The sequence below is a fragment of the Orussus abietinus genome, unplaced genomic scaffold (assembly GCF_000612105.2).
Source record: "Orussus abietinus isolate OABI.00-Male unplaced genomic scaffold, Oabi_2.0 scaffold95, whole genome shotgun sequence".
Classification (NCBI taxonomy): domain Eukaryota; kingdom Metazoa; phylum Arthropoda; class Insecta; order Hymenoptera; family Orussidae; genus Orussus; species Orussus abietinus.
Genome location: NW_019394266.1, coordinates 1 through 69,139, shown reverse-complemented (window position 1 = coordinate 69,139; position 69,139 = coordinate 1). Strand labels below are relative to the sequence as shown.

General features: G+C 40.9%; 9 protein-coding genes across 13 annotated transcripts; 5 read left to right on the top strand and 4 right to left on the bottom strand.

The window, feature by feature from the left end:
• Nucleotides 1-4,209: 4,209 nt before the first annotated feature.
• On the bottom strand, nt 4,210-4,989 carry LOC105698348 (annexin B11-like). The gene has a single exon (XM_012422531.1). The coding sequence runs from the start codon at nt 4,987-4,989 to the stop codon at nt 4,210-4,212; it is 780 nt and encodes a 259-aa protein (XP_012277954.1).
• A 13,580-nt stretch (nt 4,990-18,569) lies between these two features.
• Nucleotides 18,570-20,465, top strand: LOC105698375 (probable H/ACA ribonucleoprotein complex subunit 1). Its single transcript, XM_012422584.1, has 2 exons — nt 18,570-18,670; nt 19,743-20,465. Exons 1-2 carry the CDS (start codon nt 18,647-18,649, stop codon nt 20,463-20,465), a joined length of 747 nt encoding a protein of 248 aa, XP_012278007.1. The 5' UTR covers nt 18,570-18,646.
• A 12,156-nt stretch (nt 20,466-32,621) lies between these two features.
• On the top strand, nt 32,622-43,817 carry LOC105698373. The gene is made up of 9 exons (XM_012422572.2): nt 32,622-32,827; nt 38,524-38,642; nt 40,002-40,172; nt 40,252-40,355; nt 40,754-40,830; nt 40,903-41,134; nt 41,468-41,634; nt 42,196-42,313; nt 42,702-43,817. Exons 2-9 carry the CDS (start codon nt 38,567-38,569, stop codon nt 43,014-43,016), a joined length of 1,260 nt encoding a protein of 419 aa, XP_012277995.1. The 5' UTR covers nt 32,622-32,827; nt 38,524-38,566; the 3' UTR covers nt 43,017-43,817.
• Nucleotides 43,498-47,081, bottom strand: LOC105698370 (E3 ubiquitin-protein ligase RBBP6). Of its 2 annotated transcripts, XM_012422565.2 has the most exons (4): nt 46,773-47,081; nt 46,446-46,616; nt 46,239-46,371; nt 43,498-46,158 (listed from the first exon to the last, which is right to left on the bottom strand). In XM_012422565.2, exons 1-4 carry the CDS (start codon nt 46,809-46,811, stop codon nt 43,940-43,942), a joined length of 2,562 nt encoding a protein of 853 aa, XP_012277988.1. In that variant the 5' UTR covers nt 46,812-47,081; the 3' UTR covers nt 43,498-43,939. The 2 variants fall into 2 exon arrangements, with proteins under 2 accessions (XP_012277988.1, XP_012277989.1); XM_012422566.1 differs by lacking the exon at nt 46,773-47,081 and having other exon boundaries at nt 46,239-46,349; nt 46,446-46,576.
• Nucleotides 47,082-47,523: 442 nt separating this feature from the next.
• On the bottom strand, nt 47,524-49,973 carry LOC105698374 (aurora kinase B). The gene is made up of 6 exons (XM_012422583.2): nt 49,411-49,973; nt 49,131-49,322; nt 48,847-48,981; nt 48,586-48,744; nt 48,232-48,463; nt 47,524-48,057 (listed from the first exon to the last, which is right to left on the bottom strand). Exons 1-6 carry the CDS (start codon nt 49,524-49,526, stop codon nt 47,938-47,940), a joined length of 954 nt encoding a protein of 317 aa, XP_012278006.1. The 5' UTR covers nt 49,527-49,973; the 3' UTR covers nt 47,524-47,937.
• Nucleotides 49,974-50,784: 811 nt separating this feature from the next.
• Nucleotides 50,785-54,182, top strand: LOC105698371 (major facilitator superfamily domain-containing protein 12). Of its 4 annotated transcripts, none has more exons than XM_012422571.2 (8): nt 50,785-50,952; nt 51,235-51,615; nt 51,716-51,923; nt 52,079-52,287; nt 52,355-52,714; nt 52,849-52,999; nt 53,074-53,192; nt 53,308-54,182. In XM_012422571.2, the coding sequence occupies exons 2-8, from the start codon at nt 51,309-51,311 to the stop codon at nt 53,421-53,423; spliced, it is 1,470 nt and encodes a 489-aa protein (XP_012277994.1). In that variant the 5' UTR covers nt 50,785-50,952; nt 51,235-51,308; the 3' UTR covers nt 53,424-54,182. The 4 variants fall into 4 exon arrangements, with proteins under 4 accessions (XP_012277994.1, XP_012277990.1, XP_012277991.1 ...); XM_012422567.2 differs by having other exon boundaries at nt 50,785-51,111; XM_012422568.2 differs by having other exon boundaries at nt 50,785-51,143.
• A 773-nt stretch (nt 54,183-54,955) lies between these two features.
• On the top strand, nt 54,956-64,068 carry LOC105698360 (serologically defined colon cancer antigen 8 homolog). The gene is made up of 9 exons (XM_023434813.1): nt 54,956-55,257; nt 56,443-56,567; nt 57,089-57,435; nt 58,760-59,540; nt 59,984-60,222; nt 60,315-60,429; nt 60,659-60,776; nt 62,832-62,908; nt 63,315-64,068. The coding sequence occupies exons 1-9, from the start codon at nt 55,055-55,057 to the stop codon at nt 63,839-63,841; spliced, it is 2,532 nt and encodes an 843-aa protein (XP_023290581.1). The 5' UTR covers nt 54,956-55,054; the 3' UTR covers nt 63,842-64,068.
• A 486-nt stretch (nt 64,069-64,554) lies between these two features.
• Nucleotides 64,555-66,853, top strand: LOC105698408. The gene is made up of 6 exons (XM_012422645.2): nt 64,555-64,890; nt 64,981-65,074; nt 65,250-65,349; nt 65,480-65,667; nt 65,743-65,793; nt 65,888-66,853. Exons 2-6 carry the CDS (start codon nt 64,988-64,990, stop codon nt 65,969-65,971), a joined length of 510 nt encoding a protein of 169 aa, XP_012278068.1. The 5' UTR covers nt 64,555-64,890; nt 64,981-64,987; the 3' UTR covers nt 65,972-66,853.
• Nucleotides 66,854-67,176: 323 nt separating this feature from the next.
• Nucleotides 67,177-68,367, bottom strand: LOC105698407. Its single transcript, XM_012422644.1, has 3 exons — nt 67,960-68,367; nt 67,659-67,892; nt 67,177-67,586 (listed from the first exon to the last, which is right to left on the bottom strand). Exons 1-3 carry the CDS (start codon nt 68,209-68,211, stop codon nt 67,455-67,457), a joined length of 618 nt encoding a protein of 205 aa, XP_012278067.1. The 5' UTR covers nt 68,212-68,367; the 3' UTR covers nt 67,177-67,454.
• Between the last annotated feature and the right edge of the window lie 772 nt (nt 68,368-69,139).

The following is a 69,139-nucleotide window of genomic DNA, read 5'->3' as shown; positions in this document are numbered from 1 at the left end:
GACTGTCACGTCTAGTCCCCTGCAGGACGACAGTAGCTTTGAACGGCCTTATCTTCATCGGATGAACTCGTTCGCGTGATCAACCGCAAGGACGCGCATTGTCAGGGTGACAGATCCGCGAAAATTGCGACATTTCAAGCAGAAGATGTTCCTAGCGACGGTGACGTCACGAGACTGACGGCATGTCGCGGAACCTCGCCATGTCGGCATCGCGCTTGCGTTCTCCGGCCGGAGATATTCGGTCTTCTGGATACTGCGGAACTCGTAAACCGAGTTGTAACTATTTCCACAGGTAACTATTTCACTTCGGTTCTATAAATTCGTTCTACGGTATCACTTACATCGAGAAGAATGTTTTTAAAATAAATGTTCCTTATAAACAATCATACCCGGAATAAACCTGTAACGAAAATTCGCCTTAACCCTTTTAGTGCCGGGCGAAAAAGAGGTGCTTATGCGAAGATAACCGGCCGAATTTTACGATTTTACTAGGATTTGGAAAAAAGCTCATAAAAACCAAACGAAAAGCAATATTTACATAATTCAAAACGCAGGGTATTAAGGACAAAATAGAGAATAAAACGGTGACGCTAATTTTTCTATATTCATTGAAAATTACATAAATAATAAAGGTATAAGTGATAAAAAATAAAGAAAAATTGAGTTCTCTGTTTCAAAAGGTAATTGCACATAGGAAAAGTCATCTTTTTTTTTTTCGTAAATTTATATAGGCCGTTTATTGCAAAGTATATATTTTAAATTTCCAATATATTTTTTAACAAAATAAGTAATATTGCACAAGAAACATAAAAAATAACTCCAAGGCACGTGGTAGGCGCCGGACGGATTATCTCATCCGAAACAAGTAATTGTTATAGGTTATAGGTTGTTATAGGTGTTGTTGTATTGTTATTTTAATTCTCTCGTAATGAAATTAGACTATTTATAACGTATTATAAATTTATTTTGAGATAGAGATCTCTCGCAAAGCGAATAGTAAATCGCTACAAGGTGCGGGCCGATATATCAGCTCTGGCACTAAAAAGGTTAAATGGGCAGTTTGTACCTCGTCGATATCACCTTCCGATTAATGATAATATATCCGGAATATGTCATAGTATATTATATAACGAGGGAGGAAAGTAGGCGATTGCGCGGGAAGGTGAGTTTCAACACACGAATCGTAATCTCATACTGAACTCCCGAGATACATATACTATTTTTTATCCTCCCTGCAATCCGAAAGTTCGGATTTAAATGGCTGTCGAGTGATGGCACGGCCTCGCGATATCGTGGTGAAACCGAAAAATGGAAATGTTTCTGAAATATAACGTGTGACGTCCCCAGTAGCACAAAATGTTTGTCCTATATTTTCTATATATTTAACGAATATCGTACATTTTGTAAATATTTAGCAGACATTTGAAATATTTGCAAAACGTTTACTTTAGAATATTATCTCTATAATATTTATATAATATTAGCTCCATGTGTTTTCATAATATTTTTCTACCAGATATACAAAACATTTCGTTTCATTTTAATACAAGTATTTTTTAAATATTATCTGCCGAATACATTATAAACGTTTTAAAAATATTTAAAATCAAAATCACACGTTTTGCTCCCATAATGAAATAGCGGAACGAAAATATTAGAAAAATTTCTCGTGTTTTTTGATACCAAATGAAGTGTCCGATAATAGTCGTGAAGTAAAAAATGTATTTTTATTATGTTAATAAGTTAAAAAATATAATTTCTCTATATGTTTATAAATTATTGAAACTAAATATGTCATTGAGATTTTCAAGAAATATTTCAAATATCTTCGAATGAAATCTACAAGAAATCTTAAAAAATCTGTCGCTTGAGATATTTAGCAAAGATTACAAAGAAATATTTAGAAATTATTATATGCTACTAGGGGTAGTTCATTTTATGCGGACAGAAAGTAACTACTTTCCTCTCTAGGGAGGTTAAGTGTGACGTAGCACGTCCATTTCGCCACGCTCGGCAGGCATTGAAAGTCAGACTTTCGGTGATAGAAGAATAAAAAAGGATTTTCGGTAGAGAGAGAATGAAAAAAGATTGTCTCTACTTTGAGCGGTGTTGTGCATTCAATATTTCACGTACCCCCGTCGATTTTAAAATACTCCAAAAGCATACTAAATGGAAGTACTTGACATCATTTGGCTCTTAAGGGAACTTCCGGTTCTCCTCCCAGAAATGTACTAATCAATGTTCATCTCAACTCCGGTCGAAGGAGCATTCCCAGAAAACGTCTCGGCAAGTGGAATGTTTTCGCAGAAGGATGAATATCGCACCGCCGGAACGGAGGATTCGCTTCCTAGCTGGTTCGTCGATTTATTGAAATTCCTGGTACAAGATCCGGAAGTGGGGCAGCTCCTCGAACGACTTCCTTGTCACGTAAGGACACTCCTTCCCACCTTTCCACAGGAACGGGATACGTCCTAGAGCTCTCCAGTTAGAAATTAAACATTCCTTGCTCGGGTCCCTGCTCCTGGAACTTTGCTCCAGAGGCTAAGACATCCTCGCACAGAAGATATCCGCTCTTCGCGATTTTCCACCCCCTCTCGGCATCGCTTGGATTTATTCCATGCAGGGAAATTCCGCATATTCGTTTGCACTCGACGAAGCCCCCAACTATGTCTAATATTACCCTTCCAAGGACCTGCTTTTAATCAGTTTAAGGTGATATGAAAGGGCGTCCGAAAGGTCTGGTTTATGAAGCCTTTCTTTGAATTGAGTGTACCTGTTTAAATTCGTATGTGAACATTTTTAAAATTTGTATAAGTAATGAAATTTCACGGGTGCCAGAAGCTTCATCCGTACCTCCATATTCAACGTGGTAAAATTTCAGACGATTCGAACTGCAAAGACGATGATCCCCTCGCATGATTTCGCCACAGGTATTGAGCTTCAATTGCCTTCTCTAAATATGTGCCTGACAATACATTTATTTTCTCATTCATAGCTCAAATTTGTCTATCTTCGACTCTTCCAAGTGTCAATTTAATCGCATTTAACAGGCACGATCATCCGTGAAAGACCCCAGCTACGTAAATGGCGATCAGTCTTACTACCTGGAAGTAATTACCGGAGGTCGACGATCTCCAACACCGAGGACGTAATTACCGAGATCGGCACAGTAGAAATGTCAGATGGGAGTTGGAAACAATCTTCGTGTCGCGTTGGATCGTGAACTGGGTCGTCGAGAAGTCGAATGCACGAAGGTCTTTGGCGTGCGAACAAATCACGGAAAAGGTCAGTGCATGTCGATCAAAGATTCGGTGCAATGACCTTCCGATGATCGAATTAAAAGGAAACTGAGCTTAAAAAGAAACGTGGAAAGAATCGTCAGCTCGGACCTGACAAATCCGACTCGCTGTTTAATCTAGACAAGGGTATTTAAAATGCAGCCTGTTAAATCCCGAAATGCTTAATCCATGAAAACACGAACTTATAATTTGCAGTTTCATTTACCGACGCATTTACTCGTTGATGAGGTCTTTTAAGTGACATTGAATTTTTAAACGGTACCAGAATAGGAGAAGCCCAGATCGTGGCCATCAATGTACCTGCTATCTTTGCAATTGTCGTCGATCCCGAGAAAAATGAGATGAAATCATTTAAGGATATGGAACATTTTTTTCAGTGTCAGCGTAAAATATCGTTAACTTCAATAGAGATATTTAGTCTTTGTGGAATTAAGTTAAACGCGATCTACATTCTACGGCTGCTCCAAAACTTAACCAGCTCTAACATCAACCCTAATCTGATTCCAAAGGGGTGCAAGCAGAAAATAGAGGCAACTCGAGGATAGAATCAGCAAATCCTCCACGACATCAAACCCCATGAGTCCACGTACAGCTCGCGAAGCAGGGATAGCAGGTAACTCCGAAGAAGGAGAAGAAGGTTTCACAATTCAACAATTTACTAAAGACAACCGGGCTTAATCTACCGAGCGATTGCCGTATAAGGTGCCGCAAACGAAAATAGAAGATCCATCAATTCCGCGTGTCAATAATTTATTTTATTCGCAGCGCACCGGAGCACCGAAGGAGAGCGCAGAAGTCGGTCTCTGCTTGCCCCAGATCCTGGTGCAAGGTGCCTCGTTGCGGGTTACGCATTGTTCGCAAGTGCTTGCGAATGTATATACAGATATACAGATAGATTTCAGACGCAATCTCAATGGTGGTAGCCACCCAGCTCGATCTCGTGGCCGCCGCCGTATCCGCCGCCGTATCCGCCGCCGTATCCGCCGCCATAGCCGCCGCCATAGCCACCGCCATAGCCGCCCTCATCGTGGCCCTGAACGAAAACGGGGTAGGATTCCTTGACGATGTAGGGCACCTTAACTGGATAGGGCACCTCCTTGTGGACCGCGACGGGGACCTTGACGGGCACGGTGACCGGGTAGGGAACCTTGACGGGGACCTTGTAGGGCACGTTGTAGGGCACGGGCACCTGCTTCTCCACGGGGTAGGGGATGTGCTTCTCCACCGGAACGGGGTAGGGTTTCGGTACGTGAACCGGGACGGGGTGGTCGACCGGGACCTTCACTGGAACGGCGACAGGGTAGGGCACGTGCTTCTCTACCGGGTAGGGAGCCGGGACTCCGACCTTGACTTCCTTGTGAATGGTGATGGACTTGATCTTGCCACCGTCATCGCCTCCACCGAAGCCGCCTCCTAAACCGCCTCCTAAACCGCCTCCATAGCCGCCTCCATAGCCGCCTCCGTAGCCGCCTCCATGGCCGCCTCCGAAACCTCCGAAATCACCGCCGTAGCCGCCACCGTAACTCAGTTCCAGACCTCGTTTGCTCTTCGCGTCCTTCACCTCGCTCTTGGGTTCCACGGCTTCCTTCTCGCCCGCGGACACCAGCGTGACCAATAGGCCAAGGAGAATGATGCTCTGCAAATGGAACGGAAACTGGGTCTTGATCATCCGTAACTCCGAGTCTAACATCCTTACGCTCAACGCGTGCTCCTTGTTTGGGAACCCGCCAAATAAGACTGGGAACTGGTTCGAGCCTTTCAACTTCGAGACTGAGATTACTGCCGGCAGTGATTGATCCCGTATCATCGACAAATAAGTTAACTTTCATCCGAAATTAAAAATTATACATTGCGCGAGATTGGGGGCCTTGCCATTTGGACATTGGCTGTTTGATGTTACAAGACGCGTTTGTATGGACTCGATAGAAACATCGGGCTGCATTGAACGGATGAGAATTGTTCCTCTTCGAAGAACCGATGAAAGTATCGGTGTTCGATGTCGATACGTTTGACAATGACTCGTTTAATCGAATGGCAATACCCCGATATTCGGGACTGATCGAACGCGCGGGTATCCGTATCCGGGTCTCGTTAGGAGCCGCCAAACAAATGAAATGGACAGCAATGAAGCGAAACGGTGTGTAAAGTGCCGTTCACCGTCCCCGTCTCCAGTCTAGCGACTCGCACGAGTTCCGTGGGACATTCGTCAGAGGCCGCGCGAATTGTTCCAGTTTCTCCTGGACCGGGTCAGCGATTATTCGCGACAAAAAGGCCACACGGGGTGCCGGCTTTCGGATTCGCGGCCGAAATTAACACTTTGTCGAGCAGAGACGCGTTTCGCAATTGCCGACCTCGTCCCGGCTCCGCGCTCTTGACACCCCGCGCGTGCTCGGAGGCGCATCCGCGAATCACCGTCCACCACCTATCGGGGGACTCACCCCCTATGACGCTCCGTTAGCCGCATGCCTCGTTATCAAACGGTTTATGAAATATCAATTTACGAGCTCCGCCGCTCTGTATCCGCTTTCTCTGTTCTACCGGAAAGCTGGTGCCCACAGGTGCGCAATTTGAGCCCCCGACCCTACCGCTGGTGTTTGACCACCCGGAGTGAAATTCCATTTCCATGGCCTCACGCCCTCCCACCATCTCTTCTTACATACTTTAGCGACTTTATCCCACATGAAAAGACGAAACAGAGGAGACAATGAAACTGAAAGCAAATACTTTGTAAATATACACCTACATAAATCCCTAACGCTACCTTGACCAGGGAGTTCGTAAAATCTGACTCGTTCACTTCTGAGTATCAGTGACGTCTTATACAAGCATGATGCCTCAATAGCGACCCATCGCAAAAGTATCGTAAAAATAGATGAGAAATAATTAACGGTAAATGTATATGCCTTGGTACTTGAAAACTATTTCATAGACCTTGGTACCGTTCCGATGTCGTATCTACCACCACCTTGCAACCCCGTTGAAGTCGATCGGCTCCACGCCCGATCGACTCAAGAGGGTTGTCCAAGATGGCGGCAGCCACCCCAATGCGACCCAACGCGTATCGAGTTTGTCGACCACCCTGACCCCAGGGATACTTTGCTACTCTTTCCCCGATCCCATGGGACCCCTTCTTGTAGGGAGGGATCGCTTTTTCGGCAGCGATCGAGCCTCGTTACCGACTAGGAACTGCCGAGCTCACCTGCGGGGTCCTCATGCTGGCCTGCGGAGGTGCACACTGAAGCGGCATCGAGCAATCACCTGCATATATACCTGCACTTTCGCCGGAACGGGCCCGCTCCCCGGAAAATCATACGTCGCCGCGGCGGATCAGCAACGAAACGTACCCTGAGTAGCGCTATGGTGATCGTCCTTTCCCACGGACCACCCCATGATCGAAGCTGCCCTTCTCGGGCCCACTCGGAAGTAAGGTGAAGTTTAACGACTAATTGCAGCTGGTCTCGATGCAACGCCGGTCATGGACCAGCCTGGAGATAGACGCAACGCTGCCTCGTGCTTCCGGTTATCACGGCCGCCTATCGGCAACGGGTACTTGGGTGTTACCGGGTACTCGGACATGTTACCTCCACCTGGGAGATAAATCATTACCGCGTTGTTGGCGTTACGGTGCAGGCCTCGCCCTGCACTTCCGGCTGGCCAACGTCACCTCAAAGTGTCCAGGTAAAGGTCCAGGACGCGATACTACCTATGTAGGTTACCTGACACGCGTTACCGGATGCTTAAGGGCCAGAAGTGGAGTAACAGTCAAGTTGCATTACCCTGGACGCGTTATCATGCCGCGAGCCTTGTCAAACGCTTCCGTTAATTCCCCGACGCACGCGGGAAAATTACGCGACGTCGAACTCGCGTGTTTTCAAGGGGTGCTATCGGGGATGTTTAAGGCTGGTTCTTTTAAGAATTATCGGAATTATCTTAGATGGTATTACGTTGTTTTCAATGATACCACGTGCGCGTATGGTCGAAATAGCAACGTTTAAAAATTCTTATCGCTGGTTCTGGTGACTTAAGAGGCTCCATAGGCTTTGGGACGGTTTAGTACAAATTTTAATAGTTTTCATTTGAGCGCTTTGTGAGTATTAACGTTGGGATGGAGATATGCTTTTCTAGGCATCTAGTTCAGTGCCGGGTATTGCCGCTGTTTCCGTACTCGGAACAAGTATACTTGCTGGGGAAAATTCTCCGGTGACAGTGATATACTGATAAAGGGAAAGTATTGGTGCTCGGGTCGGAAATTTGATTGCTATACATTGCAATTGCAGCCGGCGTGCTGCAGACGTAGGCAGACTTCCAATACGGCCGGATGTATTCTCTTTCCTCTGGTTACTAAGGATCATTTTTTTTTTTTTTACAGTTTTCTGTGTTGTACCTAATGATGGCATGTGCTCTACTTAGGAGGTATATGGTGGGATAGGAATCTTGGTTGCAGGGAATCGTTTTATCGGGCCTTGTATTTTATCCACCTGACCGTGATTACGCGCACGCAGTCAGTGATTAGTGATAACATGCCTCATGTTATAACGCGCCGCAGGGCTTTACCGCACACTTCCGGTAGGCGAGCTCAAGCTCTTGCGGCAAAACTGTAACCATGATGCTGCATTCCGTTTCCTTCGCGGAAGGAGCGGTCTTCTTTGAACTGGCCAACTGCCGATCGGCTTTACGTCACTCGATTTATTCCACTCGCGGTTAAATGTACCGCACCTGGTACAATGCGGCCACCACCTAAAGCGACAGCGGTCTCACGATACAATTGTAGTCCTGGTTCCACGGGTGTTAATTTAATTAATGTCTATGTTGCCAAGATTTTTAACACGTCCTTTCCAAATTCCAAGACCTGTTAAACAGCAGCAACACGACTGGTTTAATCGGCGAATCGAAAGCAAAGAATATTTATTATATGCAATAATGCAACGCAATTTAAAATACGTGAAATAAATATCTTTAAGAACATTTTACGAGGTTAGTTATTTTCTTTGGGGTGAATTCTGGTTTTATGATCTTTTTTTATTGAAATTCTATTGGTAATATAGGGGAGGAATCTTCTGGTGTTGCGGTATGGAGATTTTGTTTATGTTAAATATCCTAATGAAAGAATGTTTGTAGAAACTCTGCATTAGGTGGAGATATATTTTAGGCGCGTCTTTGTGCGCTGGACCACTCGGTGTACTTCTTTTGCCACATCTTCCTAAAATGTCCAAAGTATTGGCAATTACGAGAAACGCTAATTACATCCCAGGAAATCTGGCTTAGAATGTGTGGATTTCCTCATAATGCCAGTGTACAGAACAATGTGAAGATACTGGAGCATGAAGCGAGTGGTACCTGTGACGCAAGGAACATGCCTCCCAATTGAGGATTATAAATTTTCACCTACTTTATGTAACAAGATGTCCCTATACCGCACTCTTAAGAAACATCAACGGATATAGCCCGAAGGCCTCGAGATAATTGTTTCTAATTATACGGGGAAAGAAGACTTTCAAGATTTATTCCTATTTTCTCTCGGGGATTTTCCTATTTTCATAATGAAATTTCGTGGTAAAATATAATATGGGATTCTGACTTCCATATAGGAACCCCTTCCAGTCGATTTATCACAACCCCTGGACGCGGGGAAACATTTTCAATGAACCTCCGATAAAGGAATCTTCGATTTCCCCCGCCTCTCTCCTTAATTCGAACTTTCCGCGTTAGATCCCCGGTTTCGATTTCCTAATCCTTTTTTTCGCTTTCTCGGGACAGAACTCCTCCTTCGTAATCGCTTTTTTCCTTTCTCCGAGCGCAAGAATGATATCAGCCGGCTCGCATCTCTAAGCACACTTAATCCGCGTGAACCGGTAATTTTAGCCTCCACCCAATTAATGGGTTCAGGCCCGAAATTTCTCTCGTCAGGTCCGAAGCGGTTCCACGCGAACGGTCGTCGACTCGGTTCCTTTTACTTTTTTCCTCTTATTACACAAATCGTCCCTGCCGGTCAATTTGACGAGATTCCCTCCCGGCCACTTACACCCCCACCCGCTCGGCTCCGTAATACAACAATCTCAGGAGCTATATCGAAGCCTCAAATTTCTCCCCGCAATTTGCTCCAGAATTCTACTTTCCACGTCCGATCATCGACTTTCCATCGATTCCTCCGGCTTTTAGCGAATAATTCCACTGGCCGGCCGACTTTACGTAAGACGCGCTCCCTTGGCCGCGTCGTGTCGTTCCTGGAACGACGATCGTCGATTTCCCCGTTCGTCCTGTTCCCTCGTTCCCTTCGGGCCAGACCAGATTGCTTCGACGCGTTCGGGATAATTTCATCTCGCTCCGTCGGGGCCGTCGACTAATTTTCCCGGTCGCTCCTCCGCTTTTTCGAGCGGCCCTCCGACGAGCTTTTTTGGATTCCCCGCGAAAACTAATTAAGCCGCGAGAGCGAGCGCGTCGCGTGTCGAACTTTCTCCGTCCCGGCAACGCACCGTCGGCGTAATTGCCCGATTCTCGGCCAGTTGGCCTCCACGGCTTCGTTACGAAAGAAAGAACTCGGACCGAAATGGGTGTAAACGCGGAATCCGAGAAGAACTCGTCGAGCGCCCCTACGGGCAGCCGCGATCCGGGTGATTCATGGCAGCCGCGCGATCGGAACGCGACCCATCGATCACCCTTCGATTGCCGGCAACCCGTAATCCTTCGGAAGGAAATGCCGGAGATACGCGTTTCCTCAGGCCTCGCCGAAAGACGTCTGGATTTCTCCTAATAAGCCCGGAAGAAGGTGGCGGCTCTCCTGCGCTTCGACTTTTCCGGAAGTTCAATGGCGCGCGAGGATAGGTCGGTCTTACGTGCGGAACGAAGTATTGAAATTAATATATTGCGGATAAGCGAGTCGATGTTAATCCCCGGAGATAAATCGGGCTCATTTTGCCCAGAGGGGAGACCGAATGAAATTAAATGCAACGTGTAATTAATTATCCGTTGGATCTGTAGATCTGTAGAATTAAGCCTCTCGGGTGATTTGAAGACAAATTTGGAAGTTGAAGTGGTACCTCTTTGGCAGGGGAGTTATAGTTTTATTATAGTTTTGGAAGCGGTATTTAGTGGCTAGGATTTAACGTCGAACCTTTGATCCCGCCAACGGGATAGACGTCGATCCGCGCCGCGATCGGTATGGACGTTTTACGATATAACGCGGTTTATCGTCACATATTTTAATGTATCACCGACGAAAGGTCAGCCCCTTTCGATTTCTCCTCCGGGAAAGATACTCTTCCACGTGTTCCGCATCATGCGGAAATCCTGCCTTTTTCCCACCGCGTTAAAGTGATGTGAAACACCCTTCAAATCAGTCGATTTTAACACGACACTTTTTTTTAAGGGTATTATACCAAACTGTCCGAAACTTTGATACATCACTCCTGATCATCTAAGAATTGTCCTGACACATTCAAAATTTGGATTTTTCAAACAAATTTTATAACTCAGCCCAGACCAAAACCAAAATGGCGTCGAGCTCTCATATTTCGATCGATATACTACTATCGAAGGCTCCGATATGAGAATCGAAAGGGTCAGGACAATTTTACGACAATTTAGAACACTCTGGTAATCGATAAACTCGCATTTGAACGGGATAAAGGCAAAAAAAGTGTTATATGCGCTTCTATGCCAAAACGATGGGAAAACGAGGTCTCGGAGTGAAAATTTAATTGACCTGGAAATCACAGATGGCGCAGGGGGTCCCTCTGCAGTCAATTAGGGCCCCAGAAAGCATGAATGAAGAGGATTTCTGGAGCTTTACTTCGATTTCTTTATAATTATTGTACGAAAACGACAGGTGGAGTATGCCATTTGGTACAATACCCAATATAATTCGATACAGCTGTCAATATAAAAACGAACGTCGGAAACAAAGGTATTTGAAAAAATCTTCTTTATCGACGTCGATCAAGTTCCTCAACGTGTTTCACTTCACCTTAACGACTTTGTTCCTGCCGCGCACTCGAAATGTGGATTGATCGTTAAGTGGAAAACGAACGATCCACAACGGAGGAGCGATAAAATGCAAGGCAAGGAGATGCCGTGAGGCGCGAGATGTTTGTTAAGAAAATTAATATAAAATAAATACGAGATATCGCTCGCGCCCTATCTGGGCATCGGAGCGTGGAGAGGCACGCTTTTAAAGAAAAGGTGGAGTTTTTTTACTATTATACATTCTAAAAGTAAGGTCACAATACATGTGAATCGCACGTCACGGGCGAAGCTTGTATCGACAGGTGCACTTTGATCGCTCGATTGCGATCTACTCCTTTTCTCGACAGTCGTGCGTCATACGGTTAAAGCTCGATGTAAGAAATTTGCGAAATAATTTCCTCGTGACGTAAATACTCCATGTAAAAATAATTGTTTCGAGTGTCTTTAAATATAATTCCGAACAGTGGTACGATGAATGAGCGGTTATGAATGAACGTTGAAAGACTTATATCTATCGCTCCAGAACTTCTTTAGGTCCCATTAAAGAAGATGCGGATCCAGTGATTTTGTTGCGTCTCTCACTTATCATACATGATGTATCCACGTCGGGAAGTTAGCGTGATTACCTTAAACCTCCCTAAAACTAATCCTGGACAATGATATCACGCATAAATATTATCCCAAATTTAAGAATTTAATTTTCCTTAGATGATATAGGTCAGCCTGCCTCGATCCCTATTTCAGAAATCCGAAAATCAGGAATGAAACCTCGTGTCCCCTAGGTCTATCAATTGTACGCGGGGTATCCATGCATCGGACATCGAAATTATCTGAAATTTAATTTTGCGCAATGATATCACGTGCAAATAATATTTCTATATATATGAATTTAGTCTCCCTTATAGGTCAGCACGCCCCGATTGCCATTTTTGAAGACTGTCGAACAGGAACCATGACCAGGGTTTATTAGATCTGTCAACTCGTCCTAAGCTTAGCCGTCTTATCACGTTGTCCGACCGGTTTATCGCATTCCCGTGTCCCGGGACACCAGTTGAACTCTAAGTTACGCGTTATCACGCGCCATCGCGATTGTCCTTCCGTAAGGAAACCGCGTACACCGACGGGGTGGCAAAATGATATTCCACGAGGTGAGGAGGAAAGGCGTAACCGTAGAAAACGAGTCGACACAACACCTATGCGAGAATCATCCATCCATATATGCATGAGAGTACAGGAACGGAACTCCTCGGGCCTTTCTCGTTATTGCATAAGCCTCTGCTGCGGTTAGTGGAGCGGAAACGCACTTAGCGAAAAAATATGCGGCTCCACATATAACGTTACTTACGACTCCTCGTGAGTGAGATCGCTCTGACTTTCATAGACGTGGACGGTAAATGGCCAAAAAAGAATCCCGCTCGTTAAAATTTCATTTCCCCGTCACCCCTTTCATAACGCGACGTCGTTTTAGGAGTCATTCTAAATGTTTATATAAACTCCGCCTCGATCATGCAAATTTATTATTAATGGGATTTATGCAAAACCTGACGTTACATCGATGACTAACGCAATCGGGTGGAGACTCGAGGAGATCCTGTCAATTGTTTTTTTATGCACCATGATTGCGACGATAAGCTCCGGATATGAAAATTAGTTGATTCTCGCGTTCCCTTTCCCTATATTAAATCCTATCACTTGTTAAGTAGCCTTTGATTTGTACGATCTCTTTTTCATTTAATTCATCGGATTATGATCATTACGGTTACTAGGTGCAGCGTGGGGTGTTTAATTAATATACAGTATCGCACGGTATATTGAAACGATCCACGTCATTGTACATTGTACATGTAAATTACTAAAAAAATGCAGTACATCGCTCGCAACGATTTAGCTCAGTGCTTAATATACGCATACATCAGTGCCGAGATTGAGCAAGTTCTGCATCGTGTTCAGTTAATGACTTCGAGATGTGGCAGTCGCTATAAGTACTTGTGAAGTTATCAATTACTGTAGTGGCACTGAGAAATCGTTACCAAATACTATTTCGATACCACCACTCCCTTTTTTTACTCAATCGGTGGTGTAACACTTTCCCAAAATCCGTAGCAACGTCTCGTATTAAAAGCCTACGTAACGTCCATTAGCATAATGAACTATGATAGCTTAATGAAGAAAATATCCGGTGGCAATCAGTTTCTGATAACTTCGAGCAATTTTGACATCGTTTCTTAACCCTGCGACGGTGTCTAAAACATCACGCGAAGCCGTGCCGAGCCCCTGGAAACACTCCAAGTTACATGCTACTTATTGCTCTCGATAATTCATGTTAATTATAATCGTAATCATCCTCTCGAGGAACGTAACTCGCGGGGATCGCGAAAAGCTTTCCCGCTTCGGCGCGCGTTATTAACGCCGAATTCGGTGAATGAGGTTGCGTTTCCACCAATTAAAGAGCAGCGATCGTCTTGCGCAATCGAGGAGGGTGTGTCGGTAGCGATGTTACCGACTAATTAGCGTCAGTCATTAAACAGCGCCGTGATTTTCCCGCGGGAGTTCCGCAGCGGATAACACTTTTACCGCGCCCGGCTAAAGCCCGGATCGGACGCAGCGCGGATAGGACTAACCAGAGTCCGCTCGCATGGAAATCAGACTTAACCTGGACACATGGCGACATGGCGCAATCACGAGGCACGTTAGAAAAATTCTATTGCTTTGATATTTCATTTTAGAATCAGAGCAGAAAGGCACCGGCTTCTCAAATCGCCCAATCGAAATCATTGGGTCACTAATGAGGCATGTCTGTCACGCAAGATCTGGTCGGCTTTTTCACGACTCCTTCGGTGACTCATGAACACTTTCTTTTGTAACGAGATGAATTAATATTTGTTAAAATACCGTTGAAAGGGGGTATGTTACCTTTTCTCTCGCGTAAAATGGTGGAGGAAATTAATGTTCCTTTTTCTCAGGTTTTTTTTATCATTTTCGTGGAGATATCGTAACCCCTGGTTGACGCTTTGGGATATCGAAAAAGGGAAGAGGTACTTTCGAGCAAATGTTCTTTCTATTCGTCGTTTCTGATACATTTTGAAGTAGCGAAGATTTGATCTATTTTTCTTTTTTAGCTCTTTCATTGAAGGGGTTTAGATAATTATGTTTGGTGCTTTATGCCTGGTTGACGCTTTGGGATATCGAAAAAGGGAAAAAGTACTTTCGAGCAAATGTTCTTTTTATTCGTCGTTTCTGATACATTTTGAAGTAGCGAAGATTTGATCTATTTTTCTTTTTTAGCTCTTTCATTGAAGGGGTTTAGATAATTATGTTTGGGCTGTTTGAGGACTGGGGGTCGGTGCTGCTTTGTCTTTTCGAATCTCGAATGGCGATTCGCCCACGAATGGACGGAAAATAGCTCGCCGTGATAAAACTCCACCCGACGTTGCTGACCATAATAGAAACTGATACTCGCCCACGATGAGAAGAAAATTTATTCCCTCGGGTTAACCCACTAAACTCTCGGCCGGCTTAGAGACTATTTTCCGTGTCCGCGGTATCGGCATTTATATAATAAAATAAATAAAACGACCGCGAGGCCTATGAGCCGGTGATTTTATCTGCGCCTGTTCCCCAAAGGTGATAGGCTGATGTATATGTTTACATGAACCGCATTACATACTTACGTGCATTTACGAGAGAAAGGGGTGAACGCTCGGTTAAAGTTCTTGGTCGGTAAAGTCAACATCCGGGACTTTTGGCCATAAACTATATTAAGTAATTTATTTAAATAGCTCCACGATTTTCGTGCGGAACTGCAGAATTGCACGACTTTCTCTCCCTCTCTCGGCCAAAAATATGGAAAGGTGACTGAAATTATAAATTCTACGTTCCAGAGGAGAAACTCAAAAGATCTGAATATAATAATAATTTGAAGTACATCGCCGTGACGGTCCTTGAATTTGATATTATTATATATAACAAAGAAAATATTATATAACAAATCCCTTAACCATCGACGTAGATCCCGAGATTATTCTTTAAAAAATTTCACTTTTTTGCTGGACTTTCTGATATTCTTACCGAGATTTGTATATGTTCATTCAAAGAAAATGCCAAAACTATATACACGGAATATTTCTCTCCTTTAATCGTTTAGACTGCATGAAACCTAATGAAATGATTCAATGTTTGCAATGTCATAGCGAAGTAGCCAAACGGGTCAGTGAATTTTATTTCATTTACACGTACACACAAGGCTGACCCGTTGTGTAAAATACACATTAGGAATTTGAATAGTAAGAAGTCCATACTAGATAGCTGCGACGTAAAAAATGACCGTTTCATACCAATTGAAGCTTTGTAATTCTGCCGTAACGCAAATGACGTCATGGTACATTCTTCGCAATTAAACGCAATCCAGTTATAATTCAAGCTGTAACTAGGAATCACTTTACATCTAGTTTAGAACTTGTTCGATGAATGAACGGAATGTGTAAAGTGTACGTAATTATTTCAGGACTTTCCTCCTTAAAGCTTTCTAAGAAACTGGATCATTTCCACTCACTATTTAATTACTCAATTTTACAATCAACTGCAAACTTCGTGCTGCAAGTTAAGGAAATATTTGCGACGTCTCCCCCGAGGTTTAGTTCTTATTAAAATGTTCTATGGCATGGTGTGGAGGTTGTTTCTTAAACAAGATGCGAAATGCTCGTAAAATGTCAACCTGCAAATCTTTACAATGACAATTTCGACGCTAGTTAACGACGTGCAAATAATAGCACGACGTGCAAACTCGACGATTTCTCGCCGTCCGAGAATTAACTTTCCATTTTGACCCCTGAATCCTTTTTCCTTCGTACACGCCATAGCACAGAGACGGCAAGTCTTTCCTTTTCCTCTTTGCTCTCACATGGGAATTAATTAATGGGCTGGAAGGGCTATGCATGCCGGATACGCAAATCATGATTGGCCGACTCCAAACCCGTGCTCGGATCTTTGGTTCCGTAACTTTCTAGAAACATTTTCCTCGCCACAAACGGTCTAAGATCTGCACAGAGTATATTCAAATCCACGTCTCTGAAAACTCGAAAATAATCAGAAAATCTGAACAGCCCTCAAAAAGTAATTCTCCAAAGTTTCGAATTATTTCCGGTCATTTCAACATCGACCCCATTTTTACGTAATTTTCCGAGGGATAAATAGCCAACCGAATTGGTTAATTAAATTTCAAATGAAAACGTAATTCAATACGCGTGCAACGTGGAACTATACGTAAATAACGTGTGTAGATATGTGTGTGGAAAAAAATAGAACAAAGTCTGCCTTCGACAGACAATTTCCACTTGGGGATCTTGAAGTAAAACATTCCGTTCCCGCGAATGTGTCAATGTTCCCCTAGACCGGACGAAACACATTAAGCTCCATCCACAACACGCTCCAATGATTCCAATTTTTTCAACATCAATCCAGCAAGGTTGTCGTGCACTTTCATTTCTTCATGACGCGTCATCGAGCGTAAACATGTAAGCGTAAGCAACGGTAAAGCCAATCCGCGCGTGATTAATTTCGAAGGTTTGGGAAATCATTGCGAATACCTCGGAGACATTCTCTCGAGTTTAATAACACAAGGAGACGTCGAGATTAACAGTAATCTTTTCAAATTGCATAAGATCTTGCGAAATAGTACAAATGATTAGATAAACAAGAATCATTTTAGCGATAAGATTAATTGTCGAGCATGAACTATACATGAAACTTGTTTCAACGTAAACAATGTGAAGTTTTTCAATTATACAGTTCTAATAGAAAATAAAGAAATTTGTAATTATCAACTCTACAGCTCTTAGAAAGTATTATCTCCCTTGTGAGAGAGCTTCAAGATGACGAGGCTCCGAAAGCTCTCTTTCTCTTCGGGGTAAACCTTAACCTAAACCTTTTTATCGTTCAGCCAAAGTAGTTTTGAGAGATACCAAAGACAACGGATTCGCGGATTATGCACACCGGAGGAGCAAGAAAGTGCTCGGTAATTGGAAAAAATCCTCTATTTCGAGGCGTCGTCCGTTCCGTAATTCAAATCGTGCCACCCGGACTTAATTGCGAAAGGGGCGAACGAATAATTAGAAAGCCAGCCAAAATGCTCCTCCGATAATGAATGAAAATCCCCGCGAATCGACGCTAATTTCGTATCGATTCCCTGCAGGCGAATTCCACCAACGCTAAATGCAGTTTCTAATCTAACCACTGAAAGATTAAACGTGGATTAAACTTTATTGATCCACGGACGTCTCTTGAATTTGTCAGTGGCCTATTTTCGCGACCCGAAGCGCCGCTTGAACTTTCGGAGCTTCGTAAAATAGAACCGGTAATAAATGACGGACGGACTCAATTGACGGCCACTAATTTAATAAAAGTGGAAAATGTCAGTTATTCAGGGAATTCCTGATGTAGATATTGCATTTATTCGAGCTGCAACTCGGCATTTGCTATGATTCCACATCTACCTTAAAATACCGTCAAAAAAGCCACTGCACTCATTCCATAATCATTGCAAATTCTAAAAGGAGGATATCCACGATAAATTAAATTATTCCCATGCCGAACTATCTCATTCCCGATAAACGAAGCAAGGAACGTAAAAATCCCCCGTTTCCCTGAACGATAATAAAATAAATGCTGCATATAAAAAAAATACAATCGCGCTATCGACCACGTATACCCAAACCCATCACCAAGAATTAGCATTAGACCAGCTCCGAGTTTCGTGATTTCTCCGTTGCAAAATTTAGTCACGTTCCGAGCGGAATTTAAAGCGAATCCTGCTTCCGAAGTCCGATCGATGAATGCTCGAAAGCGATTAGCCCCGTCGTACTTTCAGGAAAAATGTGAAAATCCGAAAATCCAGCTGCAGCCCAGGTGCAAGCCCGAACAAAGAAAGGGACTCGACAAATGTCAGAGCACACCGGGACTAATCAGGAAACAAAGAAGGGATCCTTTCGAATCGGCAGGCACACGGCAATCGATCTAGTTACAGGAAGAAGTACAGAGGCATATAATGCAGCCGGAGAATGGGGTTGCGCAACCGATCGTGCGATCGCGCGCCGTGGGATTGGCCGCCATCTTGGCAGCGGACACGATAGATCCGCTCGGAAGGATCTTTGCGATCGTTTAGGGATCCTTAGGATAGGCAGACAGACATATGCGGGAAGAGGAGGAGAGACAAAGGCCACGAGAGAAAATGACTCGTCGCTTCCTTCCCTCCTGTGCCGACTTCCTACTCGGCGCCACAATTTCTTCGGTACGCTCGAGTTCGCCCGGGCGACGGCGAAGGTGCACCGAGTCTCTCTATAAAAGCGAGGGTACACCTCGGAGATTCAGTGTGCTCACTGTCGACCAACATGTACAGCACCGACAAGCTGAAAGTGAGTAAGAGAGTGGCCGTTCGGTTGGTATTCCTCGCCTCACCCATACCTACTTACCTACCATGGCACGCCAAAGTGCATCCGGTGCCTTGGATCGCGAACCTTACAAAAACGAGCCCGTTTTCGATCCCGAGACCCACTAGATTCTCGGAAATAGAGATTTCGAGTCCTCTGATAGGTCTCCATCGATATTCGGAGGCTGCGAGTTCCTCCTATCTCGGAGGGCACCTTAAAACGAAGGTTCTTCTCTCCGTGAACCGATAACACGCCGTATTGCACTTTTTCCAAAGAGGGATAGAATCCGTTTTATCTCATTCCGGGGAAATTATTGACGAGAAACTGGAATTGCATTTCCGCGGTCTCTTTATCGACATACTTTAAATAACGTTCAGAGAATAACTCGACCAATTGAAGGAAAGTCAAGATATGGCTACGTAATTACGTTTTACTTTATATTAAAATGTAATTAGACTTTATGTTGAAATTTATTGAAACTAAACTTTATTGACTTCAACATTCACAAAGCCAAAGACCATGAAACAACTATACGTATGATGGTGAAATAACAGTACATATTTTCTTACGGCATCTCGGATCGCTGGAAAAACATGCACGGTCATGTGGGACATCGGTTATCTTTTCATTATCGATGAAATGAAAACGAACCGCGTTATCCGGCGTTTCAGTTTTATCACCATAAAATTCCACTAAGAAATACGTCGCGAGTTCTCCATATCATGAATACTAAAGTACACGGTGTATCCACTTTCTATTTCAAAAGCGACCGATAACTGACTCTAACGTGCCGCCTCTTTGCACGAAACGAAACCAATGCCTTCGTCTCACGCATAACGCTTATTAACCTCTCACCGTCGGATAAATTATTCAAAAGTAACAAATTCTGTCAAACTTTGACCTTCCCCTCCAACCCATGGCCGCGATCCCAAAATTCCGCCTATTCATCGACATCGACAAAATTTCGGAGACATCCAAGTTTTCCGAATCCTTTCTTAAAAAAAAAAAGAAAAAGTATTTCCGATATCTAACGAACAAACATTGCCTTGACTCGAAGGTGATCCTACTCTGCGGTCTGGTGACGTTGGTCATCGCCGAGGAGCCAAAAAAAGAGGCAGCAGCAGCAGCCCCGGAGGACAAGGAGAAGTCCAAGCGAGGTCTGGAGCTTAGCCTGGGCGACCATGGTGGTTTCGGAGGCGGCTACGGGGGCGGCTACGGCGGCGGCTACGGCGGCGGCTACGGCGGCGGCTTAGGAGGCGGCTTCGGGGGTGGCGGCGGCGGCGATCTCATCAGCACCGAGCACATCCCCGCGGTGACCATCACCAAGACCGTGCACGTCCCCCAACCATACCCGGTGACCGTCGAGAAGCACGTGCCCTACCCCGTGAAGGTACCCGTGAAGGTGCCAGTGGAGCGACCCTACCCCGTCCACGTCCCTCAGCCCTACCCGGTGACGGTGGAGAAGCACATTCCCTACACCGTGGAGAAACATGTGCCCTACCCCGTCAAAGTGCCCGTCAAGGTACCCGTGAAGGTGCCCTATGAGGTCAAGGTTCCCGTGAAGGTGCCCTACACGGTCGCCAAGCCCGTGCCCTACCCCGTGAAGGTGCCCGTCGTCGTCAAGGAGCCCTACCCGGTGGTCGTCAAGAGCCAGCACGAGGACCTGGGCGGATACGGAGGTGGATACGGAGGTGGATACGGAGGTGGACACGGAGGTGGATACGGAGGCTTCGAGGGTGGCTTCGAGCTGGGAGGATTCGGTGGCTACGGCCATCACTGAGTGACCGAGTACCTGCAGCCCTAAGAAATCTCTCGTCGCGCCCCCGCGCGAAGGCGCGGGACCAGCAGGAGACCCGGGGACGAATCTCCCCGATGACGACGCTCCTTGCGATAAGGACGATCGGCGCTCGATCGCGTCGCGGGTCCCGCAGTGGACGCGCGACTCGTGTGATCCTCTCGAACGTATTATACCAGCTCTTTGTAAATGAATAAAAGATTGTTTTTTAATAAGCGCAGGAACTTGCACGGCGTCCTCTATCGGATACACCGGTGAATTCGGAAACCGGATGACCACGGGATAATTAGATTTTTATTCGACGAAGAGATGCACCGCGTATCTCTGGCGTTAGATTAGGAACACCTTCTGGTACGAGTTCATCTCGGGCATATAGACCTCGTTGCGAAATCGATTAGAGAGTACTCGATGTGTCGCAACGGATTTTATGGCGACCCAAGCGGTGCCGGGCCCGAAGTATCCAATCCTTTCGACGCTCGTATATCCATCTCGGGAAGAAGTTAAGTGCGTGTCTTCTGATCTTGCCACCTTATTAACCCCGAATATCGAGCCGCGCGGGATAGGGCAACCCTCGGCTCCGGCGGCAATATCGAACCTCTCGTTGCCGCTTTTTTCGCGGGTCGCTCGTAATTTTAGACATCGATTATCAAAGCTAATAACGCTCCTCGGCGTGCCCCGCTTCACGAGTGGTTTCGTAATTCCTCGAAGGGGAAAAAACCAAACCGGAGAGATCTCGGTCCCGCGCGTCGGGTCGGGACTCGACGGCGGACATTTCGGAATCCATTTTTCCAAAGCGCCGCAGAAAGGCTCGGCACGGTAATCGCTGAAAAAAGAGAGGTCGCGGTCTAATTGAAATCGGTATTCCGTGTCCTATCGAGCGGCACGCGACGTGGCAAATTACCCTCGGAAAAATGGCACCTTCGGCCAGCGCCACCTCGCCCGTTTTCCCGGACGGCCCCACCGTTGCGAAAAGTCGCGTTGCGAAACCGAAAGCTCCAAGGCAATCCAGCGCGCAAAAGGGGACGCGGCAAGACCGGATCCGGATACGACTTTCGAGATGGCAATCTCGACGGAGGCCACTCGTTACCGCACAGCGCAACCCGGCGATCGTTGGTCTCTTCGGGAGCCGATCCTGAATTCGCGATTCCGCTCCCAGGATCGGCGACCCGGATCGACCTGGACGTTTGGAAAGATCGGACTGCCCACGGACACCTTCCTCGACGGGGAACTTTCCTAAGCGCCGGGGAGGATGTCGGAGGCCGAGAAAGCGGCCACGCCGGAAGGAGCGAGGCCACTTTCCGCGCGGTTACGTATAACCGGTATACTCCCAGGGAGAGTTACCGACCGGCCACGTAATGTCCAGCCGGATCCGTTTGGCGAACGCATCTCGCCGGCCCCGGAAAGGATCCCTCGATGCCCGTCTTGCAGCGCAGGTGCTTTCTCCCGGCGAGCCCAGAAAATGACACTTTTTACCTGCCGCCTCCACTCCCAGCTGCCTATGACGAAACTGGGAACGAAAGCGAGGATAACGGGAAGAAAATGGTCATTGTCTCGTATCGACTCGAGGCTCCCCTTTGTCGCGGCTGGGACGAGAATTCGGAATTGCAAATTCGCTCCCTGGTAGACGGAAAATTGCCCTCGATATCTCGCGACCGACGTCGCGATTAGGCTGACGGATGTGTCCGATGGGCAAATGGAATTGGGTCGGTGGAAATCCGAGTATACGCGAATGTCTGGTAGTTTCTCTCCGGGTTGGTACCTCGTCTCGGCCTATCCGGTCGAATCGCATGTTGCGGCATTAATTAAAATTTCGCGAAAGCAGCTGCGGACCCTGAGTTCATGAGTAAGGGCGGATGGAATGCCGGATTTTTCAGTACCGGCTGTACGTTCTCTCGGGAAACGAGAAATTGGACGTTTAGGTTTTTCGCGCGCGCGCAATTGGCGCGTGCATTAATGCCGATCGGGACAACATTCGGAGCATGTCTCGATCGCCGGATTAGTGGTTGGCAAACCTCGAGCTATTTCACAGTCGATGAGATACGTAATCATATTTAATGAAATAGGAAGTCGGAGAGGGACGACGACTGTCGAGTCCGAGGTGGGAGAGATTTTCTCGATTGGCCTCAAGTCGCAGGTGCGCCCCTCTCTCCCTCTCTCCCTCTCCGCTCCTTCTCAGGAGCAGGATGCAAATCCTGTACTTATGCACTTTTACGGGGCCCTCGCTCGATTGCACAGCACGTTTCCTTTCATTCGCTCCCTCGGATGGCGAGCGATCCCGACTTTATCGCCTCTTTTACGAAATCTATCCTGCGTACGAGACTGCACGCGCGTATTCGCGGCTCCCACTTATCGACCCTAGCCAAGAATTCCATAACTCTGGGATATACGTGTGCGTAATACTTGCGCGTACGCAACTTCGAAGGAAATGCCATGAGAACGATCGGAACCTACTTGCGCATTGGCGGGACGGACGGCCTCCATTATGAGGAACCATGCTCCTGTACATTTTTTCGATTTTATAAGAGATTTCGTTGATCTTAAGGTGAAGTGAAACACGTCGAGGAACTTGATCGACGTCGATAAAGAAGATTTTTCCAAATACCTTTGTTGCCGACGTTCGTTTTTATATTGACAACTGTGTCGAATTATATTGGGTATTGTACCAAATGGCATACTCCACCTGTCGTTTTCGTACAATAATTATAAAGAAATCGAAGTAAAGCTCCAGAAATCCTCTGCATTCATGCTTTCTGGGGCCCTAATTGACTGCAGAGGGACCCCCTGCGCCATCTGTGATTTCCAGGTCAATTAAATTTTCACTCCGAGACCTCGTATTCCCATCGTTTTAGCATAGAAGCGCATACAACACTTTTTCTGCCTTTATCCCGTTCAAATGCGAGTTTATCGATTACCAGAGTGTTCTAAATTGTCGTAAAATTGTCCCGACCCTGTTGATTCTCATATCAGAGCCTTCGATAATTGTATATCGTCGAAATATGAGAACTCGACGCCATTTTGGTTCTAGTTTGGGCTTAGTTAAAATATTTTTCGAAAAAATCCAAATTTGAATGTGTCAGGACAATTCTTAGATGATCAGGAGTGATGTGTCAAAGTTTCGGACAGTTTGGTCTAATACCCTTAAAAAAAAAGTGTTGTATTCGAATCGTCTGATTTGAAGGGGGTTTCACTTCACCTTAAGATGATGTGAAAGTGGCGTCAAAGAGATGTCGTTGATGAAACTGGTTTCCGAACTGGATCCAGCGAATCGTTTAAAACTTAAAAATGCAAATGAGGAGGCTATAACGAAGATCCTGATACCCATGAAATTTCAATTCTTTAAAAATTTGTTCATGGAAAGTTTAAAAATTGTTTATAAAAGATGACATTTCACGGGTGTCAGTACCTTCCATATAGTTTTCGTATTCATGGTTGTAAAGTTTGAAACGATCCGGTACACCCAGTTCAGCGAGAAGTTTCATGAATGATTCAGATACCACTTTCACATCCCCTTAATGTCTGCCAATATATCAAATTTGAGATTTAGATAATAGTTATCGGTACCAAAATAATGATGTTCCCAATCGTATATATTCTCACTTGGAAAGAAATATGAGTGCAAGAGATGGGGATGTATTAACGATTGCATGTCACCGTTAATGTATTTTGTACACGATATGTATTATGTTAGTATTATATTTTTGTACGCATAATTTGAAAGACACGCGTGAATTTGTAAACGGAGATTATGTAATATGCTTGGTTTTCTGTTCTATCTCGTTAAGACCGGTGCTGCATCTTTTATGTTGATTTATGGAGGATTATATTGTAACAATCTGGCGGGAATTAAAGCATGTTACATTTTTTAACTTAGCCCAGACCAGAACCAAAATGGCGTCGAGCTCTCATATTTCGATCGATATACAATTATCGAAGGCTCTGATATGAGAATTGAAAGGGTCCGGACAATTTTATGACAATTTAGAACACTCTGATAATCGATAAACTCGCATTTGAACGGGATAAAGGCGGAAAAGTGTTGTATGCGCTTCTATGCTAAAACGATGGGAATACGAGGTCTCGGAGTGAAAATTTAATTGACCTGGAAATCACAGATGGCGCAGGGGGTCCCTCTGCAGTCAATTAGGGCCCCAGAAAGCATGAATGCAGAGGATTTCTGGAGCTTTACTTCGATTTCTTTATAATTATTGTACGAAAACGACAGGTAGAGTATGCCATTTGGTACAATACCCAATATAATTCGACACAATTGTCAATATAAAAACGAACGTCGGCAACAAAGGTATTTGGAAAAATCTTCTTTATCGACGTCGATCAAGTTGCTCGACTTGTTTCACTTCACCTTAAAGTTCTCGAACAATTTCCGATATGTTTTCTTTTAATACTTTCAAGGAAACTTTCCGAAGCCTAAGTCCAGTGGCTCCTTTAAAGGATCTGGCCTGGAGTCTGAGACCACTTTCATGCCGCAGTTTGCAGCGGCCTAATTAAATGCAGGGCAGTAAAGCGACTTCCTGATACGCCGATCAAAATCCCAAGTTCTGCGGACGCATTACAGCGTTAACGTCGGTGCGTTAACGCATCCGTTAAAAAATCGGGTAATTCGTCTCGAGTGTAAACTCGTCATGGTTCGTTGATCCGCGCAAAGGGGACCGAAACACGGCTTGATCTAAGTGCCATAATTCATTTCGCAGTGGCTAAGTGCGTCGATTGCAAGATCGAAACGCAGGCCACTTACGCAAGAATGCCACGAGATGCCGGAGAGAGGTTTACGGAGAGAAAGAGGGTATTCCTCGACATGCGTAGCAAAATGTGCCTCGGCTATTTTTCTGCCTACAAGGTGCACTTAATGTACTCGGAAAAGTAGAGTGCCCCGCTCCGGGGAAAAGGACAGTCTTCGTTATTGTACCGCGCAAGTGCACTTCTGACAAGTACTCGTGCATCGGACCGATTACGTCGTTTAGCCGTGCGCGTAAACATGGTACATAATGTACCGACGTAACGTAGACGCGTTATGATTTCCGCAAGACTGGCCCAACGTGCAAAAACGACGCGTTGGACCGTCGAAGGGAATTGTAACGTTTGCGGATATATTTATTCCAAAGTATGTACACGAATTTTTATGAATTCCAGAGAGTATACTCTGGTTTGTTGCGACGAAATATGGTCGTAATAGATGCCGATATGACTTATTTTTTTAATGGGAACTTTTACTTTGACCCCTAGTCTATGTGGTATTTTGGTCCGAAGAATTTCTTATGCGATAAATAAATTATGGATGCATTTATAACGCTAATACAATGCAGTTTGCGGTGGTGGATATAGTGGCTCTCTCCTGGTTTTAACCAGTTTTTTTTTTACCAGGTTTTAACCAGATTTATTTATAAATCATGACGATGTCATTACTAATCCACTCCGAAATTAACTTTGTGATCGTTTCTCCTCGCACCTTCTTATCGAGACCCCTAAAATTGCTAGAAAGCGAAGAAAAAGTTAACGCGGCAGTTGTTTGTGGATTACGTCTCGAATTATATGGAATTACCGGTGCAGTCTCACCTCGAAAGCGAGAGGGCACACATGTGGATCCACCTTGTCCATTTTCCGCCTTGTAAGGTGCGGTTAACGTACTAGGAAGAATAGAAGCTGCTCTGCTTAAGCGGAAAGGAGGGGTCCCATTACCCTAAAAGTACAGCCCTGAAGTTCTCATACGTCGAAGAGATTACGTCACGCAGTTGTAAGTACATATACGGTACAATGTACCGACGTAACGTAGAGACATTATGATTTCCGCTATGCGGAATCGCCCTGGTGTGCGTGCGCGTACGTGCGATTTTCTCCTTCGGTAACCGGAGGAGTAACGCCGCAGAAACGGTGTATACTCAATGTGGTTTAATAATAGTAATGGCCGTAATAGTAATCGAGTTTACTGGCGAAGGGTAACGATCGAGATCTTAACTGCGCTCGGATGATTTGCGATCTTCCTCGGAGAAAGCATATTTGCGAATGCACGAGCCTTAAGATGTGGGGCACATGTGTCCACACCGAGGATAAGACCGCACCAGTATGTGCACTGGGAGTAATTACACGTTAAGCGACCGGAGCGCGAGATTGAATAATTATGCAGGAACCTTTGAAAGAATGCCCGAGACGGACGGGTTGCTGCACCGGGTGCTGAATAATTAGCGATTGCCTGCAGTCATGTCATCGGGCGATTCTAATTACCACGTGCGAGGGACATTATGACCGGTATTTAGGTATCCACGTTACACGAAGTATGCCTCAGATTTTTTCTAATTTTCTCTCCAGACCGAATATAGTCGCACCCTCGGTGAGCAAAACTTCTAAATTTTCCCCGGGACGTTACTCGGAGAACGTATAATTTTCATTGTGACCGGAATTATTGGAATTCTGCGGTCTGGGGCCATTTTGGTTCCCCGGATGTGAGATTTCCCAACTCCGGCTTCTGCTAACTGGGTCGCCGGTTGTTCGGCTGATATCCGGAAGAGGGGCATCCCAATTGGTCGGCGAGCTGATAATGGCGGGCATTTCGGGGCGCAAAAGTTATTAACGTCTTACCGCAGGCCACGCCTTGTCACGCGGTGAAAAGATCCGTGGAAATCACGCGAGGTAAAATGTCAAAAAAGGCGGGGGATTTTCTGCCTCCTCTCTCACTCTTTTTTTTTTTTTTTTTAATAAGTTGAAAGGGCGACCCAGTTTCCCGGGATTTCCTGAAGAGCGAGAGACTCTCTTCAGACCCGGCACTAATTAAGCGTCAAATCTGCAGCGCAATTACGTGCACCTCGAGATCTGGAAACGCTCGTGGTAATAACTCGTACGTCACATCCAGACATGTACACGATTGCGGCCTCGCGTTGAATCTTCGGGTACCTGGAACTTAAGACTATGTGCCCACACCTTGAGATTTGCATACGAAGTAATTCTCCGCCCCTATTTTGTTACCTAAACCAAGCTGTATAAATGTAATTCAATTGATACACTAACGTCACTCACTAATATCATCATTGCGCATACCCCACGACTCCGCATTCAAATCCCCCGGTACAAGAAACAAAACATAATTAAAAATATATGGGAATAATTATTTTTCTTTCGTACGTGTATTTCCATTATTTCACTTCAAACGACAATAATTATCTGAGGAAATAAAACACCAAAATGTTTGCGCAAAATTAAAAATTTTAACCGAAATTTAAACCACTCTTTAAACCTGCTTTACCTAAGTAAAGCCTCTGTTGGCTATATTTCACTCCTTGAGTCCTACTTTCAACTTTGCACATCCAACTTAATACGAGTTAATTCCTACTTTAGGCCCACGGGTGGAATAAATGCACATATCTGCTACTTGTAGGGTCCAAAGTAGGGCCTCAATTGTACAGAAGTTATGACCCTCCTTTGTCTCAAATCCCATTAAAAGCCAATAATCAGAGGTTCTAAATAGAACAAAAATTTCGCCTCGGAATACTCCACATATACCACGCGAAGAAACCCGTAATTCTCCATAAAAATGGGCAAATAAACGCAACATCCAGCCTTTTGGGCGCCTCCAATCTCCATCAACAGCAGAGGTTCCTCAACTCGTAACCACCGCACGTCGCGCGGGTACTCAGCAGGGGAACATTTCCTGGTTTCCTGAAAATGCACCAAGTGCACAATCCCCTATAAATTCATATGCACCTGCACATGCCGCAAGTCCGTTAAGACTCGAGCACCATCGACGCGGGTTCTCTCGGGGTGGCGGAAACGCAAAGCCTTAGTTAGGCGTAACGCGTGCGTCGCGGTGTAATCCACTGGCAGCAATGTCGCGTTTACGCGTACACGCACGGCCCCGTGTTCTCGAATTACGCGTGTGTACACGGGTTCAAGAGTCACCCGGGAGGGCGATAGCGTAATCGGAGGTCCGAAGCTCTGCTTTCAGTAGACCAGTCGGTGGTTCTTCGTCTCGGATTCCGGGATTTTTGCCCCGCAAACCCGCGAGCGGATCCTCCGTTCCGTGGCGTCCGTCACGTACATCGAACTTCGATGAACAGGTTTGTTTGCTTGCGGAAATGATCGGCGACGTTACATTAATATTGGTTGAGCAAACAGTCCCGCAGGAGCTGCGCTTCGCCCGTGACGTTGTACCTTCGATTGACGAGGAACGGGAGGGACAGGTTGTGCGGCATGTTGATACGGTGATATGCTCAATGAGCAGTCGTGATAAGCGGGAAGAGCAGGGATTACGCGCGAGATGTTGCGGGCAAACCGCTGCGGAAAGCGTATCGCGATTCCTAAGTGATCACGCGTGTAGATCTAATGCATCTCTACCTGAAAATTTATTTCTTATTACTATCGTACAATTGTGTAAATTGAAGTATGTTCATCTATGTCAGGTATTGTTTCTCTTAAGGGAGGCTTATAGTGATAAAAACTTTTGGATAACGTTTGGATTTAAGGCAGTATCGATTAAAATTGGCCAATAACGTCACGAGTGTACCGATTAATAAAATCGATTGCTGTTGGGAATTGGAGACTCATGAGCGTAATTATTAATGACCAGTGGCATAATTATCTTAAGAAGTGATACGGTGAATCTAATACTACTCGACCGTGGGGTTAGAAACTAAGAATCGATGGAAAATGGGAATGACTATCGTATAGGTTTGAACAACATTTTAAACCGGTGTACCTAAATATTCTGTTACTTTGTTAGTCTCGTTAGATGAATTACCAAGTGAGGGTCTAAATAGAATTGACCTGACAGTTCTTTTGCAATTAAATTTTTGCGGTTCCGATTTAACGTTTCATTTGAACTTTTCTGGAAAAGTTCATTGAAATAATTTCTTTTCTGTATGCAACGCTAATTATTAAGCTCTGCTCATTTACGTTGTAACAACCAGGTTAATAAAATGGAATATCGTGATCTATAAATAACCGTTACTGATATTTTTATCTACGTTGTGAAAAAGCGAACGGGCAGGGATCTATATCTGTATTGGTTATCGCTGCGCAAAATCGAACATTCATCGATGATATCGTTCAAAGACAGTTACGTGGAAATTCCATCTGGGATTTTATAGAATCGGTTAGAAAGCGAGTTGCGATACGAATCAGGTACCATTTTAGATGTGGCAAGGGGAAACGATGACGTGTAAGATAGCAATCGTGAATTGGCAACAAGAAGATATGAAGGCTGGTAGGGAAATAAGTGGAGACAAAGAAGGGAACAACAAAAAGAGGCAGCGATATCGGTTACCCTACCGAGAAGTAAGTGTCGCAATCCTATACACGATGCGAAGGGGGCATATGCCGCTGTCACCAATTGGATCCTGATCAAGAAAGATAAAATAAGGAGAGTCATGACTTTGTTGTCCGCTAACGAACGCAACGGGAGTACCATTATTTGTCAACGAGATCGAATCGCCGCTACCAACGCTAAACCTTGATAATTATTCTGACTTGCTACACTGAAAGCGCACATCGTCCGAAGGTAAATGACAATTTTCAACCAGTATGCGAACTGTTGAATATCGATTTTTTATAATAAACGAAAAAGGACAGGTACGAGTAAGTTTGCTACAAAAATGTTTAATAAGAGTTACATTGATCCGCGAAAATAAGGATTCATGTGATTGTTGTCCGCTAACCAACGAAGGACCTTGATTATTTGTAAACGAGATCGAATCACCGCCACTAACGCAGACCCTGATAAGTACTCCAACTCGAAATGCTACACCGAAAATACACATTGTCTGTAGATCAATGGCAATTTTCAACCAATCGATGAATTACCGCTTTGACAGCTAAAAGTCCAGTCCGATACCAGCACAGGAAGCGTTGAATATGAATGTTTGATAATCGGCGAAACAGGACAGCAACGAGTAAGTTCGCTTTAGAAATTTTAATTAAGGCTTACATTGATCCATGAGAAATTGATCGAGTCCATTACCCACTCCGACTAATTCGCCTTTTATCAGCCCGGATATATCGCATGTGACAAGCGCACCGGATTCGTCGCAATCGCTTGCGATAAATAATTGGCCGACAAGATCGGGACCTTTCGCCATTTTTCTTCGTGCGTAAATCCAGTTATCACTCCAGATATCGAGCGAGACAGGGTGCATTTAACGGCCGTATTGTTTCCTCGTTGCAATCGTGTGCAATAAATAATAGATCGACAAGATTAGGACGCCTTTCGCGCGAGTGCCCTTTAAAGAATCGGCTCGAAAGTGTGGCCGCCACTTGCTCCATTCCAGTTTCGTCGGAAAAAAGAAACGGAAGAAGCACGAAGAGAACCGGGTAGCGAGAAGTAAGATGCAGCAATCGAGGGAGGCGAAGGGGTAATAACTGCACCGGGTGCAGTGCCGAATGCTTCGGAATGCAGAAGTAGCGGTGAAGTCGTTAGGAGGCCCGAGGAAACCCGGCTCTATTATTACTCATATTTCTGTCAGGTCAAAGGTCACCTGGGAGATATTATCGCGGACTTTACTGAGAAATAAATGTCACGGCGGCGACACGAATTTGCAGCTGCAACCCGTCTGAAATCGATGTCGTAATGCTTGGTCATGTTACTGTCACTTAGGCCTCTCCTTGAGGACGCTGAATCGGACGTCGTGACGAGAGACGATGTCGTTCCGTTGCTCTTAACAATTGCACTCGGAAGTTTGCTCAATCGACGCCGAGTTCTGTCGCTCACTTGTATCTAATGCACCAAGGACAATATCACCTGAAAACGGTATAAATCTGCATCGCGAAACTCTGACGTTAACTCCTTACCCTTCGGGCACTAACTTCAATAATTCTTTGGTACTTCTGGAAGATTAACTTTTTTTTTATTTAACCCATTCAGCTAAACGGACGTCGTGACGAGAGATGATGTCGTTCCGTTACTCTTAACAATTGCACTCGGAAGTTTGCTCAATCGACGCCGAGTTCTGTCGCTCACTTATATCTAATGCACCTAGGACAACATCACCTGAAAACGGTATAAATCTGCATCGCGAAACACTGACGTTAAATCCTTACCCTTCCGGCACTAACTTCAACAATTCTTCGGTACTTGTCGAAGGTTAACTTTTTTATTTAACCCATTCAGACGAAACTAGGCGCACGAGTTAGTGGGTCACAATGCGCAGTTATGAGTCGCACTCGAAGTGCTCGTGTAAATTAAATGTCTCATCTCGTCTACATAAGGCATAAACATCGAGCAAACTAGTTGGATAAAATTAAATAGTCTTGTTACAAAATATTAAATGAAGACAGTCTGTAAAACAAAAATAGGCGCGTTGAGAGTGAAACTTCTAAGACAAAGAGAATTATTAGATGTTATTAACACTTTGCCGTCCGCACGATTCGTAAATATTTATTCGCTTGGCGCCGGCAGCGCTAAATTCGGATCACTTGACTTGTCGCCGGCCGTTTTTGATGTTATCGACACCACTGTGGTGTCGCCGGCTGTTGGCCAAAAGTTTGCGCACATCACCACTGTGGTGTCACCGGCCGTTGACCGATAGTTTGCGCACGTCACCACTGTGGTGTCGCCGGACGGCATAGTGTTAAGTGTTCTTAATCATCCTCTCACGAAATGCCCTTACGCCTTCGATACTGCCTGCTTTAGGTATAATTATTACTCTTCTTTATTGGTATAACTTTTACGTCATCTTAAATGTCAACAATTAACCGAGAGAATAACGCACTAACGCTGAAGAAGCCGGTGACGCAAATTGTGTTTAACACTCAAACACACATATGAATATAAATAGCAATTACCTCTAAAAGAAAGCGTTTCATATTCCGAATCCGATCTATTTATAAAATGCGAACTTACGCGTACTACCATGCCCTAAGAAATCTAATTTAAAATATAAATGAAGGTAAAGAAAACTAATCATCAATGGACATTTTGCCCAGATAATTGGTTCTACACTGCATAAACTTCTAATCGCGCAACTTCGGTTCTTTTCAGACGACGTAGCGTGAAAGCTTCTTAACGGTAGAGGAAGGTCCTCGTGTCAAAGCATCTGTCATTGAACCCGATATAGCATTCAAGGTCTCTTGACCGAAGACACGATGTAGTTAAACCGAGACTCGTGTCGTCCATGAATCGTGACGTCACTGGAGCTGCTTCAATGACACACTGCGTAAACGCGCTGCTTAACTGGTCTCGTGAGTTTAGTAATTCCGTGGCCATTGTCTCGCCAAGTGTGCAGTGTCCCGTGATTACCTCTTAACGAACGAAGCTAGAGATTATTTTGCGGCAACATGGAAATATTATAGCGTTAGTGGCCAATTTTCACCTCGAAATTGGGAGTAACAGTGTTCCTGCATCGTGCGAGGTATTCCCGTGTATTGCCATTAGATCGATTAGTTAAGGTGAAGTGAAACACGTCGAGGAATTTGGTCGACGTCGATAAAGAAGATTTTTCTAAATACCTTTGTTGCCGACGTTCGTTTTTATATTGACAACTGTGTCAAATTATATTGGGTATTGTACCAAATGGCATACTCCACCTGTCGTTTTCCTACAATAATTATAAAGAAATCGAAGTAAAGCTCCAGAAATCCTCTGCATTCATGCTTTCTGGGGCCTTAATTGACTGCAGAGGGACCCCCTGCGCCATCTGTGATTTCTAGGTCAATTAAATTTTCACTCCGAGACCTCGTATTCCCATCGTTTTGGCATAGAAGCGCATTCAACACTTTTTCTGCCTTTATCCCGTTCAAATGCGAGTTTATCGATTACCAGAGTGTTCTAAATTGTCGTAAAATTGTCCCGACCCTGTTGATTCTCATATCAGAGCCTTCGATAATTGTATATCGTCGAAATATGAGAACTCGACGCCATTTTGGTTCTAGTTTGGGCTTAGTTAAAATATTTTTCGAAAAAATCCAAATTTGAATGTGTCAGGACAATTCTTAGATGATCAGGAGTGATGCCTCAAAGTTTCGGACAGTTTGGTCTAATACCCTTAAAAAAAAGTGTTGTATTCGAATCTTCTGATTTGAAGGGGGTTTCACTTCACCTTAAGGCGAGCCCAGATGATATTCCACGTTATGTAAAGTGAGCGATTTTTAATCGATTCGCGGAATCTCATCATACCTGCATTCCGGTTACCAGTTAATACCCGTACTTGATCAGATCCGTAAGAAGCGTACCCAGTTATTTTGGTGCACCACTTCTGTCCATAGAGCAGCAAAAGAAAGGGGCATAAGGTCTCGTAACTCGTGAATGATCTAATTGCCATCGCATTAGCCCTTGTCCGAGCCGCTCGATTTGCTCCAAAAAGACCGTGTTTACTTCCTTCATGCATCACTTGGCGATGCACAAAGAAGTGAATGAATGGCGGAGGAAATCTGCCGATTCATGGATGAGAAAACCGTTCGACCATGATACGGTTTAGTTCGATAGCTTCATTAATGGGTTAAGCTTCGTTCGATGATTCAGGCGTGAGATACGGTTATCCTGTTTTCTCCTGACAATCCGTTTCTTGCGGAAGTATTTAATCCTCCACCTCCCTCCACATCCTGGTTCTTGCGGCGAGAGGTTAACGCGAAAAGAGAGTAAAACTGCGTTATCCATTTTTAAATTAAAATAGTACATTCGACCAAGTGAGTCGTGATCTGAATATAAATACAAACTTACCCTAGTAGCACAAAATATTTGTCCTATATTTTCTATATATTTAACGAATATCGTACATTTTGTAAATATTTACTAGACATTTGAAATATTTGCAAAAGGTTTACTTTAGAATATTANTTTATAAATTATTGAAACGGACAATGTCATTGAGATTTTCAGAAAAATTTCAAATATCTTCGATTGAAATCTACAAGAAATCTTAAAAAGTCTGTCGTCTGAGATATTAAGCAAAGATTACAAAGAAATATTGAGAAATTATTCCATGCTACTAGAGTATGGGTACAAATAATAGAACGACATTTTCAAGGATTCCTCCCCTTGACATCGAGTCTCCGTGTTTTTCTTTTAAATTTGGTGGAATTTGGAGCGCGGGCAAAAAGACTTTCTCGTCGCGAATCCCAAATCCAATTTATCTCCTGACAGTAAAAAAGAAATAACCTTCGTTTCGAGGACTGCCGAATCACTCTTTCCCAGGGCAACAATCTTCTTTCACAGCCAAGTTTTTATCGACACCTAAACCGCGGGCATCGCAAAAAGGCAATATTATTCAATGAACCCCAAACCGCAGGTATTAATACAATCCGAAACGAATCAGTGGGCAATATCTGAAAATAAAAGCCGGCCTATGTGCGTCTGCAAATAAAGTGGCCCACCATTCAAGTGTCAAGATAGGATTTCAAGAACCGCTACCCGATTTGCCACAATCCCGCGACTGGGATAGTTTTTTCAGGCAACGTCCTCGTCTTTTTCTTGCTCAGAAAACGGTCGATGTGGTAAGAGGGGCGTTCCTTTCCTTCTTATTAGAAGAAAGGCCTCCTCTTACCTCGAAGGTATACACGTATATTTCTACACTTTTTACCAGGGGTGTCCTCTTACATAAATGCCGTTCCGAATCGCGCGTAACTCGACGACGCATTGGTGAAACTCGGTCGCTCGGGCGATTCCTCTTTTTTGGAGAAAAAAATTGCCCGGCATTAAGGCGAATGAAATGGGCTCGTGGACTCGTAACTAGGATGCCTCTGGTGTTTTCTAGCCGTTACGCTGGAGGTAACTAGTTCTCGTTTAACCCAGGGAGCCGACAACAGGTGCAGAAAGTATCCGGAAGAATCGACGATGGGCCCTATGGGAGTGCAGCGATGATGAGGGGACCAGAATCGAAAGGCGGAAACGAGCATTCGCGGCTCGAAGGAAAGAGTGTTTTTCGCACGTGGCCGCTCGCTCGCGATGATTCATCGCCAAGTCTTAACCGAGCATGTAACGCGCAGCGAAACGTTCAACAACGCGTTTAAACGCTATCATTAAAAACAGGAAAAAGGATGCTGTACGCGTATCACAGAGTTTCCGGCCGGACAGCGTAAGAGACTTCGCGAGGGATCGTTTTTCCTGGACTAATCCCAAGCAACCAATGTTTAACCTCCATACCTTCTTCGGGTCCATTTAGACTTTTTCTTCTTGCTTCTTTCTACCTTAACCCTAGTAGCACAAAATATTTGTCCTATATTTTCTATATATTTAAAAAATATCGTATATTTTGTAAATATTTAGCAGACATTTGAAATATTTGCCAAACGTTTTCTTTAGAATATTATCTGTATAATATTTATATAATATTAGCTCCATGTGTTTTCATAATATTTTTCTACCAGATATAGAAAACATTTCGGTTCATTTTAATACAAGTATTTTTGATGCCGAATGCATTATAAGTGTTTTAAAAATATTTAAAATCAAATTCACACGTTTCGCTCCAATAATGAAATAGCGGAATGAAAATCTTAGAAAAATTTCTCGTGTTTTTTAATATCAAATGAAGTGTCCGATAATAGTCGTGAAGTAAAAAATGTATTTTTGTTATGCTAGTAAGTTAAAAATATTTCTCTATATGTTTATAAATTATTGAAACTAAATATGTCATTGAGATTTTCAACAAATATTACAAATATCTTCGAATGAAATCTACAAGAAATCTTGGAAACTCTGTCGCTTGAGATATGTAGCAAAGATTACAAAGAAATATTGAGAAATTATTCTATGCTACTAGGGAAGTCTTTGTCGTTTTTATTACCTAATAATTATATGCACTATTGTATATATGAACAAATTTGTGGTGGTACTAATATCTTCACATTTTGTTACCATGAGGACATTTGAACCCAATCACAGTAAATTATGTGAAAATTGAGAAAAGCTTGAAAGTTAAAAAAGATGTGAGGACGATTCGACAATTTCAAGGGCTTGTATTCTTTGACATTGTCGAAAATTTCCGAATGTGGTGCACTTATAACAGTTTCTTCTCACCTTTGGATGATAATCTCGTATTTGGATGAAGTATTGTTGCAAGGACCTAAACAATGTCAAACATCGAATTCACTTCAGAGTGGAATTTAATATCGACCGGAGTGTTTTCTGATTTGTCCTTGCAACAATTTTACTTTCATCGGAATCGCATAACTTTTAGGTATTTTCTGAAGAAAAAAGAAAGAATCGAATTAAAAGTTTTTTTTTTATATACATTTTTGTGTTGTCAAGAATTTCAATTGCTTAATCAAATTTCGTTTTATTTCATTATCATATATATATTCCCTCGAAACTCCAAGTCGATAACTCCATGTCGATCGATTAATTTTTCTTGATCGCTTTCGGAAAAATTTCCGTATAAAAATTGAAAGTACAATTGTTCATTAATAAATACACATGAATGTCTACATAACTAATTTTGTTGAAGTTGAATTCCAAGAAACATGGAATCCTTGGCGTAATCAAAAGCGGCGCGCGGAAAGAAAGTCCGGGAATGCCGGGCGGAGGCTAATAACCGTGATGGATAAAAAAGAAAAATGTTGTCCGGAGCATAATAAATTAGTGTAATTGGACGGTTCTAATTGGCTCGCTTTTCAGAGCGATCTACCACTTTGTCCAACGCCATCCAGGGGTTTCCGCAATTGGATACGTCGGTGATAACACGAAATCGATTTCAAGGAATTTAATGTACGCGACTGCACCAACACTTTTTCAGGTAGACAAGTTGTCCGAAACATTGTCCGGTAATTAGTTTCTACATGTACAGAGACAATTGAAAATAATGGCCATCCTGATTTACACGGACGACATATGCTGAAATTCGTAATCAATGAGGTTGTGTTTCGCCTATTTTCTTTCTTTATTTCGTTATCTCCCTCTATACATTATTCTGTTTACTCCATTTTCCATTATTATGTCGTCAAATACTACTTTTTTCCAATCGTAATCGAAACGCTGCATCCCTCCCTGATTAAAATTTCTACATACATCGGTTTTTTTTTCTACCATCTATTCACACGAGCAAATTATAGTATTACTTCATTAAATCGTAATTTCGGGGTGGCAAATTTATCGGATGTAATAATCGGAAATGAGCTCGACTTAATTAGCGACTACTCGTTATTGGAGAACCTTTAATCGCGGTATTATCCGCCCGCGTTTTTCCGATAACAAAAGATGCACGCGGTACCTCATTTGAAGTGAAATTGTAAGGGGGCCATTAGGAATTAATTAACTAACAATATTAACCATTGGGAATTAATTAACTAACAGCATCATAACAAATACCGGACACATAAATCTAAGTGAACTCAACGTAGGAAACTTATCGACTACTTTGTAGACCTACAAGTGTTACATTTTACTTGTACTTAGCTGCTAGTACCAAGTGAGCCTATTATCGAACTGTAATACCATTTAAGTATGAGCTAAGTGACTTATATCCATATTTATAGTCGGCCGTAACAATTCGAGAGACACTTAGGAAAACTTTTGACCAATTCGAGACGCCTAAAGCACCTGTAAGTGTCTCTCGACACTTGAAAGTCGACTGCAAATGCAGACCTCACGGTGCACCTGCTGCATTTATGCATGTCCAGCAATTGTGCTCTACTATTTACCTAAAGCGATAATTTAACCAAATCACGATAATCCAAGCTCAAACGTGAGGCGAATTCTATTTTGACGATTGAACGTCATTCGTTTAACTTTGTCTTATCGCTATGGAATTAATAAACTCAGTTTCCAGACATCTCTTGTCTCTCTTTCCGTTGACCATACATACTATCGCTTCGGTTCTTATGTACATCCGTCACGTCTCAGACTCTGTAATCGCCCCTGAGCTCAAGCAGTGTTATCAGAAATCCGCCAATAAGCGGAATCCGTGTAATGCCATCAATATTCCCTATTTACTCAAAACACTGACAGCTGAACATACAGTGGAAACTGGAGTTCCTCTGAGCTCCACGTTTCACGTTATTCAGAATAAAAATTTCTTCGATTAGTCTTTAGTAAAGGCAGTGCTATCAAGTCTACATGTTCACTTCGATCTACTTATTCCAGGATTTAATTAAATTTCTATTTTATTTACAGGTTGTAAAATAAGTGCCATCGTTTTTCTACGTCAACGAGAACAATGAAAAACATGGCTTCCTGGCTATCAATATTGTTAGCTATATCACTATCAAGAGCAGTATCCTCAAATTTTATTGGTAAGATATTTACATATTTTAATGACCCTCTTTATCATTAAAGATTATAGAATTAATTCGGAAGTACAGAATTAGGAGAGCGGTGGATGGAAAGCTTATTCTTTTGGCGCTGAAATATGAATGCTTATCATTTGAAAAGGTTAAGGTGAAGTGAAACCCCCTTCAAATCAGACGATTCGAATACAACACTTCTTTTTAAGGGTATTAGACCAAACTGTCCGAAACTTTGACGCATCACTCCTGATCATCTAAGAATTGTCCTGACACATTCAAAATTTGGATTTTTAAACAAATATTTTAATTCAGCCCAGACCAGAACCAAAATGGAGTCGAGCTCTCATATTTTGATCGATGTACAATTATCGGAGGCTCTGATATGAGAATCAAAAGGGTCGGGACAATTTTACGACAATTTAGAACACTCTGGTAATCGATAAACTCACATTTGAACGGGATAAAGGCAGAAAAAGTGTTGTATGCGCTTCTATGCCAAAACCATGGGAATACGAGGTCTCGGAGTGAAAATTTAATTGACCTGAAAATCACAGATGGCGCAGGGGGTCCCTCTGCAGTCAATTAGGGCCCCAGAAAGCATGAATGCAGAGGATTTCTGGAGCTTTATTTCGATTTCGTTATAATTATTGTACGAAAACGACAGGTGGAGTATACCATTTGGTACAATACCCAATATAATTCAACACAGCTGTCAATATAAAAACGAACGTCGGCAACAAAGGTATTTGGAAAAATCTTCTTTATCGACGTCGATCAAGTTCCTCGACGTGTTTCACTTCACCTTAAACTCTCCTTGAAAGTAATGCCAATAGTGTTATGGTAACAGGCTGAAATCCACTTTGTGTAATTTTTCCTAGGCGTTATGGCTTAGGCGGATGTAATATATGGAGAAAAGGAAGTATATACATATCTTTCTCGATGTTGCAATTAAAACAAAGTGTTCGCAACCGCGTGCATACCTGTTATTACATCTGCATTTACTTCCTCGAGCGCAAGGTATCGGTTTACTTGCAAGTTTAACTCTAGACTTACATCCGGATTCTGACATGTTAAGGAGCAGTCTACTCGATACCTTTCCGCGTTCCCACAATTAGAAGCGTTTCTACTTTCTCGGGTGCATAGCAATATCATTCGATAAGAAATAATACTCCGCGATAAACGTTCCCTTGAGTTCTGAAACTTCCAGCGATCTTATCAGGAATTGTAAATACTAGACTTCACTGATTGCACCATTCATATCACTGTAAGATATAAAGATGTAATTTTTTCTTTCTTAAAGCCAGCAATGGAAACCACTGATTAACAAATTTAGCTTCAGATGGAATATTCAATGTTGGATTTCAGGCTGCGATTTGCCAACAAATTTTGTCATCGACATATCGGAGGACGTAAAAGTCAACATTTATGGAGCTGAACTATGGGTCGGAATTAAACCGGAAGACGTAGGCATTGTCAGATATCCGTATATTAATGCTGTTAATCTTGTGGCAAACAATAGCATCATAGCTTTCAGAGGTGAGTACAATTTTAAATCTCTTTGAGTGAAATGCCGATTATCCGGTCGTTGCATTAAGACTTGTAACTTCTACTTTAGGATATTTGATCAAGAACAATTTAAAGGATCGTTTGATTTCGGGACCAGAAAATATCTCGAGACACCTCAACATTGACCGTACCGTAGGACTCGCACAAGTCATTGTAAGTCACAAATATTACTCAGTAAGCTTGGATATCAGTAAATCAAGTACCCTAGTTTAACAAGTATCCAGAAAAACGTACTCTTAATGAAAGAAAAATGAAACTTCTAAAATAATGATATCGACCAAGAACGAATATTTCTAATGCATTACGACAAAAACCTAATATCAAGTAGAAAATCCTACAGTATTCTGTTTAAATTTTAAATACATCATAAAGTGCAGCAAAAAATTACAGTCGTTTGAAGATTTACAAAAAAAATTACTCATTTTATTATGTTTTGCGGGGATGAAGGAACATTTTAAGTAGCGCAGGAAATTTTCTGAAGCGATGAAAGTGCAATATGTATTTTTTTTTCTAGGTAGGGAGATAAATTAAACGTTTTGTTATAATTTTAGAGAAATGCTTGTGTACCTGATGAAGCTTACCGACTCCGTGACTGTGTTATGTTCCTTTCGCCGGCCAGAGAAACTAAGTAAGTTTTCATATTACTTTTGCTCTCAATCACGAAATGAAAATCAATGCTACTAAAAAATTGTTAATACAGGGACGACGTTCTGAAGAAGGTGGACCGAGAAATTCTTAAATTGGCCGAATCGTGTTTGAGCACTGAAATTTGCGAAAAATTTGATCACCAGAAATTCGTGGAAATTCCCCTGGATGATCCTGATCAATTTGGCCCACTATCACCATATTCTCGGTCACTATATGCTGCATTACCCCCAAATAAACAATTTAGTCCTTCCGCAGTTGGCAGGGAGAATTGTGAATCGGTACAGGTATTTCTTAGGACAGAACACGTTGAGTGTTGAACCAAAAAGAGACAACAGTAGGTGATGGCCACCCTGTAAATTTTGACTTCCTGAAAATGTCAATTTATGATTGCCAGTATCTTTATTGACACAATTGGATGTCTTCCAGCACTCACCGCGTTAAGCTTTTATTATTAGCGAGGCTATCAATTAATTTTATAAATTATGTACATTAAGTATTATCACTGTAAGTATTGTAAAATTAGCAGTGTCAGGATTGAACAAATGTTACTTTAGAGCTAAACAATTCTGCGGACTATGAAAATAATTAAATTAATTAAAATAATATGTTACTTTCAGTCGGCAATCAACATCTTGGTGGACGTAGCTTTGGCCGAATTAATTGAAAGGCTCAGGAAGAAAAACGAGGGAATTATTAAGATTCCGGACATTTACCAGGAGTTTTCAACGGGTTCGGGAATATTCGAGACAACCGGTCGTTTTGAGGCCATAAATGGAACATTTAAGTTAGCATTATTAATGACATTGATCGGTTCGCCCTGCATTTCACTTAAGACGATCTAATCATCGTAAGATCACAACTTTTTAAGAAGTTTGTTCATGATTCGCTCATAAATTAATTTGAATTAAACTAATTAGAAATATTCTTGTTACAGATATTTAACAAGCTGTATCATTTACCTAAGGCTACTCTAACTTTCCGATTCAATTTCAGTTCTCTGTCATACGTATGTACATTCTCGGAAAAAAAATTATAAACAATTTGATTCCATTCTTGCGGACGTCAAGAAAACATATTTGTGAAAGAAAACTCAGCGCGTTCCATCAGAAACAGAAATTCTGATCTCTTTTATTTCTGGCGGTGACTGTGAATAGAATTCTCATTGAAATAATGGAGAGATAACCGAGTATTCTGTTTCTGGTGAGAAAGTTTGTAGATCCCGTTCCTCATGTTTCTCATTAATCCATTTTCGTAAAATTCTCATTTAAAATTTGACAGTGTACTAACTTAAGTCAATGGAATACCGAATTAATTTAATTGGCATTGTATCAAATTTGATTTTCAGAGATCTGACGACACTGAAGAGAACCGAGGATGCTATCCTATCTAATGCAGGACTAAAATTCAAAGCTTCATGCGGTTTTGGACTCTCAACTGCGCAGCTGCAATATCCTTACTATAAGGTAACTCTTGAATCACTTTCTAGCCTCATGTATGTGAACCATATTGCAAAACTTTTGAACCCACATCGTAATTTCGTTATGAAATTCTCGACAGCCTAATGTAGTCGTTTCTTTATACCAAGGAATTTCAGCACCTTTCGCAGTAGTTTCAGGAAAGCCAATCAACCGAAAATTTACAAGTTAAATTTCATTATCAGCAATGATTAGAGATGAATAAATAAACGTATTAATTATTCCCATTAATAATTCACTGATTTTTAAATTTTTAATTTAGAAAGGTCTGCCTTGGTTCTAAACGAAATCCTTTCCCCCCAATCTTTTACCCTTCATTCTGAGATTAAAAAGAAAATGAAAATATTCGTTCGTCTCTCATGTTTATTTTTTTTAGGCGAAATTTGGTATCTTGAAAGTTAATGGCCAAATATCTGGCACTGTGGCAGGGACGGCAATTCATGTTACAGTTATTGTTGACTACAATCAAAATCCTTGTGTAACGACTTTGGATACTCTGAAAGTGACGGAATTTGGCAAAGCCAAAATCAATATTACTGGTCTAGGGCCGTTAAATTGGTTAACGTCCAAATTGTTGAATTATGTTGCCAAAACATGGCGCGAGGACGTCATCAAATCTATCGAATCCAAGCTTAGAAATACAGTTACTAAGCAATTGAATAAATTCAATTGCGAAAAATATAGGCCATAAAGAAATGACGATGGATAACAAAACTGATCGATTTAAAAATGAGAACTATATTATCGTTAAGCATCGATTTCATTTCACACATTCTTTAAAATGCATTTCATTCACTTGTGTTTGATCTACAAAGATTCGATTGAATAATACAAACCGCAACAGAAATAAATAACGCAAATAGTAGAAAAGGTTCCCGCTTGTACAAAACGGCTAGGGTTTTCCTATATAATAAAGTATATAGTACATATTAGCACACACATATTTAACTTCTTTTTCCAGTCCTTTGGTCATACGATTTGTACATATTTATGTACATTGATTGTTTATTATACATTAATTGACCTAATAAGCAATAAAGCTGAACGATTGCAGATAAAAAGAAATTACTCTTAAATATGAATCTTTTAAATGAAAGAAATCAATTTTTACAAGTATTGAATACTCTTCAACTGTTATTTGACGCATGCTTAGTGAAAAGAGCAATCATAAATGGAATTGTAATGCATTTTTTATTGTAAATTTATAATAGTGGCCGAATGACCACGAGGTCACATAAAACTATTGTAATATTTTATGTACAGAAATTATGCTAGAAAACACTGTGTAAACTGTATAATTCTTGCGCCGTTATAAATCATCTTTAGTTTGTTTAATTTTATGTTCCTATTTTCTATATTAAAGAACATGGAAGAATAATAAATGTGAGCAGATATAAAACAAACGCTCTACACCTATATATAGTTTTTGTTAAGATTCTTGTATAAACTAACTTAATGTTTCAGTATGACAAAGTGAATAATTTATACGCAATGTTTGGTTTGATTTATGATGTAATAGCAACCTTTTTTGTTCATTGAAAATCCAACTAAAATGCTCAAATTAGATTATCCTGGAAATAAATTTGAACCGATAGTATCTTGACTATCTTCAAGTTATTGTTTATCGCTAACGTTCAATTTCATACCTACATTCACATCCTCAGTGCAGTTTTCATTTAATTTTTGAATCTCAATTTTCTGTAGATTTGCAGAACATGTTCCTAGAGTGGACACTGTGTTATAAATTTCTTTATCATTACATTTTGTTTGTACTACATTTGAAGTAACTTGGTTGGGCTTATCGCTATCTTCATTAACATTTTTTATCGTTTTAGAATTTACACTGGGATTGTAAATAATATTAATAGTTTTTTCATCATCAGTTTTTGCTTGTTGTACTTCTACATTACCTTTATTCAAATTGCAAACTGTGTTATCTACTTTCTCGTTTACTGCACTATCAGTAACTGTATTAGAATCGCACAATGCATTATCAGAATCTTCCTTATTATTTTCTCTTGATGTTACATGCGCAGTGGAATTACAATCTGGGGTTCCAATTTTGTCATTATCAATTTCTATTTTAGCTTTCTTAAATATATTAATGCTACTATTACTGCTACTACTGTTACTGAGACTCGACGATGCAATGCCTTTCAATGCTAAGTATTCTTCCACAGACCCAGTTGGGTTGATTTCTGTTTTATTATCTTTCTCTTCTGTAATCGGTGGATTAGAATTTAAATTAGGAGAATTATTTAACTTAGACAATCGTTGTCGTTCTCTTAAACGTTTCCTAATTTCCGACTGAATCTTTGATTCTTTTATAACGTTTTGAACATCGTCTGTCTTATAATAACGAGTTGCCCAAGTTTCAGTTGAACTTGCATCCTTCTTAACGTTATTGTCGGATTCCTTGATGCTATCGCATGATTCTTTGATAGTATTTGATATTTTTACTGTATCTTTCTCATATTCCATTTCGTCCATATCGTCAGGATAGTCATCAAGATCTATTATTACATCCATGTCAATAGATTTGTCATCCTCTATTACCAAATTTTGTGGCTTGTATACTTTATCCTCTTTTAATACTGCCTTACCATTTGCTTCAATTTTTATTTTCTCTGAATCAGTGATATCAGACAACTTTGACTCTTCTGACCTCTCCAATTTTGCAGATTTTTCTCCGTGACGTTGAATCTTCCCTTTCTGAATCTCCTCTTTACCAGATTCAGTCAATGATTCTATTTCTTTGGTATTACAAGAATCAAGAGTTGAATTCACTGATTTATTATGAGCAGGTTTTTCCTCGTGCGTATCTTCCACAGGATTGCAAATTCCCTTTTTATGCTCTTTAGGTTTTGACTTTTCATGTGTTTTGTTTTTTCTCCTTGTGTGAGGTCTCTTTTTCAATTTTTTAAATACACGTTCATTCACTGCTGTACTTCCTTCTGTGGCAAGTTCTACAGAATCCACTTTATTTTGATTACCAGTTTTAATTGCACTATTATCCATCCCATCTTTAATTTCACCAGGTTCAAGTCTTTCTACATTTACATTAGCTTCTTTGGGTGCAGTCTGTACTGTTTCACTGATTGCAAGATTTTCATTTGAACACGGAGTTTTATTTACGGACTGATTATCAGTGTCTGTTATTTTGTTTGTATCCTCTGATTTCTTTGCGATACGTTCATTTTGTAATCGTTGATTTATACGATTTTTATGCTCTTCATCACTGCTATCACTTGACAACAGTTCAATAGTTGGAGTTGGTTGTACTACTAACACAACATCTTCATCATCTCCGATACCTCCCTGCTTTCCAGTGATAAGTGACTTCTCAATTATTCTTCTATCTAATTTTCTTAGCTCTCCTTCCATTAAACTGAAATTTGAGCCTTTTTCTTTACGATCCTTTTGCGTTTTATCCAAACCTGTATTCTGTGCAGATGGCATTCCTGGAATTATATCCTCTTCCTTTCGAATTAAAGCTCTTATAGCCCTTGCTCTCATCTCAAGTTCTAATAAATCCAGCAAACTATCGCCTTCTTTTTCTTTACTTGTTGACGCTTTCTCACCTTCCACTTTCACTTTTGCATTTGCCTTAATCTCATTTCTCTGCTTATGTTTATTCCTACCTCCAACTTTTTCTTGGTCCACTTTTTGCCCTTGATTTTTCTTTAAGTCTGATGACACTTGACTTTTAGCTTTGGATTTTATTTTTTCTTTTTTTGTCTTTTGAATTTTTGATGATACTTGATCTTCCTTTTTAACAACTTCGCTGTCCGTTAACCATTCCTCTGTGTCCGAAATAATTTCCAAAGAAGGCCCTATTAATCATAGTTTGCAATTAACATTATATACTATTTTTCATGTAAATACAGAGAAATTTTATAAAACAAAGAATAACCTGATCCATCCGTTTCACTTGTGTCCGAAGACTCCAACAATGTCTGACCACTCAAAATTGATAAAATCCTGGCTTTAGACATTCCAGTTAGCTCATTCGCACACCACTCTTCTAAAATGGATAAATCAATTCTCTAAAAGTAGGGGATTATTTTAATAATAATTCAAAGATAGGACAATGTGAAACATTGGGAAAAAGTTAATATACCTTCATAACCTGTGGCAACATCATACGAATTTTTTCAATTTTAACAGATTTAAATAATTGCTTTGCCATTTCTGTACGATTTCCCATGTAGTCCTTAATAGGTTTGAGATCGCCATCAGAATCATCATTCGATGAATCAGTTGAAGTACTACGTGAACTACTACTTGACACCTACAAAACAAGAAATAACGTTAAGCAGAATACAAGGTAGAAATATGTCATTTTCTCTATTTTTTCACATGAAACGTACATAAAAGTGAAGGAAAAAGCAATTTCTTCAAATTTATGAAGGTTATGTTCACTTAGTTACATAAAATTGTACTTAACCTGGCTCTTTCTTCTTGCTTTTTTTCTTTTATCTGACATTGCCGTTTTATTAAGACACAATCAACGTAAATAAAATTATTTTCCTAAGTGCATCTAATAGTGAATGTAATTCAGAGGTTAGAATTGTTTACTACTGAATATCTTTTAATAAAGATTCTATTCATTTATCGCTTTCAAGATATAAAGTGACTTATCACTTCGTGTGTACATATTACATTAAAAATACACGGTGTATGTGCTGCCAAATGTGATTCACACAACACAGCACTCCTTCCAAATCGTAGAAGCGAAGCTGTCAACAGCTGTCAAAGCGTGACTATTTTATCTTGGAATAAAGAATAGCGAAGAATGTCTATACTTCCTGATTTGTAGTTACTAGCGAGCCACTATCACCTAGCGGCAAGAGACCAAAATAGCATGAACCAGAGATAAGATGGGAGATTGCTCACGAGCAGGGATGCTTGATTGCGTTCTGTGCTGCCCTCAGTGGAGAATGCATTTGTTCCCAATGGCGGCCTAACTCAAGAGATCAATTAGAACATCTTTGATTAGAAGCAAGGATGAGTTGGAACCCCGAGTTGGGTCGCCATTGGAGGCAAGTGCGTGAACCGCCTGCATTTTCCACCGAGGGCAACACAGAATACGATCGCGCGACCGTGCCCGTGAGCAATCACCCAACTCATTTCTGCATGAATAGACTCACTTTTATTAACTCCGATTCAGACGTTATCTACTGTTTTGAGAACTCGTTATCTTGACTGAATTGCAAATCTAGTCCCACCACAGTTTGGATCTGATTGGATAAGTCCGTGTTGTTCGAATATATTATGTAATAGTTTACCATAATTTTGGAAGGTAAGTATACCGAATTTGGAAATTCAGTACGAATGCTACTAATTGTAAGAATACCAATAAAATAATATTTACAACTTACTATTAAATATTTTTTCATTAGTTAAAAGTAAACGTTATTTTCTAATACAATAGTTATCCAAATGTTTGATTACTATTAATTGAGCATGATCATCTTTTCCAGACATGCACTGTGTCAAAACGCTTGTTGTGCTTTACCTTGTAAAGGTGTACACATTAGACTTACAACAAAGTCCAACCACAAAAGGTTAAAAGTAATTTTCAATTACATTTCAACTGATGTTATTTCTCTCTATTTTTGTTCCTGCTTCTGTGATGTTTGGTTACCAATTTTATCCTTATTTTCCATTATCCAATAGTGAGTTTTAACGGCTTTAAGAGAAATCCTTTCGTTACTTTTTTTTTTCATTAACTGCAACAGAAAATGTTAGCGATAATTTGATGACTTCAAATATCGAAATAATGTTAATTTTTTACATAATATATAAATGTGTATCACTATTTTGGTTTTACACAGTAATATCATTTGAATAACGTTTCTACCACAAGAATAAAAGTATCATATATTTGAAAGTAATAATGTTACCCGTGAGATTAGATTCTTAGCTCCTGCAGTAACATGTGCTGGCCATGGAATCTGTGATACCTCAATCTTTGTATAAGTTTCCTGTTGTGAGTCACTAAGAAATGGTGGTGTACCAACAAGAAATTCATAACAAAGCACGCCTAAACACCACAGATCCACGTAAAAGTCATATTCCTGTCCCTTTATCATTTCGGGTGGAAGGTAATCCAATGTTCCACATAATGTGTTACGTCTGTAAGAATAAATTGTAGTATTGTGTTAAAAGAGACTTTCGTATTAAACAATGGTTAATAATTAAAAGATAAATTATAAATATAATTTAGTTCATTCGCCCACATATAAAGGATTACTTACTTTGAAAATGGAGCATGGACAGACCATCCAAAATCAGCTAATTTTATGTCACCATTATATGTTAAAAGCAAATTCTCAGGTTTAATATCTCTATGTATCACATTGTTTTGATGGCAATAGTCCAGTGCATCTGCCACTTGATATGTATATTTAGCTGACCTATAAATAATTATTCTCTTGTCACAATTCTGAAGAATATTTTAATGCAAATAATTAATAGTAAAAGTTGTATCAGAATCAATCAGACGAAGTTATACTTACAAATGCTCGTTAAGTCTTTTTTCAGGCAGCCGTCGCATCTCTTTATAAAGTTCTCCCCTGGCAGCAAATTCTAGGACTAAATATATTCGTTTCTCGTCATGGAAGTAAGTAAATAACTGTAAGATATTAGGATGCCTAGAATATTAAACAATTGTTAAAATAACGAAAATCTAGAAGAGATTCTTTAATTCTACAAATGACACTTCACATAAGAGTATGATCACATCTACATATACAACATTTGTACATGTGTATGTGTATATACACATTCTTAAATATAGTACCTTAAGTGTGACTGTATTTCTATCTCTCGCATAACTTGTTTCTCAACCCGACCTTTTACCAATTCTGATTTATAAAGTACTTTCAAAGCAACCATATACTCTGTTTTCACTTCTCTTGCAAGATAAACCCTTCCGAACCTCCCACGTCCTAGAGGAGCTCCAAGTTCAAAATCTTTCATTGACCAATTGTATCTAAAAAAATATAAACACAGTTTACAGTCACATGCAATGTGAAATATTCACGCATGAAAATAATTTCAACATTCTAATAAACAATTACCTATCTTCATAAGTTTTCACGTGATCCTCCATGACAGAAAGCATATTTTGTAAAGGTTCCCGATAGTTCTCAAGAACATGGTTTGGTAATTTGAAAGCATTTTTTGGTTTACCCATGATATAAAACTATGAAAAGCTTTCGATTAACTTTCAATCAATTACAATATTAGCCGTAAATGCCTTGCAGTTTATAAATCTTGTAGGGAAATTAAGCTTTAAATTAGAGACGATTTTAACAAAATTAAGTAGCAATTGTATCTAGTGTGTGTTACTCCTTTTGGCTCCAAAATTGTTCATAATTAACTACTGAAGTCAACTACGATGTTGTATTCAGCACTTTGAATCCAAAATCAGGTTTGCAAAATTCACCATTCACAGCATTTGCGATAAAACACAGTAGAATATAATTAATATACATGTGAGATTGTCAAACTAAATGTTCAATTCGGTTAAATGTCACTTCAAGTGACAGAAAAACACCGGTTAATAGAATTCAAAGCACCGCGTAAAGAACGACTCAATCGAATTCAACGTAAATCAACGGTTCATTTTAGTCAATTTCAGTTCATTTAAACGCGGGAACATTAATTAGAGACGAAGTTGAAGAACAAGAAAGCTCGCGCAAATGGCAACGCCATCATACGAGCTGCATTTCAATTATATGTATAAGCACATTCGCAAGAATAGGAACTCACCACGATATAACCGAAGCTGGAGACAAAGATTGCTCACGGGCATCACGGGCAGGGTCGCGTGATCGCGCATGTGCCGCCACCCGATGGATGATACAGATGGCTAACGACGCACTTGCCACCTGTTACCCCTCAGTGGCGGCGCAACATATTTCTGATGAGAGCTCACGCAATCGCGATGGCAGACACAGGGTTTGAAGCTTTTGTGAGGGCTCCATGACTTCTACAGCCAGTTTTCGAGCTGCCCAGTCACCGGTGAATTTTTCTCGCACCTGCGGCCATGGTAGCTTGACGGGGATCTTCGCGCGAAGACACAGGAAGACGCAGGAAAACGAAAGATCAATTTGAAGAGAACAAAGATCCCCGTCAAGCTACTGTGGTCGCAGGTGCGAGAAAAATTCATTGGTGGCTGGACAGCCCGAAAACCGGTTTAATAAGTCATGGACCCCTCACAAAAGCTTCAAAACCTGTGTCTGCCATCGCGATTGCGTGAGCCCTCACCAGAAATGTGTTGCGCCGCCACTGAGGGGTAACAGGTGGGGAGTGCATTAACCATCCGCATCCTCCACCGGGGGGCAGCACAGGCGATCGCTCGACCCTGCCCGTGAGCAATCTTCCAACTCATCTCTGTTAATGATCTTCTAATTAGATCTATATTCATCGGTTATAATTGCCCTCGTGACCAAAGGGTATCAAAAGTGGAGTACTAAACTCTTTGCTCGTAACTACACGTGTGACTCCGCTTTGTATGCGGTAAATTTAAAAGTCAACATGTGTCAGTGCTATCGTCATGCTTTTGTCTGACAAATAAGTTTCTGCTCTTATGGAAGCAGGAAACAATGTAGCTCGTGGTAAATAAATGACTGCTTTGGACCGGTATTACGATACACTTAAAATGCAGAAACAAGTGGAGATAAGAGTTAATAGTTTGTCGATATGATACAGGACGAAACGTAATATTCGACAGAATATTCGTGTCTATCACCGATTCACCAATAATAAGCCGAATCGTGCGTCACGTTTTATTACCTTCTCACAAACTGTAATAATAGTAATTTTTATTTAATCTTTCTTCAACTGTTTTTATTTATTTTGAAAATAAACCAATAATCTAATCCCTGTCATTTTTGCAGTTATGCTTAATCAACTAGGAAACTGAAGTTCCTCCAAAGCATCGACTGACAGTGTGCCTGAATTAACATTCACAATGCAGAGATCTATAAATGCAGCGGTGAATGATTATACAGAGATTGTGAGGCGGTTATCGTTTGGCCAAAGATTGGCATATGGCGTTGGACATGTATTGAATGACATATGTGCTTCCATGTGGTTTACGTACTTATTGGTATTCTTTCATCTTGTTTTGGAATTCGATGCATTTTATTCAGGAGTAATATTACTTATTGGCCAAATAGCAGATGCTGTAGCGACCCCTTTTGTCGGTTTTCATTCCGATAAACATGATGATTTTTGGTTATGTCGATATGGCAAACGCAAGACTTGGCATTTATTTGGTAAATTATTAACATTAATTATATTTTTACGGTATTACTGACAATTACAATGAACACAAACTTTGATATCTAATACTTTATTTGGTTTTGTTACATATAGGGACTATTTGTGTTCTCCTGGCTTTTCCATTTATATTTTCATCGTGCATCAATTGTGAAACAGCACATCAATGGGCACAATTAATTTACTATGCTTCATTTGTGATAATATTTCAATTTGGTTGGGCTGCCGTTCAAATTTCTCATTTGTCTTTAATACCGGACCTTACTCCTACGGAACAAGAAAGAACGGAACTGACAGCTCTAAGGTATGTTATTTGTTGATTACAAAGATGTGCCAGGGTATATAATCTTGAAGTCTTTATTTAATAATTAAAACATAAGTCCAAAAACAAAGGCTCATATATTATACATAATTACATATAAATGTAAACAAAGACTAACTGGTACATTTGTTCACCAGGTATAGTTTTACGGTATTCTCTAATATACTAGTGTACTGCATTGCTTGGGCAGTTCTTCATGTAACTAATGATGTTCCGGGCTCACAAATAGGACCAACGGATGTACATAAATTTCAGAAAGTATTATTTATTGGATTAGGAGTAGGTTTTGGAACATCCCTAATCTTTCATATTTTTGTAAAGGAGACGGCTGCTAATAATTCTGGAGGTAGGTAGTATCTTTTCCATAGGAGTTTAATATTTTGTGCAAATTTTTAATTTTAGTTTTTTTCCAGGATTATTGAGGCAAAGTACGCGTTCCGTGACCAGTATATTAAAAGATGCACAAATGTATCAAGTGGCACTGGTTTACATGCCAACCCGACTATTTGTAAATTTATCACAAATTTATGTACCTTTGTACTTACATGAAACTCTCCATATGGCTGCTACTTCTTTGGCAGTCATACCATTAACAATATTCCTCAGCAGTTTTATGACGTCTTTAATTATCGAAAGATTAAATACGAGATTAGGACGAAAAATCTCATACTTTATTGGAGTTGTCGTTGCCTTGTGTGCTTGTGTATGTATATGGCTTGGACAAGGCAGTGCATACGTTACATACGAAATTTATTTAGTAGCTATTTTACTAGGTAAATATCACAGAACAGTTTTCTTGCGCAGTTTTTTTTTTAATATGTTTAATTAATTGCATCTATTTAATACTGGTAAAATTTTATTATTAGTAACCAGTGTATCCGCTATTAAAAATTATACATTTACGCAGGAATGGGAGGTTCGATCATGCTGGTCACCAGTCTTGGTGTAACTGCAGATTTTATTGGATTCTGTTCAGATACGGGAGCTTTTGTATATGGTGTCATGAGTTTTTCGGATAAACTCTGCAATGGATTAGCTGTTATCGTGATACAATCTGTGTACGCAATTTAAAACATTAATTATAATTTTTCAATGAGTTACATGAAATATATACTGACTGTTTTGTTTTCAGGCGTTGTACAAGTAATTGCTCGAGTTACTATAGAGATGTAATCGCTTTCGTTTGTGGAGCTGCTGCACTTTTTGGTTTATTAGTGATCATTTTCATTAAACCATTTACTTACAACGATGGTAATTAAATCAACAATATTTTTCCATTCAATTTTCATCCACTATTAAATAAAGTAAACCGTTTTGTTTATCCCGCTTCAGTAGTCCAGCCAAAGTAATTTATCAATATTTTCAGGGTTTAATAATTTATATTATGAGAATTCAATGGATTATCCACCAATATCAGCCATAACTACAGATGAAACTTCTAATGATGTTACGAGCCCAACAAGACAAGACATAAGTGACTGATTTTAGTTTATATAAAATTAATTGCACAGAGCAGTTCAAATTAGTTTTGGTGCAGTGGTATTTATGGAGCGCACATTAGAAAAATTTTTTTTTTATTCGGCTGCGCCGATATTAGTAGTAACATAATTTATAGAAATGTAATTAGAGCACAAAGGGCGTATACGCTTTTTAGGATCGCATGTTAGTGCAATTAAAAGGTTTATTATTCGTCGACGACAATATAGATTAAGATAGATGGACTTCTGGCGAGTGGATTCTGTTAAATAAGAATGAGAAGAAATTTATTGATTTGAATATATCTGTATATATGCATATAGAATCTTTACTTTTAACACGAAGAACGTGTTGGAAGTATGTCTGCATGGTGCTTAGTTAAAAATACGGGTTAATGGTGCTCAGTATGTCTTATAAATTTGGTTTGTATTTAATACATAACGGTTTACTTAGTGGTATCAAATACTACGCTCTTATTTAACATGGGAATCTATAAATACTGAATGTGAGCACTAGATAATCTATTGCAATTGATGCCAGAAGTATATCTAGGTTGTGCCTACCTCCTGCTGACAATAGCAGTTTTTTTCCTCTGACACAAACAATGAAATCAAGGTCCGAATGGGAACATATTGCTCATGCCCGTATTTACGAATTCATAGTATTCAACTAGCTTTAATAATATTTTTAAATAAAACAGACTAAAGCTGTATAAAAATGGTGTTACGAACAACTAATAAATGTTAACCGAGTTGCCACAAGGTTGCAGGGAAGCCAAGACGAGACTCAATACATCTTTATTAAAAAACTCGGTAGAGTTTCGCGCCATATATATACATAGACGCGACCTAGTCATTATCTGCGATGTTTAGCCTGGCGCATAAAACTAGACAATGAACGTCGTCTTCTGAACCTCTTGAATGAGTAATGTCAACTTTAACCAGGTCATCGAGATTGGACTATTTTTCTGCGTCTTTTAAGCTACAAACAAAACCGATTGGTAGGTTTAATACGGAGATATGCAATTTTAAATATTGTTTTTCATTTCTGTAGATCAAAAGGCATTTCTCTACGCACACCCAATGCCGAGCAAGGTCTGGGATACCAAAGTGGAACGACTGATCGGCATTCCTGAGCCCGGTATTATCACAGAATGGAAATAATAGATCTCGGGCAAGCAGTTAAGTCATTAAACCGGCTCAAGGTTCGATGCGATGTCGCGGACTTGAAACCAATGGATTAATTCGTCAAGAGGGCCAGCGTCGAAACGCGTCCTCCGTGGTTGGCAGCTAGCCCATCGGAGAATGGGCGGATCGTCGTTTCGCGACGTGACGCGATGGAATGGTAAAGATTTTCTGATCGCAAACGAATGACGGCAAGTCACGGAATAGGATACACGCGGTGGTACGGTGCCTGCCCCCTCGAAAAGCGAATGGGTTGGCTGCACGCGATTCACTACCAGGCTCTGGTTACGTCCTGTTGAGCCAAAGTTCGTCTTCCTTGGCCGATTCGAGCCCGCAAGACGATGGGACCCGTGCTTTACTTCTACAGGGGCGAGTATACCGCCGGGCCATCGATTGGAGAATGCACGTATATCTAGACCCGAGGAACACCTTGGAATCCATTGTGCTACCAGAATGCTGGCGACGAGCACCGATTCTCGCCGGTCCCGGATCGGTGGTTCCTCAATGGCTACCACGACCGCAACCTTGGGAACCTCTGGGACCTATTTGGCGCGTCCTAGACTTCCCTTAAGGTCCTTCTTGAAGCCGAAATCTCTGAGCAACACCTCCAGTTTCGACATCTCCGGATACGGCCGGACGAAACGCTTCAAGTCCAGGTAAACGTGCTCCCCTGATGATGCTAGGGTTGCAACGAAAGTGATTATACCGAAAGCAAGGACAAAGGCGAAAGAGAAAAAAGAGATCGTATTGCGGAGGCGAAAGTGAGGGCGAAAGTACAAACGGTGCGAAACTTTTGCGTATGGTGAAAGCCGAATTGAATATTCGTTACAACCCTATCTGATACCTGCAAACGGCTTTTGAATTTATTTCTTTAACCCTTTAACTACGACGGAGTCGGACGTGGAGATGTACCACCTGTACGGAGAGCTCCACTGCGGAGTACACATATTTTATACGAATATTCATTTGTCGCTTCCAATACATGAGAACGAAAGGGGCCACTATAGCGGTGCTACGTAAAATAACGTAACGTAACGTAAAATAACGTAAAATAACGTAAAGTAACGTAAAATAACGTCGATCAGCCACTTTAGTGGGGCTTCGTAAAAAAACATCGGTCGTGCGGAAGCCACTATAGTAACGTTTCGTAATTAAAGGGTTAATATTCGAGAGAACTTTTTGTAATATGTAGTATTAGGTTGTTCAGAAAGTTATTGCGGGTTTTCTCGTTTATGATCATACGCTTTGTTTTCAAATAAACTTGTGTTTTTCCTTTATGTCCATGTTATATACCAGTTTAAAGCGCACATTCTTCTCTATATTTTGGTAACAATTATTTTATTTTAACTCGTTAACTATGGCGCAATTGAATGTGGAGCTTTACCGCCTGTACGGATAGCTCGGCCAAGGAGTGCTAATATTTTATATGAATAGGATATTCATCTATCGCTTTAAATACGTAGGAATAAAGGGGACCACTATAGTGACGTTTCATAAAAGAACGACGGTAAGGCGGAGGCCACTATGGTGATGCTTCGTAACTAAAATGATATAACACCATCAAGAAGCCATCATCCATGGCCAAAACGCTCGTGATCTTTAAGGTACCCCTTTACAGAACTTGAACAATTGTCACGTGCAAAAAAACTGTCGTGCACGTGATAACAAAGTATCACGTGTAAAACAGCAAAGCCACGATAACTTTCTGGCTAATCTAATATGTGTATACAGTTTCTTTTTAATTTTTGATATGCGCGTTTGTTTGAGCGGGTGCAATTGTCACGGTACCTTGACCGAAGATTGAGTTAAGAGTGTAAAAGCATCTGGGTGTTTTTGTATAGAAAAGTAAATGTTTTACAAAGAATGGACCCGACCAAGAAGAAGTTGCCGGACTACACGGAGATTGCGTACAGAGAAGCCGTTTCGAAGCTGAAGTACTTGTTGTCGGAGTCCTATTCGCCGAGGACCAGCGGGTATGAGATGCGACAGTAATTAGAATTTATTTCGAATAGAATAACACTAAATTGGTTATTTCATTAAAAAGAATATTGAAATTTTATAACCTTTTTTTTTCGTTTTATTCAGCAATGATACACTAATTTCATAACATTTTATTTGCATATTTTATAAATTTAGAGATCTATAACCAATGTAGAATACTAATTCATTTTTAAGACATCAAATCTGTAATTTCGCTATAACCTTGTGTACTAAAATCGCACGAATTTGATGAATATTTAAGCAGTATATACAGCAAAAAGGATTTAATTTATATCAATCTAGGAGCCAATTGGTGATTATTGTATATTCTTCTGCCACGTATATGTCACGTGCGTCTAGAATAAATTATTTCACCAGTCATTGTCGGTTCAGAGGCGATATTTGAATGCAAAGTGTTCGCGATCATTAGAAAAAGCGGATTAACGGATTGGTTAGACGTTTCTCTGGAGTTGGGTAGAAAAGTAGATGCGGTAGAATCGTTGCGCTTTTTATTTAGGAAGATGCATCACTGCAGGGATCCGTTGCAAGACAGTAATCCACGTGTCAACGAATCCGGAGAAGATACGGATGATCGGAGCGTCGTGAGCGATGGATCGCGCATGAAAAATTATTTGGGAAATTTGCCACCTCGAGCAAGTCCTTACTTATCCCGACCTAAACACACGCACGTTACTTCGAAAACTTGCGGAAATATGGGTTCGTCAACAGGAGAACAGGCTCCTCCAGAGCTGGCGTCTTTCATCGAGCGACAGGAAGAGTACATAGAACAGTTGGAACGGGAATCGCAGTACTGCAGGGACGAATTGACAAATCTGCTGAAGAAAGTCAAGGAGGTGAGGAGACGTCCGTTTTTTTTTTAATTATTTAAGGGTCTAGTAGAGCCAGGTCGGCCATAGCGAATCGTAACGTCAGAGGTGAGGCAATCGCGTAAAATTAATGTGATATGAAAGGGTTATTCTATATATATAATTATATATATAGAATAACCCTTTCATTTCACATTAAGTATATATATATATAAAACGTCAAAATATTTATAAAATTTTTCTCCAAACTGGATGCATTAGATCGTTGTAAACTTCAACCTGTGATTGTGATCCTAAGGAAGAACGGGTACTCATGAAATTTCATTTTTAATAAAAAATTGTTTGTATTTATCCCAGACTAAAACCAAGAATATATATATATTTTTTTAATGAAATTTCGTGAGCACCATGTTCACCCTTAGGGCCTTCATAATCACGTGTTCAGTTTCAAATGATTCCGTGCACCCAAATTGGAGAAAAGTTTTATAAATATTTTGACGTTTTATAAGGTATGGAATGACCTTTTTATATCACCTTAATAATCGATATTCTACGAAGCGAATAACTTTTGCCAATGAAGGCTACGACACGAAGAAACTAGGTATTTACGAATTATATCCGCTGATCAGTTTATGACGGGTCGTGCACTGCGAAACAAGATATCGCTATCCGAAAATTGGCCCGTTGACGAAATTGGGATTCTCAGGCGATATTTCGACAACGAACACAACGTCAGCGAAAACATGGACCGACTGATACATTTTACACATCCACTGGTCATCCAAGTTCGATAAAAACATGAAAATTGGAATGAAATACCAGTTGGGCATTTTACGTAATCTCGCATCTGACATCAAAATTCAATATGGCCGACTTGGCTTTACTGGATCCTAAATAAAGAAAAAGAAAAATCGACAAAAGTATAGTCTTCCTGGTAAGTCGTAAATATTTGCGTAGAATTACGTTCGGGTGATACGAAAAATGAATTGTGGATATCAGTGCAATCATTCACCGGATGATAAATCATGAACACTGCGGATTCGATGGTTACATATATACGGGAATGATGCGAGATGTACATGGGACATTTACAGTTCCACACATTTGTAATATTTGAAAAATACCCCCGACATAAATATAATTGCACATGTGTGATATTTAAAAAATATACTCGACACAAGTGCAGTTGCACATTGTGGGTGATATTCGCACATTGTCGTGCAATCTGCCCTTTTTTGCGATTGCTCATTTTCGTGACATTCTATTCCCCAAGGTTCACCCCATACTTAGCTAAAAATGACGAAACGACGTAGCTTTACGTTAAGAAGGAAATAATTACGCTTGGTCGCAGGTTGTCGCGGAAAACGAAGCGCTGAACGACAAGAGCAAGACCGGGTTCCTGAAGGCGGTTCTGGAGGAATACAAGATTTCCGACGAGGAAACCCAAGAAGTCGGCGAACGGACCTCGTCCAGAATCAGCGACAACAGAGGGAAAAGGGTGAAACTGCACAAGACGTTGGAAGGGCCGAACATTGTCTTCGAATCTCGCATCAGCGAGCTCGAGGCTCAGCTGACCCAGGCGAGGGTCGAGCTCCGCAAGGCGCAGGAAGAGAATCAGGCGAATTTACAAAGATTATCCGAAGGCTCGTCTTCTGGGGTTTCTCCGGAAATCAAAGCTCAGTTAGACCAAGCCTTAAAGGAGAAACGAGAAACCGAGGCTAAGCTGGAGGAGGCGCAGAGGAGTCTGAAGTTGGCCCGCGATCGGGAGGCGGACACGGCTCAAAAGGCGAAAAGGGCCTTGGATATAGTCCAACAAGTAGAATTCGAGAAGAGCCAGGCGGAAGCCGAGACCAAAAGGTTGCGGGAGGAGCTGGACAGGCAACACGAGAAGCTCAGGGATGCGACCCAGGAAGCCAGCAAGAGGATCGTCGACGAAAGGCAGCAAGTGGAACGACGGTACAATCACCAGGTCGAGCAACTTTCGGCAGATATCGCTTATCACTGGGATGCCGCCAGCAAATCCCAGCTGGAGGCGGAGAAACAACGCAGGGAAATGGTAGACCTTCGGAGGGAACTGGCCCAAAAACAGGCGACGATCGACAACTTGAAGAAGGAGCTGCAGGGGAAAATCTGTGAGTCGGAACTTAAAGTACCCATCCGCGAGTAAAGAATATACACGTTATCGCTGCGATTACAGTCTCCTAATAGTAAAACCACTACTGTTCTATTATAATATCTGTATGGTGATAAACCTTGATAAATTTAGACAATGTCCAGACATGCGGAACGCCCAATTTATCACATGGCCCGAGACATATTTACCATTTAATGACCCAGAAATCGTCCGACTTCCCTAATCCGAGTCACGAGTCGCATTGTAACGCCCCGTTGAACTTACCATGATTGTGGAAACTCTTATCATTACGTCGTGTTCTCGTGTATCGAATACCTACTCTTACGTTTTTCAAGGAATAAAATTAAAGAAACAGTTTCCAATCGTCGACTAAGTACGCGTCACCTCTCCATTCCGAGTTACCGCTTACCATAAACGTTTGTGGCTTAAATAAATTCGTAGCGAGCTTGCAGAGCGAGCTGAGTCAAGCCATAGCCGAAAAGGATGCAGCGGAGCAGGAAATCGCGGCCGCAAAATTATCGGCCGAGCGAATCGAGAGACAGGGCAGACAGGAACAGAATCGCCTGCAAACGGAGATCAATTCCTACAAACAGAGATTGGAACGAGCGGACGCCGACCTGGTTCACTGTAGGCGGGAAAATCTCCGGCTGACCGAGCAGATAGCTTCGTTGGAAAAGGAGGTGGGTACCTAGAACAGGGACACACGATCAAGGGTAATGTCTTAATGTATATCGATCACGCTAGCAATTTTATACCCGATATCGTCTTGCAGATCAGCATGAGCAAGATGGTGAACACGGAAGAGGCTCGCGCACCTGCCGCGACTCCCAGGCCAGGGAAGGAGAAGGAGCTCACGACCATGATCATGGACATGGAAACGAAACATGGTAAGATCCAGACGTGTACTCGCGTGCCTGTGTTAGGTATACTGTCCATACGAACAAATCTAGGCGCGATAAAAGGAGGCTAGAGTTTCTTTATCAGTGGTCATGCTTTTTGCGCGGCGGGCGCCCCGATTGTGTGGGAAATCGGCATGCTGACATTATGCCTAGCATGGGCGAAGGTAATGGGTCGATTCGTTCCGCAAAAATTGACCGATGGAATTGAATTTCTTAGCTGCTACAGTGGCCGGTCTAGAAGATGCTCTGACCAATCAGGCTACGATCGTCTCTCGACTGACTGCCGAATGCCAATCTCTCACACAACGCTTGGAAGCTAACGACCTCAAACACAAGTATCCCTTGTCTTTACTGGAATCGTTTTCGTATAGTCTGTCATCCATTGCTCCTCGTATTTTGTGTGTCGCGCACGCCGCCACAGGGAAATCCCACCAAGCACATTATGTTACCGTTACATAACACTAAAATAACCTGACATATGACGATAGTTATTGAAAAAATACATTGATATTATAGAATAGTACATTTTTATCGTTCCGTAACATTATTACAAATATCAGCATTGCAGATATTAATACTAGCATTTCCATCGTGGCGATATTTGCACGTAGAATTCGAGATTTATAATCTTTCCTTTGCATTCTTTTTCATCTTCTTAGGGGTTGGTAAGGCAAAATCCTAAAATTGCTTTTTAGGCAATTGTGCATGTATCGGTTTTAAATGAAAACCAAGTCGATATTTTAACGGACTTCGGTGATATTAAGGGGATATGAAAGAGGCATCTGAGATATCAATTGTTCATGAAACTTTTCTTCGAACTGAGGGTACCGAATCATTTCAGGCTTTACGACGTGAATATGGAGGCTGTAAGGAAGATCCTGACCCCCATGAAATTTCATTTTTTAAAACACATTTTTTTAAATAACTATGAACAAATTGTTAAAACATTGAAATTGCATGGATGTTAAGACCTTCCTTGTAGCCGCTACATTCACATTGTTAAGTTCCAAACGATTCGGTACACCCAGTTCGAAGAAAAGTTTCATAAACGGGAGTTTATTTGACGCTACTTTCACATCACCTTAAGAAATAGTTTAGAACACATTTTCTTTCGAAGAATCCCTTCTCCGTAAGCCCTGATGTTACGAACAGAATATAATCCCTAAATTTGTCTTTCCTGGGCTTAGTGGTTTAGACTGAACGATGATTAATTAGACAGGGACCTCTTTTATGTATACAGATTAACGTTACGCATAACATATTACCGATACGTCATGCGTATGTTATATTATTCGTTTAAAACAGTGTTATGTAACTGTGCAAGAGATATAACGTAAACTTTTTGTACATGTTACAAAGCATATATAACGGTTATATCATTGTTATGTAACTGTGTTTGATGGGTTGATCCTTTTCCCTCGTTGACACATTCGCGGCGAGGTCGAATTTGATGGCTGAAAAGGGAAACAGGTTTGGAACCTGAGAAAGATGTCTTAATTTCATAAATAATGAAATACGTTATTAATAGGGATATTATGAAAATTGTACCGCAGCTGAAACTGTGGGTCAGTGTCATTTGTCAGGTGAAAAATCATTTCCATCGGTCAGTGAACACTTAACGCGGCAATACAGGGTTTACAGGAATTATCTGTTAACACAGGGATAAGAAAAGTCGCGATTATGTGGAAATCTTGTATGCTTGTAGATGTACTTATTCTTGAATGACCGTAGATCGTAGATCACAGGTCACGGATCAAAAGTCAATCGCCGCGAATGTGGAAATTCTTGGACGTATCTTTACAATCATAGAAAATTTCGTGAAATCTGGGTACATCTTCGGAAGTAGTCTCGCAATTATGCACTCGATCTGATCGTATCGAGCTCGTAGTCTCTAATCCCCTTGTAATGATACTTGCAATTACTTGTAACTGCGGCTGTTCTGTGTTGACAGAGGGGGTCGTTGAGCGACACAAAGGGGCTGTGACCAAGACTACTTCGCCTGCAAACAAGAAACGCAGTGTTAAGGTTGATCTCAAAGTAAAAGTAACTCCGAAAAAGAAAACAGGTCGCATTGAGTCCTCCAAGGTGCCTCTATCAGCACAGTAACAGCACGTATGACTGTTTCGATGACGGACTGAGTTCGTGTTGGTAGAAAGAAGAATTTTTCTCCCGCGGCTCCGTTTAGGCAATTTTTTACTTAATATTTGCCAATCGTCGTTATTAAATCTTATATAACGTGCTCCTCCTCGAGTAATTCTTTTTCCTACTAACATTGTGTATTCGTTGTCATATGTGTGCACGATTCGCAACATTCTCGCACTCTTAGATACCTTTCCGTAACTCCACTCGAAGTGCCTTAATTATCGTATATTTATTTTCCATGTACTCAGGGAAGAAATGGCCAGTTTACAAAGCAACATAGCGTTCTTGTCGTCCAAAATACAAGACACGATCGACCACCAGAAAGGTAGGAGTTGTCTGTACAATTGTGGATAAAAATACATACACGTATGGATGACTGCCATAAGACATGCCCACAAAAAATTCGAATACTTTTGTACGCCGATTTTTAATCACGTACATCTACACAATTGCATTATTTTGAGAAAAACGCATTATGGTGCATTCATAGACATATTCATAGAATACTCGCAGACATGATCGAAAATTCGTATATAAAGGTTTCGAAATTTAGTATACATGCCCTCCGCATTCATAAACGCGTATACTATAATCCTGAACAGTTGTACACGAACTTTCGAAATATTGTATCTTGGAAAAACTTCTATTACATGTATACTACATTTTGAGATTTTTTTAAGTATTATTATTTAATCATTTCACGTATTAATTATACATTTTCTCCTTTGCAGTAAGGTCTGCAGAGAATCTAACTAACGGTAGCACCGCTTCTCACGTACAATCGGTGCAGCCGTCGCTGCCAAAAGATCCGGCAATCGAAGAATCTGATAATAAATTTCAAAATCCGGTGAACAATGAAAGCACGAGCGGGAGGACCGAAAGCGACGTTTACTTGCAAGAAGGTGGCGAAAATTTCGATCCTACGTCCAGTATGTTAGCTCAAGAGAGGCACAATCCACAAAATGTACCACAGGATGATATTGCGATGGATCAGCAACAATATCGCGTACAAGGTGACGAACGGTACGACGTCGATGGACAGAATTACCCGTCCGAATTTACCGGCGATTACGATCAGTACGATCCAATGCAATATCAGCAAGAGCAATACGTCGAAGACGAGCAATATAAACAGGAACCCTATCACGATATGCAATATAACAAGGAACAGTTTCCGAATTATCCTGATACTCAAGACGATACGCAAACTACTCAACTGAATTCGAACGAAGGAGAGTCAGCTGACCAGAATGCATAAATCTTGAAGCTACCGTTAGTGGCATTTATTTATTCAAGGATGACGTGTTATTATTTGTATTGATCTTTATCTGGAGTCGTTACGTTGTTGTACATTGCAATAAAGTATACGTGCATCCTCGGCTTTACTCTGTGACCTGATAGCGTGCGGCTTATTAAAATTAATGCTTGCATCTTCAATTATTGTACATTTCTTGTTCCATCTGTTATTAGTAAGAAATACGTACAATGGCCAGCAGAAGTATTCGTACAAGACGGCATACGATAATACAATGATCTCTGTTCATGGAAATAATACTTGCTCTATGATAATAATTTTATTACGAATTACTTAATTACAATAATACCTCTTTAGTAATGTTGTCAGTAGATGAAAATTATCGTTGCTGTTAAAATATAAATTTAACAATAGTTAAAAGCGTGGAGAGTCAGTAGAGCAAAAGTATTCGTAAAGCGTCTTTCGCAGTGGACAGGAATTAACAGTAACGCTTGGATAATGAACCGTTGCACGTATGGACTTGTCGACCGATCTCTAACATAGAATTTACATATAATCATTAACGAAATGACGGTGATGCATCCAACACTAGTATTAATGTTATGTGCAGTTCGGTGGAAGCTTCATTCTGTTAATGTGTAGGACAGGAGACACGTATTGTATCATGTATGTGTATATACATACACATTGCTGTCAGTTGCAGCTTGTATTGTAAGGTTTGTGTATAGTGGTAGGGAATGCTCAGAGAGCAATGAAATTCAATGGTGGGGAATGAGAGGGATGCAATACGTGCCCGCTGACACATCTCTAGTAACTGGCTGTAGCATGCAGTAGTACGAGTCAAGTGTCGAATTTACGCTACGGCTGGGTGTTCCGTAAATCAACCGTAAACAAGCTGAAGGAACGCCCTCCGTCGCGTCAAAAGTATTTAACAGATATTTAACTTGTTATTTAAGTAACGGACATCTCCGCAGTTACTCACGTAAGTGAAGTCACGTTTCGGTTATTCGAAGCTGGTCGACGCCCAAATCGTCCCGAGTGGAATTAGTAAGGTTAGGTCGCCTCGGATTGAGCCGAGATTTTATTTGGCCTTTATTAAAAATATAAAATGGTAATTTATATCACCAAATGACATTTTTCAGGTCTAAGATGACTATCTTAAAATCCTGTTGGTCGCCTTTTATATGGACGAATAGCATCAAGACAGGCAGCAAAGCCGTTGCATTTTACACTTCGGTAATTCACCTCAGTGACCTAATATAATGGAGTTTTTCAGAATTAGATTTTTCTTACAATAAATGTGCCTCGGTAGTACCTGAATTATATGATATTTAATATATTTTGTTTTTACGAACAGATTGTTACAATTGTTGTTATGGTAAATAGTATTTAATCTTGTATAATATTTTAGGCATTAAGTATTATTGCGATCACGCTGATATGTTACCAGTTAAATGGAGGGGATTCGACGCAGCTATATAATCCATTATTTGAAGCTGACGTTAGAGGATGTAAGTAAAATAAATTTGCTAAATAGGGTTGAATGTTTTTTCAGTTAAAATATATTTAATACTTAGCTTTCGATTAAGTTTTACTATTAGGAAGATGGTATCTGTAGTTAAATATTTTGTTTACTTTTAGCTATGCAATATGTTGGAGGATTCCTTATATTTTATTTCCTGCTGCTAATAGTATTTTCCTTCTTGATGGTTTATGGAATCAATGAAGGAGTACGTGGATGGTTATTGCCCTGGCTTATTTCATGGTTTGTAGTTTGTTTGTTCCAACTTGTGTTTGGATTGTGGTTGTTAGGAGGTTACTATATTTACGTAAGTTCAATTTCTACACCTATATTAATTTAACTTAGATGAATTTCAAATATAATAAATATTATTTTCTTCTAGCTTGATTCTGTGTTTGCAACATTGTGCGATTGGCTATGGATGTCTTATAATGTAAGTACATACCAGAAGTTTGAAAAAAAAACAGTCTTAATATTCCTATCCCATATATTTAATTGTATCTTGTTTTATTTATTTACTCCCATAGATTTACTGTTGGCTTTGTGTCTTCTCCATGTACAAAATATTTGAAGAACTCCAGTCACCAAATATTGAACTTCTGTGGCCTTAAGGAACTCGTCAACATTCTCATTAGCGAGTTAATTATCCAGTTCAGAAACTGAAAGCAGTACAACAGATAACATATCGCGATAGAGAAGATTGGCAGATGTTGCAACATGAGATAATGTTATTTACACTTCATTAATGGAAAGGTGCACTACAAGATCTGTGCATTGAAGTGCATCACTGGTTTGTATACTGTCAATTAAAAACACTCTGTTTTACAGAATAGAATGTATGTTTTACCTAAAAATACTTAAAAATTCACTGATTATAACGTGCATGAATACTCGTTTTATCAGTGAATTAAAAGAATTGGCAGTTATACGCGTATTCCACTATATTTAAAGTAGCAATACAAATAATTTCATAGGATGACCGAAGACTGAATAGGTCTGATTCCAGCCACTTGTCCAAACTCGGTCAGTAATATTAAAAAATATAAATAGGGAACAATTGCCTTATAGAGAACATAAGAATACGACATTATGAACAATCAAAGAGCACAAGGTGGAAAAAAATTACATTTTATGAATTAGTGCTCAAAATACTTTCACCAGCGATATTGAGAATCACTTTTTACGTAATTTCAAGTTTTATTCAATTTTGTAACAAATCGTATTTTGTATGATAGTTTTGCATTAAGTAAAACCCGTATTTCTGTAATTCACAAAATTGATCTGAAGTGTATACATGTTAATTGAGACTGCGACTGGGTTACATAATGATTCTTATCCTTATGTGATCAAATACCATTGCAATGGCGTTTAGTAATAATCATGAAATTGCCTACATATGTGCCTCTTTATGCTATTTATTAGTGCTTATTGTGTATGTAATATACAATGTTTTTACACGATTTTTACAATAAAAGATTTTAGAATATCTTGAACCATGTCTATTTTTATATTAAATTTGTTGTCGAAGCTGAAAAGTGAATAGCATATGGAAATGGACTGATTTTCTTATTTCATTTTCAACTGTCTTCAGCATATCTAATGAATATGTCAGTAAACCTGTCTACATTAAAAATAAAAACTCTATTAGTACTTGTACATTTAGTGAAGCAGAACAATCAGTGTCATTAAATCTGTGAATTCTTAATCTTTAATGTTATCTGCAAAGTTACCTGTACAATAATTGAATACTTTGAATGATTTGAGTATATCAGAGAAGTAAACAAAAAAGGCATAAATAACTTAGGAATGCGGACGATGAATTGGTACTTATGTTTGGTACTTTTACACATCAACAGATGAGTTCAAGATAAGTACAATAAGTGCTTTATTAAAACTTAATTATTTTGTTTAGAGACGATGATTGTCATAAATAAATAATCGTTATGTAATCATTAAATGAATTTGTTCATAAGCGATGAAACGGTTTGAAATATTAATTGGCAATGTTACACTGATATGTTAAAATGTTATAAATTATTTTTTAATAGTATGTTCAAAGAATATCTTTTCTTTTCTTGAAGACAATGTATCATCCTATTCTTTAATGGTTAGTAAATCCAAATAAGCGACAGAAATTGTATCCTCTTCAGCAATTTCTAACTGCTTCATTAAATCTTGACTTATCTTTTGTCCAATCGCAATATCCTGATCATCTCTTAAAACAACCTGTAGAAAAGTTTGTTCTTTGTAGGTACTAAATAATAAGTGCTTAATTGAATCACTCTGTACTTTCTATACCTCAAGTTCCATAAAATCTCCAAGATTGGATACTTTGTCGATATGTATGCGGGTTTGATCAACGATAAACAACTGCCTTGTCTTTTCTACCGAACCAAGTATACCGTATGCTTGGGATAAAACTTCTTTTACTCCTTCTGCTCCTTCAGCACTTAAATCTACTTTCGAGTAGCTTGATAATTTTGGACCTTTGGTATCGGGTCGTTCATAATATATAAGTTCTCCAGTTCCATTCTACAATTTTAAGACAAAGTCAATTACGAAAATGCAGCTATATTCTTATGTTATACAGTGTACTTACTTCAAACTTTCGTAATTTAAGCCTTCCTTTAGATACAAGAAAGAAAACATCGTGTTGCTTCATTATGACTCCGTCAGATTTGCTTAGCCTTTTAGCTTTTTCTACTAAAGCCTCAGGATTTGATATCTTTGCTTTTATTTCCACGTTTCGCATTTTAGTCCGTTTTCCTTTTGAAAAATTTGCAGAACTTGTAGAAAGTGTATATATATACGTACAACTACGCGCTGTCACGTGTTTCAGGCAAGGGTGCATTTACTTCAGAATGTGAAGGTTATTTATGTATTACAATTTTGCCAACACTATCCGTAACGTTTGCTTCCATATGCTCAAAAGTGAATCTTTATTCGTCGCCGACTTGCACCGACTTTTTTCACTCAAAGCGGCTTGATAGACGTCACTGATATACGTTATTTAACCTCACATTTCAAATAACCTCTTCTTATTGGTACATATGAACAAACAAGTGGGGCAGGAGCTACAACCAATAAAATGGTTACTTTTGCAGCACTCTGAAATACACGTCTGATTGGTGATAGAATGTTGGGCCAGAGGGTCTATTACGTAAAGCAAATTCAGTGAAAATGTGAAAAATGAGTAACTGACGGTATTACGGAACGTTTTTGGTGGTGAAAATGCGAGACCATTCATGTGAACTGGGACAAATTTTTAAGCGAAATAGTGAAGTAGAGTTCTAAATCCAGTAAATTACGTCAGAAACGAAGAGAAATTCCCGGTAATTTATCGGTAATTTCTCCTAAGCCTTTTTTATCGAGAAATTATGAGAATTTGCATTTTTCAACACAGCGAACGAGAGGTTTCGATTAGCTATAGAGAAACATCGCAGAGGGGAATTTCCGTTGTACGTTGTCCGTAGCAAAGATGACTATCGGGCCGGTGATGGACCGTGATTGGACGACGTCGCCGGCCCAAGACGGTCACGGCCGGGGATTGCGGCCCGGCCGGCGGATCGCCAGCAGAGATGAGTTGGGAGATTGCTCACGTGCAGGGTCGCGCGATCGCACCGTGTGCTGCCCTTTGATTTCGTACGTTAGCTTTTATCGTTTTTTGCCCCCAAGGGCGGCGCAACGAATTTCTGGTAGGAGCTCGCGCAATCGCGATGGCTGTGCCATCTACCAGTTGCCGTTGACGGCTCACGTATTCGTGATGGTAATACCATGCG

What these genes read in the sequence shown, in the direction of transcription:
- LOC105698360 (XM_023434813.1), top strand. Translation starts at nt 55,055, where the DNA reads ATGCTGGCGACGAGCACCGATTCTCGCCGGTCCCGGATCGGTGGTTCC. An exon ending in GGAGCTGCAGGGGAAAATCT is followed by an intron (nt 59,541 to 59,983) that starts GTGAGTCGGAAC and finishes ATAAATTCGTAG; the next exon opens with CGAGCTTGCAGAGCGAGCTG. An exon ending in CACGATCGACCACCAGAAAG is followed by an intron (nt 62,909 to 63,314) that starts GTAGGAGTTGTC and finishes TCTCCTTTGCAG; the next exon opens with TAAGGTCTGCAGAGAATCTA.
- LOC105698408 (XM_012422645.2), top strand. Translation starts at nt 64,988, where the DNA reads ATGACTATCTTAAAATCCTGTTGGTCGCCTTTTATATGGACGAATAGC. An exon ending in TGAAGCTGACGTTAGAGGAT is followed by an intron (nt 65,350 to 65,479) that starts GTAAGTAAAATA and finishes GTTTACTTTTAG; the next exon opens with CTATGCAATATGTTGGAGGA. An exon ending in GGCTATGGATGTCTTATAAT is followed by an intron (nt 65,794 to 65,887) that starts GTAAGTACATAC and finishes TTACTCCCATAG; the next exon opens with ATTTACTGTTGGCTTTGTGT.
- LOC105698374 (XM_012422583.2), bottom strand. Translation starts at nt 49,526, where the DNA reads ATGGGTAAACCAAAAAATGCTTTCAAATTACCAAACCATGTTCTTGAG. An exon ending in GTGAAAACTTATGAAGATAG is followed by an intron (nt 49,323 to 49,410) that starts GTAATTGTTTAT and finishes ATATTTTTTTAG; the next exon opens with ATACAATTGGTCAATGAAAG. An exon ending in GAAATACAGTCACACTTAAG is followed by an intron (nt 48,982 to 49,130) that starts GTACTATATTTA and finishes TTAATATTCTAG; the next exon opens with GCATCCTAATATCTTACAGT.
- LOC105698370 (XM_012422565.2), bottom strand. Translation starts at nt 46,811, where the DNA reads ATGTCAGATAAAAGAAAAAAAGCAAGAAGAAAGAGCCAG. An exon ending in AAGCAAGAAGAAAGAGCCAG is followed by an intron (nt 46,617 to 46,772) that starts GTTAAGTACAAT and finishes CTTGTTTTGTAG; the next exon opens with GTGTCAAGTAGTAGTTCACG. An exon ending in TGTTGCCACAGGTTATGAAG is followed by an intron (nt 46,372 to 46,445) that starts GTATATTAACTT and finishes CCCTACTTTTAG; the next exon opens with AGAATTGATTTATCCATTTT.
- LOC105698375 (XM_012422584.1), top strand. Translation starts at nt 18,647, where the DNA reads ATGTACAGCACCGACAAGCTGAAA. An exon ending in ACAGCACCGACAAGCTGAAA is followed by an intron (nt 18,671 to 19,742) that starts GTGAGTAAGAGA and finishes CTTGACTCGAAG; the next exon opens with GTGATCCTACTCTGCGGTCT.
- LOC105698371 (XM_012422571.2), top strand. Translation starts at nt 51,309, where the DNA reads ATGCAGAGATCTATAAATGCAGCGGTGAATGATTATACAGAGATTGTG. An exon ending in CAAGACTTGGCATTTATTTG is followed by an intron (nt 51,616 to 51,715) that starts GTAAATTATTAA and finishes TGTTACATATAG; the next exon opens with GGACTATTTGTGTTCTCCTG. An exon ending in GTTATCGTGATACAATCTGT is followed by an intron (nt 53,000 to 53,073) that starts GTACGCAATTTA and finishes TTTTGTTTTCAG; the next exon opens with GCGTTGTACAAGTAATTGCT.
- LOC105698373 (XM_012422572.2), top strand. Translation starts at nt 38,567, where the DNA reads ATGAAAAACATGGCTTCCTGGCTATCAATATTGTTAGCTATATCACTA. An exon ending in TAGCATCATAGCTTTCAGAG is followed by an intron (nt 40,173 to 40,251) that starts GTGAGTACAATT and finishes CTTCTACTTTAG; the next exon opens with GATATTTGATCAAGAACAAT. An exon ending in TAGGACTCGCACAAGTCATT is followed by an intron (nt 40,356 to 40,753) that starts GTAAGTCACAAA and finishes TTATAATTTTAG; the next exon opens with AGAAATGCTTGTGTACCTGA.
- LOC105698407 (XM_012422644.1), bottom strand. Translation starts at nt 68,211, where the DNA reads ATGCACCCTTGCCTGAAACACGTGACAGCGCGTAGTTGTACGTATATA. An exon ending in TTAAATTACGAAAGTTTGAA is followed by an intron (nt 67,893 to 67,959) that starts GTAAGTACACTG and finishes TTAAAATTGTAG; the next exon opens with AATGGAACTGGAGAACTTAT. An exon ending in GAGATTTTATGGAACTTGAG is followed by an intron (nt 67,587 to 67,658) that starts GTATAGAAAGTA and finishes ACTTTTCTACAG; the next exon opens with GTTGTTTTAAGAGATGATCA.
- LOC105698348 (XM_012422531.1), bottom strand. Translation starts at nt 4,989, where the DNA reads ATGTTAGACTCGGAGTTACGGATGATCAAGACCCAGTTTCCGTTCCAT.